This window comes from Aegilops tauschii, chromosome 3 (assembly GCF_002575655.3).
Source record: "Aegilops tauschii subsp. strangulata cultivar AL8/78 chromosome 3, Aet v6.0, whole genome shotgun sequence".
In the NCBI taxonomy this organism is placed as follows: Eukaryota; Viridiplantae; Streptophyta; class Magnoliopsida; order Poales; family Poaceae; genus Aegilops; species Aegilops tauschii.
The window spans coordinates 5,157,891-5,218,838 of NC_053037.3; the positions used below are offsets into that span (position 1 = coordinate 5,157,891).

At 46.5% G+C, this 60,948-nt stretch overlaps 5 protein-coding genes across 8 annotated transcripts; 4 read left to right on the forward strand and 1 right to left on the reverse strand.

The window, feature by feature from the left end:
* The first annotated feature begins 9,431 nt into the window (after positions 1–9,431).
* LOC109776704 (disease resistance protein RGA2-like) lies at positions 9,432–10,883 on the forward strand. The gene has a single exon (XM_020335367.1). The coding sequence runs from the start codon at positions 9,432–9,434 to the stop codon at positions 10,881–10,883; it is 1,452 nt and encodes a 483-aa protein (XP_020190956.1).
* A 9,507-nt stretch (positions 10,884–20,390) lies between these two features.
* LOC109776709 (fatty acyl-CoA reductase 1) lies at positions 20,391–23,348 on the forward strand. Its single transcript, XM_020335372.4, has 10 exons — positions 20,391–20,603; positions 20,726–20,829; positions 21,184–21,383; positions 21,461–21,561; positions 21,667–21,859; positions 21,992–22,153; positions 22,233–22,314; positions 22,428–22,700; positions 22,805–22,932; positions 23,035–23,348. The coding sequence occupies exons 1-10, from the start codon at positions 20,507–20,509 to the stop codon at positions 23,192–23,194; spliced, it is 1,500 nt and encodes a 499-aa protein (XP_020190961.1). The 5' UTR covers positions 20,391–20,506; the 3' UTR covers positions 23,195–23,348.
* A 4,403-nt stretch (positions 23,349–27,751) lies between these two features.
* Positions 27,752–29,203, forward strand: LOC109776705 (disease resistance protein RGA2-like). The gene has a single exon (XM_020335368.1). The coding sequence runs from the start codon at positions 27,752–27,754 to the stop codon at positions 29,201–29,203; it is 1,452 nt and encodes a 483-aa protein (XP_020190957.1).
* Positions 29,204–36,589: 7,386 nt separating this feature from the next.
* Positions 36,590–37,225, forward strand: LOC141042582 (uncharacterized). Its single transcript, XM_073511424.1, has one exon. The coding sequence runs from the start codon at positions 36,590–36,592 to the stop codon at positions 37,223–37,225; it is 636 nt and encodes a 211-aa protein (XP_073367525.1).
* Positions 37,226–42,295: 5,070 nt separating this feature from the next.
* On the reverse strand, positions 42,296–50,355 carry LOC109776708 (disease resistance protein PIK5-NP). Of its 4 annotated transcripts, none has more exons than XM_073509776.1 (4): positions 50,047–50,355; positions 46,950–48,380; positions 45,630–45,839; positions 42,296–44,846 (listed from the first exon to the last, which is right to left on the reverse strand). In XM_073509776.1, exons 2-4 carry the CDS (start codon positions 47,753–47,755, stop codon positions 42,578–42,580), a joined length of 3,285 nt encoding a protein of 1,094 aa, XP_073365877.1. In that variant the 5' UTR covers positions 47,756–48,380; positions 50,047–50,355; the 3' UTR covers positions 42,296–42,577. The 4 variants fall into 4 exon arrangements, with proteins under 4 accessions (XP_073365877.1, XP_073365875.1, XP_073365876.1 ...); XM_073509774.1 differs by lacking the exon at positions 45,630–45,839 and having other exon boundaries at positions 46,950–47,776; positions 47,876–48,380; positions 50,047–50,347; XM_073509775.1 differs by lacking the exon at positions 45,630–45,839 and having other exon boundaries at positions 46,950–47,780; positions 47,876–48,380; positions 50,047–50,347.
* Positions 50,356–60,948: the final 10,593 nt, after the last annotated feature.

The window sequence follows — 60,948 nt, forward strand, 5'->3', positions numbered from 1 at the left end:
GGCGGAAGCTCTTGCGTTATCCGTCTTCTTGAGAAGCAGCTCTTGAATATGAGGGTCCTGCACCCAGCCCATCGATGGTCCATCGTCGTCTGCTCCGGCATCTTCATCTTCATGATCATGCCCTTCGTCTGCTCCGGCATCTTCCTCATCATCATGTCCGACATCTTCTACATGATGACTGTGTACTGCATCTACTTCGTGATCATGTCCTGGAGATTCTTCATCTTCTCGCCCGCCCTCGCCGCGGTTGTCTTGCTGCCCTTCCTCATTTCTTGCCGGCCGGCCCCCATGGACGACTTCATAATCATCTTCATCACCTTGCCACCGATAGCCATCCATGAAACCACGCAAGAGCAGGTGGTCCCGCACCTGTATGGAATCCGGGTCCATAAGGCTCCTCAGCTTGCATCTTCGACACGGACATCTTATCTCCGTCTCATTCTTTTGAAGCATCTCGGCCTTCGCGGAGCTCAAAAACCTATTCAGGATGCCTTCGGTCATCGTGCGGACCATGGTCGCCTGCGGGGTAGAGCAAAACGATATTTTAGAACCAAGAAAAAATATGGCATGACTTTGCCTAAAAATAGGACCAAAAAGAATGCATAGTGCCAAAACTCTCGCCGAAACGGAAATGAATCAACATTCCGGCAAAATATTGGCAACTATCGCATTTCAAATACCGGTACCTGCAAACACAAACATATATGCAACACCACAAACATACATAGATCTAGCTAGGCCATAAAAAGTGCATGTGCACGTTGTTGGAGGGAGAAAAAAGTAGATCTACAACATAAAGAAAGCTTTCCCCTTACTTACCTATCAAAAAGGTAATTTAACCACTTAATTTGGATGAATCTATGGTGCAAATGAGGTGAGGAGGAGGAGGCAGCCGAGACAAGCTTGGAGGAGGAGGTGAAGAGAATGAAGTGGGGAAAGTGAGTGTGTAGGTGGCTGTCCAAAATATCTAGCTGGTCCCATGTTACTAATGGCGCACCACCAACAAATGCGCCATTAGTAACCCTGGTTACTAATGGCGCACCAGCTGGCGGTGCGCCATTAGTAGTTTTGCAAAAAAAAATGATAGTAGTGGCGCACGGGGTGACTGGTGCGCCATTACTAGTTAAAACTAGTAATGGCGCACTGTGCCAAGGTGCGCCATTAGTATTTTTGGAAAAAAGGAAAAAAAAGTAGTGGCGCACCATGGTTGTGGTGCGCCATTAGTGTGATAGACACTAATGGCGTACCAGCACATGGTGCGCCATTAGTATTTTTGAAAAAAATAAAAAATTGTTAGTAGTGGCGCATCATGGTTGTGGTGCGCCATTAGTGTCTATCACACTAATGGCGCAACAGCACACGGTGCGCCACTGCTATATAGTAGTGGTGCACCGCATGTCTGGTGCACCATTAGTGTGCATATTGTCTATATCCCTTTTCCTAGTAGTGATGGCAGCCACAATGTTAAACAAAATGGGTGATGCGGGGTCCCCTTGGCGAAGCCCCTTCCTTGTCTGAAAATAGTTGCCAACCTCATCATTAACTTTGATGGCCACACTACCTCCAGAAACAAAACTCTCAACCCATCGACACCATTTTGGTGAAAACCCCTTCATGCGTAAAGTTTTCAACAGAAAGGGCCATTTAACTTTATCATAGGCTTTTTCGAAATCTATTTTAAAGATCACTCCATTCAACTTTTTGCGGTGAAGCTCATGTACCGTTTCATGCAGCACAACCACACCATCTAGTATGTTGCGTCCTTGCATGAATGTTGTTTGAGTGGGCTTGACGACATGGTCAGCCACCCAATTCAACCGGTTAGTTGCGACCTTCGTAAAGATTTTGAAGCTTACATTGAGAAGGCAAATCGGTCGATATTGTTGAATACGACTCGCCTCCTTAATCTTAGGAAGTAGGATAATCTCCCCAAAGTTTAAGCGGGAAATATCAAGGTCTTCGGTATGTAGTTGGTTAAACAACTGAATCAAGTCCGCCTTGATCACGTCCCAAAAGCATTGATAAATCTTTGCCGGAAAACCATCCGGTCCCGGAGCCTTGTTGTGTTCCATTTGAAACACCGCGGTTCAAATTTCCTCTTCAAAAAATGGAGAGGTTAAGAATTCATTTTCCGCTTCCGAAACTTGAGGGATGTCATGAGTGATAGACTCGTCTAGCTCAAAATGTGTTTCAGTGGAAGGGCCAAAAAGCTCTTTGTAGTATTTAGTAATAAAGTCTCTGAGCGGTGCTTCCCCCTCAATACGGCCTTCCTCCTGGTCAAGAGCAAAGATACGTTTCTTTCTATGTCTGCCATTGGCTAGCATTTGAAAGTATTTCGTATTATCATCACCTTGAACGAGTGAATCAGCCTTGCAACGTTGGTACCATTTAATCTCTTCCTCACGAAGCAAGTGTGCAATCTGCTCATTAAGATGGCTTTTTTGCTCAATCTCAGCAGCAGAAAGAGGCCTCACCTCCGCAATTTTATCGAGGGTGTCGATTAAAGTAGAAAGCCACAACTTTTCTTTTTTGTAAATGCCAGCAGTGTGTTTAGCCCATCCACGAAGGAATCGGTGCAAGGCGCGAATTTGATTGTTCCATCGTTGAATGGGCGTGTTGCCGCGAGGTTGACGCGCCCACACTTTCTTGACCATGTCCAGGAATCCCTCTCTAGTGAGCCATCCCAATTCAAATTTAAACTGATGACGGTTAGAACTTGGAGGTGTTTCTCCAAAATCGGTTAGCAATGGAGCGTGATCCGATAAGGCCTCAATCCTTTCTAGTGCCCGTACCGAGGCTAGGGGATATTTATATTCCCAGTCGGTGGTAACCAGCACCCGGTCAAGTTTTTCGAAAGTTGGAACTGATCGGTTATTGGCCCAGGTATACTGACGACCAGACATAGTGAGCTCCTGCAGATCAAGGCTGTCAATAACAGCATTGAATAGGAAAGGCCACCTAGTATCAAACTGGTCATTGTTTTTTTCCTGCTGATATCGAAGGATACTGAAATCCCCCCCCCCCCCCCGATTAACATGGGATGGGGATTTTCTCGGCAGGTATTAACAAGTTCCTTTAGAAAAGAAGACTTAAACTCGTCCTGAGCGGCGCCATATACAGCCACCAGGCTCCAAAGGAAATTGTCGGACTTGTTTCGAAGGTGAAATTTGATATGATATCCCCCCTTTGACGTGGACAAAAGTTCCAAGTACGTGGAATGGATGCCTAGCAAGATTCCACCGGACCTCCCAGACGGGGGTAAGACGTGCCATTCATAATCGTAACCACATGAAAAGTGGTCAAGATCACCTGTTGGGAAGTCTCGTTTACCCGACTCAGTAATAGCCACAAAGTCCAATGCATGATCCTTTACACAATCGGCGATATGTTTGTGTTTAGCCAAGTCACCAAGACCTCTGCTATTTCAAAACATGCCTCTCATGATGAACCATATTTTTTTATTAGAGGACTTTGCCCTCTTTTCTTCGCTGAGTTAGATTTGTTCTTTCGTACCGACGCGGCCAACTCACATAGCATCGTGTCACGTACAATGTCATCCAAGTCTACCTCAGTTGTGTCTTTAACCAGATGGGAGAGAAGCTTGCCTTCATTATTGGCATCAGCTTCCTCATCCTCCTCATCGGACACAAGAGGGTCCATGAACTTCGACAACTTAGGAGCAACCGTAAGCCGGTCGAACTCCACTTGTTTAAGCACCCTAACAGGAAAATCTACTTCTTTCTCGTTACGTCCTAGTGAAACTCCAAGGCTAGTAATATTTGAAGATACTTTGGAATTATCAAAAGACAAAAAAGATCGACGAGAAGAGGTACCTTCAAAGTCGAGGTTGCGGGCCGCCGTCCGACGCATGGCCTTCACCAGTGAGTCCTCGTCGGTGGCTGTTGTACCATCAGCACCAATGTTGTGCCGACCGCTGCGCCTCAGCGATGGTGGAGTGAGGCCGGCAACACTGGCAGTTCTGGTGGCCCCGAGTTCTGGAGTAGACGGGCGCGGCGATGATGAAGAAGACCGTGAGGGTTGCATGTCATCCTCCGGCTCCGCAAGTGCCCTGGATGCAGACACCCCTCCCGGCGTCGAAGGCGTAGAGGACAAAGCTCGCAGCTCCGCCATGGCCGACTGATGGTCAGCCCTAACGGGCGGGGAGAAGATCACTCCCCGCCGGGTAGGTGAAGTAGGTGCCGGCGACGGTGGCGCCGAAGCCGTGCGCACAGGTACCTCCGCCTGTGCCAACTCCTCGTGCTGAGTCCGCTCCTGGGCACCTCGACTTTGAAGGTACCTCTTATCGTCGATCTTTTTTGTCTTTTGATAATTCCAAAGTATCTTCAAATATTACTAGCCTTGGAGTTTCACTAAGACGTTACGAGAAAGAAGTAGATTTTTCTGTTAGGGCGCTTAAACAAGTGGAGTTCGACCGGCTTACGGTTGCTCCTAAGTTGTCGAAGTTCGTGGACCCTCTTGCGTCAGATGAGGAGGATGAGTAAGCTGATGCCAATAATGAAGGCAAGCTTCTCTCCCATCTGGTTAAAGACACAACTGAGGTAGACTTGGATGATACTGTACGTGACACAATGCTATGTGAGCTGGTCGCGTCGGTACGAAAGAACAAATCTAACTCAGCGAAGAAAAGAGGGCGCCCATCTAAGAGGGCAAAGGCCTCTAATAAAAAAAATATGGTTCATCATGAGAGGCATGTTTTGGAATAGCAGAGGTCTTGGTGACTTGGCTAAACACAAACATATCGCTGATTGTGTAAAGGATCATGCATCTAATGTTAGAAAATGTTCCGTCAAAAGATTGGCTAGATGTAGCAAGGTGATTGTCGCAAGTAATATTAAAAAATCAGCCAAATTTAGATTATTTAAGCTTATGGTTCCTCTTCATGATACTGACATTAATCCGACAGAACACTACAAACTAAAACCAATAGCAGGAGAATTTGCCAAGGAGTTGCGCACTAGAGGGTCACTTGGCTTCAAAAATTCATTTGCATATGTACTGAGAAACAACATGAGGTTTGCCTATTACACAAGAGCGGAAGAATGATCGAAAAGAACATCTCCATATATGGTATTCACCTGAATGTATTTATGGAACAATGTGTAGATTGTACATACCATATTTTGCTTTGCATCCACTACGCATGGTACCTTGTACAACTAAAGGTCCAGTTATGAAGGAATTACCATGAGTGACACTTAGGGAGCTCCTCGTATATACAAGTGTTAGGCCAAAAGGAGAGTTCAGTTTACTGTCATGGAAATGAAGGATTCCTCCCTATATTTGATTTGTTCACTTTGTTGTTCTGGATATGTCGGAAGGTGCGTACTTGTCAGGGAAGAAGCAACGTGGCATGTCTCTTCTGGAAGTTCTAGTGGAGCTCAGGCTCCATGGCACCTCTAATATAGCCACCCATTTTCCGCATCACGATCCTTGCAGAACTTTTGTCTTTTTTGTTTTATCTTAAATAAAACAACATATGAACTTAAAACTTTACAGGACAACAAAATATTCTAACTGAAATATGGGCACAATTTTTTGGATTTTTTCATGCATCATAACTACTTCCAATAAATGTTTTCTCAGAAAAACAAAATCTAATTTTGTATGTTTATGTTGGACCAAAAAATCAGAAAGTGTTTCACACGGAAGTTCTAATGTTCGGTTGATCCGTGAAGTTTGAAGTCCATATGTTGTTTCATTTGGGAGAAACACAAAAGAAAAACTTTCATGTAGTAAGTTAGTTGGCTAGCACAAATCTCAAAGTATTGTTGGAGGGTAAGGATAAGAGCTGGCATGGAGCCCGAGTTCCAACAAACTACTCTCCCCTGTCTCTTTGGTCCTATAACATGGCTTCTGTAACTGTAGCCGTTCTTTTATTTTCCATGGCATATCCGAGTTCAGTTTTGTCTCTCAATCCCTATATGTTACTTCCATTCCTAAGTATGCAACCTGCCCAAAGTAGGCATATTTTACCCAGTTTCTTCCCTAGGACCCAGTTTTATCTCCCGTTAGAGGGTGGAGAACCGCTTCCCATGCTCAACCGCCGGCAGCGAACCCGTGGGATATCCCTCCTTTCGTCAGCTACTCTGGCGGCAGGGAGGTGTGGAGATCTCCGGTGCTTCGGCGTCGGCTGTAGATAGGTTAGGAATAGTTTTCATGGCGGTGCGCTTCGATGGTGGCCGTGGCGTCACTCCGTCTTATAAATTTGCCTCGACTTCCCCCATCTCGGTGGTGCTCCCCTAGGTGGCGCCGACAGGTCGATGGCTCGTGTCCCTCGCTGGTCAGTCAGGTCGGCGAGGGTAGTTTTTCCATGTATGGGTTGACGGTTGTTGTTCTTATCAGGGGCAATGGTGACCTAAGCAAGAGGATGGGTAGTGTTGGTGCTCGGTTGGCAGATGCGGCGGCAGGAAGCCTTAGTTCTCTTCTTCGACTTCATCGAATGAAGAACGGCGTTGAGTGTCTCCCAGCCGACATGCCACATTAGAAATTGTTCTGCCATTCGCGGTGGATGTGTTCTTCAGCTCACGAAGCGACTCTGGTCGCGATGGTGCTCCTTCCGATTTGAGTGTATTGGATCTTCATCTCCTTCCCACTGGCGATATTTCGTTGATCGTGGGTGACGGCGGTGGATTGTTGCTTTTCTGTATGGAGTGACCTCCAAGGACTTGTTTGCTCTGTTTTTTTTGTTTTGGAGTCCTTTTTGCAATTGTAACGGGACAAATGTTTTTCTTGCTTTGTCTTGCTTGGGGTACGTGTGGTGTTGTAACAGTATTTTCTTATGAACACGTAGCAACCTTTTCTAAATAAAAAAATTCATCCGATTGTTAATGAGATAGTTGAAGAGCTCTACTTTTCTACTATTACAAGGGGCAACAATGCGAAAGAACTATATTGTCAGGACCTTCAGAAAATATAATATGGGTTAGATGTTTATAGCTGTCATGATGTTTGGACATGGTCGGCTGGGAAAAGGACCTAGGATCCATTTATATACTGAGAACCAAAATGAGGTTATGTTTTTTTAAAGGAGGATTACCCCCGGCCTCTGCATCTTGACGATACATGCAGTCATTTTATTAATTATTCACGAAAACCTTACAAAGTAGTACATCAGGTAGTCTGAAGCCATCATCTTAACAACATATGTCGCTACTCCTATCCATTTGATAAAGGTGTGGTGATAGTCCGAGTCTAATACCAAACGGACATTGCACCAAAATCTAACATCTAAAGCCGGAGGCCCCAACCCAGCCACATACCGGGTTTGGAGCGCAAACCGTCCGACGCGCTCTCATGTTTCGTCGCAACCATCTTCCACTAATCAGTCTTCAGAATGACACTAACGCACCGACATTGCCAGGCCTCTCTGCCATCGATGCCACCATGACGCCAGCCAGCGTCCTCCTCCTGCGCGAGTTGATCTCCACGCATCGGACGCCAAGTCTCCACCGCGCCATGCCATTGAGATCCGCCGCCATCAATGTGTAAGATGAAGTACCACTTCACCAAAGAAGCCTTCCACTGGTCCCTCGGGCCCGTGTACACCTCCAAGAATGACGCCCCCAAGAGAAAAACGACACCAGAGCGCCGCCGTCAACCGATCTACTGATCTAGGGTTTCCCCCGGAGGTAGCAGAGAGTGGCCTTGAACTTCTCCACGGCGATGCCTTTAAGAAGGGAACGATGCAGAAAACGCCGCCACTGCCGGCCTTGGCAGCTAGCCGAGAGCAGGTTTTCACCCAGATCTGTTCGAAGAGCCTCCCTCAAGCATGTCGTGCACAGTTCGCCGCCATCTGTGCCGGGGACTGGACGAAAAGGAACTAGTCCGCCGTTGTCTGACCGGCCATGGCACCACCACGATACCTACAGCCGGTGCCACCACTAGCACGCGTGATGAGGCACAGCACCGTGCCATACCAGACCCGGCAAACGGCACGCCAGCCGAGCCCGAATCTCACCCCACCACCTGCGCCGGCCACGACCCCTGAGGACCCAGATCGGGCCCGCACGGGCGGCCAAGACCGCGACCGCACGCCCGCGACGGAGCTCCCATCGTGGCGACACCGCGACGCATGCCAACGACCACCGCTGCCACAATCGAGGACGCCGCCGTGAAGACGAGCTCCGGACAGTCACCAGCCGCTCAAGATCTCGCCATCAAAAGAGCAGCTGGCGAGGAGCACGAGCCCCGCCGCCGTCGGCTCCGCACAGGCTTTGCCTGCCGGAGGCCACCGGCGGCGGCGAGGGGGTGGATGGGATGGGTGGGGTGAGGAGAGGCTGGGGGGGTGGGGGGTGGGTTCACCGCCCGTGTCGCCCCGGGGAGGGAGTGGCGCGGGGGCAGGGAGATGGGGGCGCGGGGGCGCCAGTACCCCTGAATCGATTGATCACCAAAATGAGGTTATGCAAGGACGCAAGGACATAAATCAACAGCAAGTCGGAAGGTGTACAAGAAACTGGTGCAAGGACTAGGACTGTAAAAACTCTGCGTGTTTCAGAAATTGGTGCTCATAAACATTGATACATTTCAGAGACTGCTGCATGCCCATAGAAAGATCAATCATGGCAATTAGTTACCAGGGTATATGGCATAAGATATTCAGATTTCACAACAGCTTGCACTTTAATAACAATACTCGGAAGGTGTACAAGAAGTTGCTGGCTTATATGTGCTCATGTACTACTGCCGCTCCTGTGACTCCACGGTGCAGTGTATTATTCTTCAGTAAGCTGTTCTTGGACACCTCACTGATGAGTGCAGTCGAATTGTATCGATGCGGCAGTGATGACGGAGGACACCAAGCAAGCTACCGGAGACGGCAGTGGTAGCAGTAGCGGCTGTGTAGGGGCAAACGTACAGGTAGGGAAGTGTAGCAGCATCTTATTAGCGCAAGCATAGCATGTTTTACAAGAGCAGTTTATGCACGTGAATATTGATTTTGACCGAAACCAAAAGTGATAAGGAAAAGAAATACTAACGTGAAACCGAATACCAGTCAATTTTTTGTGTTCACATGATTTTGATTCCTTTATCTGAAACACAAGATAAGCTTGCTCTTTAAAAGATACAAGAGCAGAGCTACTCCATGAAACGGCCATAGAGGGCACATCATGGTAGTTGGCATGTCCTTCTCATGCATTATTGTCAAACACTCCTCAAAAAACTATAGTCAAACACTAGAAGCATTGAACGTTCAAGCATGTTGGAGCTATCCTTGAATTCATAGAATTGATTGACTTCTCGTCTTTAAACACATGGCATTTGACAATTTGTGATTCTAATTAAATTAATCGCTTGTGCTTTCAGCTCACCACTAATATATCACGAGAGATCAGCTTCCCTCTCAAATTCCATCACAAACCTCATACACTTTGTCCATCATAAATCTCCTACGGCACTGCAGTGAACTTGACATGGATGTCGCCATATCTGCAGTTGCAAGCGAATTTGTTAGCCGCTTCATCTCCTTCCTGGTAAACAAGTACTCCTACTCAAGCCATGTCCGATTGGAGGAGAAGGTGGAGAGGTTGCAGAATCTCCTAATGAGAGTACACATGATCGTTGAAGAGGCAGATGGGAGATACATCATGAACTCCAGGATGGTGATGCAGCTACAGTTGCTTTCAGAGGCCATGTACCAAGGCTACCATGCTGTTGACACCTTCAGGTACCAAGGTTTGGAGGACAAAGGCATCAACGAGGTTTGCAACTCATCTGTTTTGCCTTTCGCCATTCCTCTTAAGCGTACTCGCACAATTGCATGTACAAGAAAGGACAAAGTAGTGAACCTTGAGTTAGATGGTGCCTTGGAAAGCATGCAAAGTGTTGTGGATAACATGATGGAGTTTGTTGTGCTTTTGGGTGGATGTGACCGCATGGTGCGCAGACCTTATGATTCATATCTTTACTATGAAAACATCATGTTTGGACGCCATGCCGAAAGGCAAACACTCTTGAACTTCTTGTTGCAACAGAACCCACCAGGTGATGAACTAGCTGTTCTTCCGATCATAGGTGGTCGCACAGTGGGCAAGAAAACGTTGGTTGCTCACGTCTGTAGAGATGAGAGGGTGCAATCGCGCTTCTCTTTGGTTTTGCACTTGAGCGGAGAAAACCTTTTGAAAATTCTTGAGCATGAAAGTACCATCTTAGGGGAAATGTTGGTAGTTGTTGAGTTTGCTACCAATGTAGATGACAACGACTGGAGAACATTCCACTCATTTGTCAAAAGGTTGGCCACAGGTAGTAAGGTGATCATCATAAGTAAACTTCAAAGGTCAGCCAGATTTGGATCAGTGAAGCCAATTTTTCTCAACAATCTGTCTTATGAGGAATTCTCTTACCTCTTCAAGACACTGGCATTTGGAAGTGCAAACCCGAAAGAACATCCACGTCTAGTACCAATAGCACAAGAATATGCCAAGGTGTTGCACATGGAAGAGTCACTTCTCATCGTAAATACATTTGCAAATGTATTGAGGAACAACCTGAATGTCCGCTTTTGGCTTTGCCTATTTACTAAGAGCAGAAGAATGATTGAAAGGAACCTCTCCATATATGGTGTGGATCTGAAAATACATATGGAACAAGGTTATCCACTTCACTTAACAGATTATGCTTTGAATCCACTGCGTGCGATACCTTACTCAGCTACAGTCCCAAGGAAGAAGGAACTACCAAAGGTGACACTCGGGGAGATCCTAGAAGATCCCAGTGTTAAGCCAAAAGGGGAGTTCAATTTAGTGATCTGGGAATCAAGGATTCCTCCTTATAATTCATCCTCTTACTTTGTTCCGGACTGGGTTCAGGATACGCCTGAAGGTACCCCTGTCTCAGGGAGGAAGCGACGAGGACTCCATGTATAATCTTATAGCATGGCTTCTATAATTAAGTGTAATATAGTAGTAGCTCTTCAATTTTTCATCAAAATTTCAGTGTTTTTACAAAGACCCAAAGAATAATTTACTTGTCACTCGGGCATGCTTTGGCCCCCCTATATGTGTAATTCTGTATGTATATGGTTCTTTTTCCGCTTATTGTCTTTCTATTTTTACTTCATTCCTAAATTTATTTTTGTCATGAGTGTTAATGATATATTTGAAGAAGTCTTAAAATGGACAATATTGCACCACAACAACATTGTCAGGACTTGGACACAATATCCTATATGAGTTAAATGTTTATAGCTTTGGACACAATATCCTATATGTATAGATACCAAAATGGGGTTATACAAGGACTCGCAAGGTGAGAAAAAAATGGCGAAAAATCTGGGCATTTCAGCAGAACCAAAAAATAATCTCCCATCCATGGCAAGATGAACATGTTACCTGGAAGTTTGCCAAGTCAAGTAATGCATCCTAAACCATGTGGTGTTTCATCTTTGTTCGCAACAAACCTGGAGAAAAAGTAAATCCCAAAAGGATATTAATTACCCTGATTTAAAATTGTTCGAGACTTGGCATGCTACAGTATAGTAAACTAATAATGTATGCTGTTATGAAATTTGACTTTCAACAAAGTTAGCAGTCTGACGGTGACCTGACCTGTGTGGCAACAGACATCGCGTGATATTTTGCAATGTAGTAATAATTGGTATAAGATGAAGTCACTCATCCTTAGTTTGAACCGCAAAAAATGGTTCGTTTAGAAATTGCCACCTGCCCATAGAAAGTTCGGCCATGCCTGCCTAGCGCGTGTGGACGCTTGATTGGATTATCTTATTAGGTACTGCGATGATGTCATGCTACTGATTAGCAGGGCATCTCGTATGCATATCAGCAATAGCATATGACATTAGATATTTAGATTTCAAAACAGCTTATGGTTTACTAGGCAGAAGGTGTGCAAGAAATCGCTGCTTACCATGTACATAGTATTGCCGCTTGTGCCGATTAGCTGATTAAGTCCTCGGTAATCTGTTCTTCCATCACTCGCTGACGAGTGCATTTGATTAGTATCGATGCGGCGGCTGCGGCGGAGGAGGATGTTGAAGGCGGCAGCGGCCGCGTAATGTGCAGCTAGGGAAGAGTGCCGCCGTAACACCGGAATGACCGAAGGTATTGGGGATCGGGAGACTGCAGATCATCGGCGCCTCCGCCGGAGCTTCGTAGATCTGTAAAACTAGAAAAATATTGGGATGAAACGAGAGCTTCAGGCAATCAATCTCGATAGCAACTAATCGAGGAGCGCTCCGTCGGGAGCTTCCCCAAGGGTCAGTTGGGGTGGGCTGAGAGCGTGCCACTTGGCGCGCTCTCAGCCGCCGCCACGTGTTGTGCTCTGGGTATTCCCTTTGGATTTTGTTTTCGTTATTTTTTCTGCACGTGTTTTCCGGTTTTTAGATTTTTTTTTTCAGCTTTTCGGTTTTCCACCGGGCTTTCTTAGCTTTTCGACAAAACACATTCAAACAAAATTAAATACATTGCACCAAAAAACATGCATTTTTCTTTGCTTTCGCGAGAGGCACAGCCATGCCTCATGGAGAAGGAAACGAGTTTTTTGTTTTCGTGAGAGGTACGACCGTGCCTCTCGAAAACGAAAAAAACGTGTTTTCTTTTTTTTCCTTTAATCAGAGGCACGGTTTCGCTTCAACAAGTGGCACGGTTTTGCTTCCCCGAGAGGCACGGCTGTGCCTTTCGGAGACGAAAAAAAACAAGAGGTACGGTTTTGCTTCCGCGAGAGGCATCGAAGAAGCATGGCCGTGCCTCTCGGAAACAGGAACAAACTCGCTTTCTTTTTTTGCCTTCAATGCGTTTTTTTCCTGAGGCACGGGTTTGCTTTCATGAGAGGCATGGCCGCGCCTCTTGAAAACAGATTTCTAAAAGGGAAAAAAGTGCTTCCGGTGTGGTTTTTTTGTCCTTATTTGGATAAAAAGTTCGTCAAAACCTATTGACATATGATCTAATTTTGAAGATCTCGACGCGAGGAATCCAACAGTGAAAACCGTTTGAGATTTGAACATACGGATTAAGAGATAAAAGGTTTTGAAAAAAGCAGATCTACAAAAAAAATGAAACTGTTAGTTTGCGACAAGTGGCTCACATGCAGTGCGTCACTTGTCGCAACCTGGAAAGTTAGGATTGACCTTTGCAAAATGTACTCGTTCATTAGTGATTTTGATCAATCCCTAGAGGCTTCGATGGTCATCGCACCAAGGGCGAGCTAGTGTTAATACACGAGGTGTGACCAATTTGAAGGGAAATAACCGTGTTTTTATTGTTCTCTCCTTTTTCTTCTTTTTTGTTTGTCCAGTGTTTTTGTCCAATTTTCTTATTTATTCTCTGAATTTCATTTTTTCGTCACTATACATCGGTTTTCTTATTACTGTTTTGGTTTTCTTGTGGTTTCTTCTTGTTTCTTTCATTTTTTTATCCATTTTTGTTTTCTCTCATTTTCTTATTTTTTCCTTCATTCTTTTGTTTTCTTTCTTAGTTTTCAATATTTTTTGTTTTTCTTTTGCTTCTTTATTGATTTTCACAATTTTGCTTCTTTTTGCATTGTTTCTTCGGTTCCATTTTTCGTATTCTTTGTCTTTAGTTCTTTTCAGATTTTCAATGTTTCTTCATTTTTTTCCTCTCTTTTGGTTTTCAACCTACATTTTTTGTATAAGTCAAGAATATCTTTCAATTACACGTTTTACATTTTTGAAATACAAGTTTAACATTTTTAATACATGGTCAACATTTATTTAGGCACATTTTTCACATGCTTGACTAACATTTATGAACTACAATACCACATTTTAGAATAATTGTCAACATGTTGTCTATATATTTTTGTAATTCTTAATTAATAGTTTTCAAATAAAAAGATTAAGATTTTCAGAATACATAGTCAACATTTTTATATACACATTTGACATTTTCCAAATGCTTGATTAACATTTTTCAAGCACCAGTTCAGTATTTTGTTAAACGATTGATTAGCATTTGTAAACACATGACCAAACTTTTTATAATTTTCTAATACATAGTCAACTTTTTTTCTATACACTTTTAACATTTTCCAAACGAATTAACATTTTTCAAACGCTTGTTCACATTTTTTCAAATGCTTGATTAACATTTTTGCCGCACAACCACCATCCTCTCTTTGTCGCACAACCACCATCCTCCTCCCTTTGTTTCACCACCGTCACTAGCTAGTGATTGAGATAGGAATCAGGCGTGTACTAGAACGTGTATGCTTTCTTCTCCGTTGAGATTTTTAGCATTCTCTGTATTTTTCTTTTCTTGCTTTATCAATTTAAAAATATTAGTGGATTTTTTTGTAAAATACAGTAATATTAATTATTTAAAAAGTGTTCATTTTTTTAAAAAATGTACAATTCTAGAAAGAAAATCAGTTTATTAAAATGATGATCTATATTTTAAAATAGTTCACATAACTAAAAGGGAAAGACTAATGCTCCGCCGGCTGATCGCGCAGCGAATTCTGTCGCAGCCGTTGGATAGCCCTTGATCCATCCGTTTTCACACACGCTCGCACATTATTTCCCTTTGCCTACCACGTGACCTTCACCTTTTCTCGCAACAGCAGCGGTGTTGCAAGCCATGGGGGCGAACGAGGACTGCAACTTAGACAAGTTTTTGCAACATGAGCTCTATTGCAAAAAAAACTCTGCAACAAAACCTATGTTGCAAACAAAAATCCACGACAATAACTCTATTGCAAAAAAAATCCCGCAACACAACCTATGTTGCAAAAAATATACTCTGCAACATAACCTCTGTTGCAAATGTTTCCGCAACAAGATCTCTGTGTGAAGTAGAGGGAGACGTTGAGCTGCTGGGTTGTGTCACATCCAACGACTCGCAAGGCGGCGGATCGGTTTGAAAAATCCGCCGGCCGTTGCGTAGCTGCCCCCTAACTAAAAACTGTTTAAATATTTGCGCTCTTGTAGTTTTAAAAAGTGTTCACTCGTTTCAAAAAAGTGTACATGTAATTTTAAAGAGAGTTCAGGCATTTTAAAAAATCATGTAATTATCACAAGTTTTCACACATTAAGAAAAAAACATACAATATAGTTTTTTTTACTTATTTTCATTAAAACTACTTATGTAACTTTTTAAAAGTATTCAGCAATTTAAATAATGTTAGTGTAATTTTAAAAGGTGTTCAACTATACGAAACAAAAAGTTCTTGTAATTGGAAAGAACTGTTTGCATAATTTGAGAAGGTGCTAATATAATTAAAAGGGTGTTCACTTATTTTTTAAAGGTTTCTACCATTTTCAAATGTGTCCACATTTTAGAAAATAATTGTGTAATATGAAATAAATATGGCACATTTCAGGAAGCGTTCCTGTATTTGTATGAAAAACTATTTATATTTTGTAAAAAAATAGAAATAATAAGGTTGTGAATAAACAGAAAAATAAAACAGGGGAAAGGAAAAGGATAAAAAAGATAATTGGAAAACTAAATTGAAAATTTAAAAAGAAAAAATTGAGAATCTGCAAAAAAAACAAGTGAAAATCAGATGAAAACTTGTAACTGATAACTAAACACTAAATTGCAGAAAAACCTCGAGTCACACAGAATAGAAAGAAGCTAAATCGCTCCTAATAGCGCTGTCCCGCGGGGTGGCAAGCCCACATCAAGGGAGCTGTTGGCTAACGCGCGACAGTGCTCGCACTAGGCGTTACATACAATTCGTGTTCGCTTCATGAGAGGGCTATATCTCACTTAGAGCTATACCCCCCTCGCCCTCGCCTTAGGCGCGTTGTGATCGGGATGGCCAGCACTATGGTTATTTGTGCCGTTTTTCCTAGTTTGGTTTTCATTGTTTGGCTCCGGTTTTTTCCTTGTAGTTTTCTTTGTTCGGTTTTCACAGTTTAGATCGAGCTTTCCATATTTTTTGGTCTATTTTCTTTTTTGTTTTCTTGGTTTTGCTTCTTTCTATTTCCATTTCACTTCCTTCTTCTTTTTTTCTTCATTATTTTGTTTTCTTTCTTGGTTTTCCATATTTTTTATTTTTCTTTTGCTTCTTTATTGATTTTCACAGTTTTGCTTCTTTTTGCATTGTTTCTTCGGTTCCATTTTCCGTATTCTTTGTCTTTAGTTCTTTTCAGATATTCATTGTTTCTTTATTTTATTTTCTCTTTTGGTTTTCATTCTACATTTTTTGTATAAGTCAAGAATATCTTTCAATTACAAGTTTTATATTTTTGAAATACAAGTTTAATTTTTTTAATACATGGTCAACATTTATTTAGACACATTTTTCACATGCTTGACTAACATTTATGAACTACAATACCACATTTTAGAATAATTGTCAACATTTTGTCTATACATTTTTGTAATTCTTAATTAATAGTTTTCAAATAAAAAGATTATGATTTTCGGAAATACATAGTCAACATTTCTTATATACACATTTGACATTTTCCAAATGCTTGATTAACATTTTTCAAACACCAGTTCAATATTTTGTTAAATGATTGATTAGCATTTGTAAACACATGAGCAAACTTTTTGTAATTTTTTAATACATAGTCAACTTTTTTCTATACGCCTTTAACATTTTCCAAACGAATTAATACATTTAAAATATTTAAAGTATAATAAAAAGTACAAAATAAAGAAAAAATAAATACATAAAATGGAAAAAAAGGAAAGAAAAGAGGTTGTGGCCTGATGCGCACATGGGCCGGCCATCTTGGTCTCCCCTTCTGCGAGTCGAAAGCGGGACTCAGTGAAGGCTAGATAGGGCGCCTATGTAGAGGGTTTTTTCCTATACGGCCCTTGTCTACAGTAATCACGCTGGGCAATCTTTTTTTTTTGCGAGAAAATTTCCAATCTATTCATGTTCAACCATGGCAGTACAACAAATACCAGAAATAATAGAAGTTACATCCAAATCCATAGACCACCTAGTGACGACTACCAGCACTGAAGCGAGCCGAAGGCACACCGCCGTCATCGCCCCTCCATCGCCGGAGTCGGGCACAACTTGTTGTAGTAGACAGTCGGAAAGTCGTCGTGCTAAGGCCCCGTAGGACCAGCGCACCAGAGCGCACCAGAACAGCAACCACCGCAGATGAAGAATAACATAGATCAGAAAGATCCAACCCAAAGACACGCAAACGTACATGAACAACGACGAAATCCGAGCAAATCCACCAAACATAGATCCGCCGGAGACACATCTCCACACGCCCACCAACAATGCTAGACGCATCGCCAGAAGGGGGCTAGGCGGGGAGACCTTTATTCCATCTTCAAGGAGCCGCCGCCGTCTCGTCTTCCTGAGCAGGACACAAACCCTAGCAAAACTGAAACAAACGACTAAAAACGGAGCCCTCCCACCCGCCCTTACCGAGATCCACCGCGCCCCCATGGCCCTAGGGCCACCGGAGAGGAGGCGGACCTGCGGCGGCGCCGGCGGGAGGCAGAAACCCTAGCTTTTTTATCAGGCTGGCCAATCTGCGCACAATTAAAAAGATAGAAAAATAAAAGAGCACGCAGGGATCAATCCCTTATCTCCTCGAAAATAGCCATCGCCGCTAGCCACCGCGCCCAGGTCATGTTCATGAGGCGCGACCTACTTGAGGCGAAACAAGCCGGTTTTTTCAATGTTTTTTCAAGGTATTTTCCTCCTGTTTTTTCTATTGTTATTCACGAGATTTTCTCCGTTTTATTTGCCATTTTCACTAGGTTTATTCATTTTTTTCTGTTGTTTTTTTAGTTTTCTTTATTTCTTTCTCGGTTTTCACTAGGCTTTTCCTTTTCTTTTCTTAGTCTTTGGTTTTTGCTTTAGTTTGTTTCTTGCTCATTTTTCATCGGTTTCTCTCTCTCTCTCTCTCTCTCTCTCTCTCTCTCTCTCTCTCTCTCTCTCTCTCTCTCTCTTGGTTTTCATTGTTTTTCTATACACATTTTTTTGTATATATCTAATACATTTTTCTATCACATGTTTAACATTTTTTAATGCTTGATTAATATTTTTAAAGTACCAGAAAACATTTTTAAATAAATGGTCACCATTTTTCGATACATATTGAATCTTTTGTTTGTCAAATGCTTTATTCATTTGAAATACAATTTTTAATATTTTTTGAATATGTGGTGAACCTTTCTTTTATACACATTTAATATTTTTCTAATACAAGTTAACATTTTTGGTATACATGTGGCAAAAACGGGAGGGTTCTCTATGTCTTACTATAAGTGTGGACGTACCCCTCGGCTCCTCCGCTGCGTACATGTGGGCCGGCCCAAGTTGCGCATTCGGTTTTGGAAATGTTCTAAAACATTCCCAAACTGGTTTTTTTTTCTTGTTTTTTTCTTTTTTTTCAATCAGGGGTTTCCCTCTTTTATTTTTCCATTTTCCTTTATCTTTCATATTCCTTTTTTATTTTATTTTGTTTCTTTCCAAATTTCATGAACATTTTATGAAACCAGGGAGCATTATTTTTCAAAAATATGCAAAGAGAGAATGATATTCAACACCTTCAATTTCATGAAGACACGAAATCAAGAAAATCCCTTAATGTAGAGGAACAAAAAAACTCCTGCTCATGTAAGTCAGTATCACGTTTCTCGGTGGCAGATCAACAGGGCTTGTCCTCCCATGGGCCATGACGATGCTCTCATCCCATTCTCAAAGCCGTCCTTGCCATCCAACCATGAAGGGCGAACAAATTGTTCAAATTCACATCTCGGTTTTTTAAATACCGGTTACTAGAAATTTCCGTTCAGGCTGGAGAAAATTTGATACCATTCAAGAATTTTCAAATGTTTTGAATTTAAATGTGACATTGTGCTAAATATGTATGCTTTTGCAAGCTCCACATTCACCTTGGCCTGTTGGAACGGACCACCCTCAATCTTTGCGAGGTTGGTAGTTCAACTACCTTGACCCGCAGCTCATTTGCAAGATCTTGATTAAATGCTTTTATGTTTAAGCACAGGAAATATCGGAATTCACAATTTATTTAAATCATTTTGGACGAAAAAAATACAGAATTTAAAGATTTTTTGGAAATCAGGTTTTCCACGCCCAACCAGAAAAAAAAGGGGATCGAGAAAAAAAAACCTTGCTTTCACACAACAGTCAAAAAGGACTAGGGTCAAAGTAGTCGTTTCCTTGAGGAACTAAAGTGTAAACATATGCATGATATAGAGGCTTAACTGTTTTCGGGAATCATCACTCGTGTCATTCTCTGAATTTAGTTGGCATTCTCCATCGTACTCCTTGTTGGCCCTGTCCCCCCACGTCGACTACTTTCCGACGATGATGAGATGCGGTGACGAACGACGAAACAACCCGACGAAATTCTTTTACACCGAGATGGAGTGCGGTACAAAGCAGTAATCAAATCCTTTGCCTGAACGTCTACTAGTAGGAGCACGTACGAGCATTTCTACCGGAATCGTTCCAATCGATCTATACCTAGCTCACGTAACCAGCACAACATTGGATAACCAATCCTTTGCCTGCTAAACTGATTATACGGGTATATAGGTATTTATTAGCTAAAGTACTCCTATTACAAATCCTATTAGGTGGCTGTTCCATATACGTACCGTACACGGCCACATATATATGGTGTTTCACTCCTTGTCATTGTAGTTGCAATGGTCTTTTCTCATTGTAGTTGGCACTTGGCACTCTCCATCGGATCTCCCAAAGGTTATGGTTTGTTGTAACGGTCTTCTCTGATTTTAGTTAGCACTCTCCATCACGTTTCTTGGGACAAGTTTAGTTGCACGTCACCGGCCTCCATCGACATGCACTCTCGGAATCGCGGAGCATGAAAAAGGATTGAACTGCAACCACATCTAGTTCTTTTTCCCCACAGTCACTGGAGTACAAACAAGACATGGAAGCACAAGAGGAGTTAAGGTTAGGCAGGCTCTGGTATCTGAGCGGTGACAACGGTGCATCGGCAGCTTGTTCTGGCAATGGCAATGGTCGTACTGTGGTTCAGAAATGTTGATGTAATTTTATTATGTCTGGGGCACTTTATATTTCTGATGAACCTTTATAATAGAACTGGATCATTTCGCAAAAAAAGAAGCTCCTTTTATGATATAATCAGTAAAGCTGTAAAGGCTAAAGTAGGAATACGATGACTAAAGCTGATGCAAAAACGAAGTACTTTGAGAAAAATCGAGATGCTAAAACGACATCTACTAGTATGTTGTAACTAAGAGAGAGTATAATTCTCTGCAGCTGCTATCACATAATGCAGGTCGACTCGGACTGCTAACCACCTGTAGGCACTGCAGCTGCACTACTTTTCTGACAGAAACTGACCTGCCCTAATTCAAAAAGAAGAAAAAAAAACTGACCTGCCCTTCAGCACCTTAACCACCAGTGCTGCGTGCTGCCTTGTTCCATTTAACCTGTGAAACCCATCTCCTTCCTGGCCTATAAATACATGGCCACACAAATAGTCTTCCATCAAATTTTCCAAATAAAAGTTGTCCTTGACCAAGCGACATAAACCATACGTGCGTCCTCTCGAGGCAGGCAAAAGTAGATGGCGATGATCGGTGAAATGGATGCGGAGAGCGTTGTAGAATACTTCAGGGGCAAGAGCATCCTCATCACGGGTTCAACTGGCTTCCTAGGAAAAGGTATGTGTGTTCGTGCTGTAATGCATGATCACTACTTTTCACTTCAGGATGTGCCGTGCATGTGTGGTGATCACTGAGACGCTTATATGTACTCGTGTGTTTCTTGCATGATTTGTGGGTAGTGCTTGTGGAGAAGATACTTAGGGTTCAGCCAGATGTGAAGAAGCTCTTCCTCTTGATTCGGGCCCCCAATGTTGAATCGGCAAAGCTTCGGATTCAGTCAGAGGTGAAATATTGGTTTCTACACCACTTTACCCTATGAGGCTATGAGTGCACCTTCTTGCCATCGATGCCATTGTGTTTCTTGATAATCCATTCTCACTTGTTCACAAGTGAATGAATTTCATCTTTTGATGCCTATCTATCGTTGTGTGTTTAGTAATAAATACACACCAGAGGGAACGATAATATAGTAGAGAGCACAATAAGCAAGGTTGAGATAGATGTACACGGTATCACTATTCTAAATAGTACAGAGCTGCAAGTAGATTAGCAGCATTCGTCTCTGAGAAAGTACACTTACTCCTTAGAGAGTAATGTTACAAATGCATAGTACAAACGCTGTTTTGGTATTTTTCAGGTTACCGGGAGCGGGATCTTTCAACTGCTGAAAAAACAACATGGTGTGTGGTTCAATAATTTCATTGAAGAAAAGATCTGTCCTTTGGCAGGCGACATCATGCACGAAGACTTTGGACTAGACATTGCCAGCCTGATAGATTTGTCCAAGGACATAGACATCATCGTCAACGGAGCTGCAACTACAAATTTCTCTGAAAGGTTTGTAAGTGTTTCCTGGTCACATATTACTGGCACATTGCTGAAACAATTGGTCCTAATGTGATGCCAAATTTCAGATATGATGTGGCTTTCGACGTGAATGTCTTGGGAGTGAAGCACGTCTGTGCGTTTGCAAAGAAGTGTCCTAAGCTCAAAATGTTGCTTCATGTTTCAACTGGTGTGCAACCATAATAATACTATATATGATCGAGTTTGTGGTTGGTCGTGTGTCATGACATTCTGAATATTAACTCATTAAGTGACTGGTTATTTGATTTTACAGCCTATGTATCTGGTGAACAAGAGGGCTTAATACCAGAGAAGCCATTCTTAATGGGTGAGACCCTAAGGGTGGGCACACATCTAGACATCGAATCCGAGCAAAATCTGATCAAAGAAACCATGAGAGAACTAAACATTAATTGTTGCACAAAGAGGGATGAGAGGAGAACCATGAAGGAGCTTGGTCTGAAGAGGTCAGACACAAACATCTGATTAGAGAAGAAAAGAAAGCATACTTATCCATCTAAACTCCATGCTTCCATTTGGTAGCGCTACAAACCTGATACATGTGTCGCGTGTTTGTTCTTATGGACAACTGAATGAAGGGCACGAAACTTTGGGTGGCCAAACACCTATGTCTTCACCAAGGCACTGGGGGAGATGATGATCGGGCACCTACGAGGGGACATTCCAGTGGTAATCATCCGCCCTAGCATCATAACCAGTACCCTCAAGGAGCCATTCCCTGGATGGACGGAAGGAATCAGGTGACGGAAAAAACAAAATATGTTTCTTTATTATTTAAAACTGTGTACAATAGTAGACCTACATTTTCATCTTCCACAGGACAATCGACACGATTATCGTCGGATACGCCAAGCAGACCTTGCCATTCTTCCTAGCTGACCTTGACTTGATAATGGACGTGGTGAGTAACTTATTCACAGATTAGCAACAAATTTCCGAATGAACCTTGATCAAGTTACCAAGTGAACAAGCTCTGAGGAGTGGTCCTGGTGTGTGTGTGTGTGTTTTTGACAGATTCCAGGGGACATGGTGGTGAACGCTATGATGGTTTCCATGTCAGCACACTCGGAGGATCAGCAAGCGCAGATCATCTACCATGTAACATCATCACTGTGCAACCCCGCACCCTACGCCGTCCTGTCAGATTCAGGCCACCGCTACTTCCTTGACAACCCACCATGCACGGGAAGGAATGGCGAGCTTGCCCAGCTGAAGAAGATGAGATTCTTCAGCACAGTCGCACGGTTAACATTGTACACGACCATCAAATACAAGCTTCCCCTCGAGGTTAGCTAGCTTATACTATTTCCACATGAAAACTTTGATTCAAAGAGATGAGACGAGAATGAAATTAAAAGTATGAGAGTATCGTACGATCAATTATTGGACAGATGCTTCATCTAGCGAACATTCTGCTCTGTGGTGTTTTCTCACGGCACTACAATGAAGCCCGCAGAAAATACAGACTCGTCATGCAACTGATCGATCTCTACGCACCATACACCTTGTTCAAAGGGTGGTAAGTTAGTTCAAAGTCTTATCAAAATGTTGTTTCTTCTTTGGATAATAAGATTTTATGAATGTTCTCTGACTTAAATTGTCGTTCATCAATCTTGTGAAGTTTTGATGACATGAATTCACAGAAGCTGAGGATGGCGATGAACAAGCATCAAAATATCAATGTAGCCTACTGCTTTGACTTTGACCCCAAGTCCCTCGACTGGGATGACTATTTCTACAGTGTTCACATCCCCGGTGTGCTAAAAATTATGGATGATTAAATAACATCTAACTAGACAAATTTCAACCGAAGTTGCTAGCCTTTGAAATACAATAATTGTACTACTATATTTATTTGTAACTCTGGTGAATATGTATTGTGTGAATATGTATTGTACAATATTTTTTATGCAACTTTGTGCATTATATTAATAAAATAAAATTAGGTTTCAACTTTATGTTGTATCCAAGTATATGTATAGTAGTACTCCGTCATGCAGCTCTAATGAATTTTTTGATAAATGACGCTTTATTACTTAAAAGGTTTAAGCATCACACCCAGCCTCTACATAACTGGAGTAAATAGCATAAAACTACTACGTTACAGGCTAAGGTTTCAAAAAACTACCTGTTTTCAATTTTTTTCAGATAACTAGCAAGTGGGTGGTTCGCTGTTTCAAAAAACCCAAATCATCGAGTGATTTAAAGTTGAACGTGATTATGACAGGTCGGGCCCGCACCAAACGAATCGTTTGGTTGACTGTTAACTTACAAGTGGGGCCCACATGTCAGTGTCTCTACCTCATATTCAAACAAAAAAAATCTTCAATGCCCCAGTTCTTTTCCAAATTTAGAAATATGTCCTCACTTTTTACAAAACAACCCCTATAAACATTTCTAAAGAGCAATCGGGTCCTGCTGTTTTTCTAAAAAAGCAATTGGGTCCCTGTAGTTTTTCTAAAAAAGCAATCGGGTCCCTGTTCATGCCCGCCGCCGCACCATGCCGTGCTCCATGCCGCCGCTACGCACCTGCAGGACGCCCTCTCCCGCTCCTTGGCCGCAGAGACGGCCGCTGCTGCTGCTCCTTTGCAGCCGCCGAGCTGCGACGGCCTCTGCTGCTGCTCCTTGCAGCCGCTGAGCAAGGACGACCTCTGCTGGCTGCTCCTGCTCCTTGCAGCCGTCGAGCCCCGCCTCGCGAGTTGGTGCGGCGCGTGCCCGCGGCTGTTGGCGCCACAACCAAGTTGGTGCGGCGCGTGGTGGCTTCCGGCAGCGCCTTGGTCGATCTGGCGCATGCGCCATGGCCGTCGGACCTGGTCGCTTCCGGCGGTGTCTAGCTGGTGGCTTTCGGCGATGGCGAGCTGGTGGCTTCCGGCGGCGGAGGTGAGAGGGAGGCCGGGGAGGGGTGTCGCCGGCTTAGGAGAGGACAGAGTCGCCGGCTCGGGAGGAGGGTGCGTGTCCTGCTCGTGCTCGAGAGAGAGTTCAGGGGAGGGAGAGAAAGAAAAGAGAAGGAAGAGACACTGATATGCGGGCTCCATTTGTAAGTTAACGGTCAACCTAACAGTCAAACAGACAGTTCGTTTAGGTGCGGGCCCGACCTGTCATAATCGTGATCAACTTTGAATCACTCGATGATTTGAATTTTTTGAAACAGCAGACCACCCACTTGGTAGTTATCTGAGAAAAATTAAATACAGCTAGTTTTTTGGAACCCTAGCCTGTAAAGTAGTAGTTTTATGCTATTTACTCACATAACTAAGATGCACATAACCATAACTAAGTCCTAGTTCCAAAAAAAATCAAAAAAGGCGAAATACAAGTAATCACGTGGAGACTGTATAACGCCTAAGGCTGATGGAGGTTCAGGTTGCAGCAAGCAGCTTCAAAACTGAAGATGTGGAGAAGGTTCGGAGTTCAGACTGAAAGTGTCAATTCGGATGGCATCCTCTTCTGCATAGGAGGATCTCTTCACTCCGTCAAGCACGATATGGGCATCCATATAGCGAGATCTCCTCTGAATCCTTGATCCTTGGAACACACTGCTCTTATCACCCTCCATATATGGTCAGATGGCCTCTCAATCCTTGATGTAGCACACACTAGTAACATATAAATTCCACGAGATAGGTACAAGAGACAAATGTATTGAGAAATACAGACACATTTCAACAAATAAAGAATTATGGTGTCCCAATGGAGTATAAGATTCAGTAAGAATTGAACAAAGAAAACCCCCAGAGTTTGGAAACAACAGAGATAATCATGATCATGCTATGGTTTGAAGCAATTATATAATTTAGACAACACTACAGGCCAGGAACAATGAGAGAGTTATAAATATATATTAAAGATTCATTAAGCTTGTTAGAATAAATCCGAGGTGCCCCGTGGATCTATCGAGGACCAAGCAATCACACAAGCACGACACCGAAATTTGTTAACGAGGTTCACCATCATGGCTACATCCCGGGGCCTGACTACGGGCGCTCCTCCCCGTGACACCGTCACAATACCGCACACCGGCCACCCGAGCGCCGGCACACGCCGCCGACTCCCCCTGCGTACATGTGCTATTATGTTGGCATATGTTACATCGTGTGTCTACCCCCGCTATATATGAGAGGTATAGGATACAAGTGTCCTCTTTGGACACGACTCCATATCCTATTTACACACAGTCCAAAACCAAGTCCAACTGTAACCTACCTTGTACAATAATATTCGACACAATTTTAACAAACTCCACCTTGGTGAATATTCTACACCACCTTGAATTTATCCATGCGTCGAACCTTCATGTATATTGGACTTGAGTTACGCCATGAGCATCGCTGCTACTCCAAGACTCCACGTGACTCCACCTGCAATTGTAGTCCCTTCTCGTCTTCTTCACAGTTAACACTCGAGCAAAATCAAGTTCCTCTTTACTCTACTTTGTGCTCCCAACTTCCGGATTATCCGCTCAACGCTATCACACAGAAAGTGAACAACTCACATATTGGACGCGACATAAAAGAGTTACCTGAACTCAACATCACCGCTCTTTCTTGACCGTCTGTCTGAAACTTGAACGAATTTCACCGTCGCCCTGTGTCACCTCGAGTCAAATTCGCAGTTGTCTCACCCTTCTCCCGGATAGTCTCTGACATGTCACACAACTATAGCACTCCACCTCCTTCTGTACTCGTCATCCACACTTTGCGAGGTGCACTGAACACCACAGAATATACGGCCATGTACTCTCTCAGCTTTTGACAATTTTAGACTTTCCGCCACTTTCTCAGATTCTCCACGGTCAACTCCTGTCCATCAACTAGCACCGATAGACCGAGATTTGTTAACGAGGTTCACCATCATGGCTACATCCCCGGGACCTGACTACGGGCGCTCCTCCCCGTGACACCGTCACAATACCACACACCGGCCATCCGGGCGCCGGCACACGCCGCCGGCTCCCCCTGCGTACATGTGCTATTATGTTGGCATAGATTACATCGTGTGTCTACCCCTGCTATATATGAGAGGTCTAGGATACAAATGTCCTATTTGAACACGACTCCATATCCTATCTACACATAGTCCAAAACCAAGTCCAACTGTAACCTACCTTGTACAATAATATTCGACACATCTTTAACAAAGCTACTCCACAACTTTTTCGATCTCACTGATCCTGCTGCAGCTAGCAATAGCACGGCTACTCTGGTGAAGTTTTGGAGGTTGCTGCATGCCCATAGAAAGATCAGTCATGCCTATTAGTTAGTAGGGTATATGGCATAAGATATTCAGATTTCGCAGCAGTTTGCAATTTGATAGCACGAGTGGGAAGGTGCACAATAAGTTGCTGGCTTACCATGTACATGTACTACTGCCACTCGTGTGACTCCACGGTACAGTGCATTATTCAACAGTAAGCTGTTCTTCGACACATCAGTTACATGTGCAGTCGATTGGTATCGATGCGGCAGTGGTGATGGAGGACACTGACCGAGCTAGCGGAGACGGCAGCTGTAGCGTTAGCGGCTGTCTGGGGGCAAACATGCAGGTAGGAAAGTGTAGCAGCATGCTCGTAGCACAAGCATAGCATGTTTAACAAGAGCTAGTTTATGCACGCCAATATTGAAGGCGATGTGCAAGCCCTGGTGCACCAGATAATTCTCTCCCTATGTACCCAACTAATTTAGTGTATTAAATAGCCAAAGGTTCAAAATTTTAGCTTTATCGAGTATTTAACCAAGTAAGATTTGTTTTGTTTTAAATACATAAATTTATATTGCGTAGACTACTAATCAAACGACAAGATCTATCTCTGTGACAAATGATTTTAGTGGCTCCATGATCACGTAGGTTTTAGGTAGACTGGAACCAAAAGTGACAAGGAAAAGAAATACTAACGTGAAACCGAATACAATCAGTTTTTTGTGTTGACATGATTTTCATTCCTTCTCGGAAACACAAGACAAGCTTACTCTATAAAAGATACAAGAATAGGAACTCCATCAAGCATAGTCATAGATGGCACATCATGGTAGTTGGCATGTCCTTGTCAATTACTCCTTCAAGAAACTGCAGTCGAACACTAGGAGCATTGAATGTTCAAGAACGTTGGAGCTATCCTTTAATTCGTAGGACTCATTCACTCCTCATCTTTAAACACTTGGCTTTGCTCAATTTGCGATTCTAATTAAATTAACTGCTAGTGCTTTCAACGCAGCACTAATATATAGTGAGAGATGAACTTCCCTGTCAAATTCCATCTCAAAACTCATGGACTTTGTTTCTCCAAAGTAGACACTCAAGCGAAACATTCCACCTATCAAAGAAGGGGTTGTGAACTTGACATGGATCTCACCATATCTGCAGTTGCAAGCGAATTTGTTAGCCGCTTCATCTCCTTCCTGATAAACAAGTACTCCTACTCAAGCCATATCCGATTAGAGGAGAAGGTGGACAGGTTGCAGCATCTCCTAATGAGAGTACACACGGTTGTTGAAGAAGCAGATGGGAGATACATCATGAACTCCAGGATGGTAATGCAGCTCCAGTTGCTTTCGGAGGCCATGTACCAAGGCTACCATGTTGTTGACACCTTCAGGTACCAAAGCTTTGTGGACAAAGGCATCATCGAGGTTTGCAACTCATCTATTTTGCCTTTCGCCATTCCTCTTAAACGTACTCGCACAATTGCATGTACAAGAAAGGACAAAGTAGTGAACCTTGATTTAGATGGTGCCTTGCAAAGCATGCAAAGTGTTGTGGCTAACATGATGGAGTTTGTTGTGCTTTTGGATGGATGCGACCGCATGGTGCGTAGACCATATGATTCGTATCTTTACTATGAAAACATCATGTTTGGTCGCCACGTTGAAAAGCAAATGCTCTTGAACTTCTTGTTGCAACAGAACACGCCTGGTGATGAACCAGCTGTTCTTCCGATCATAGGTGGTTGCACAGTTGGCAAGAAAACGTTGGTTGCTCATGTGTGCAGCGATGAGAGGGTGCGGTCGCGCTTCTCTTCGGTTTTGCACTTCAGTGGAGAAAACCTTTTGAAAATTCTTGAGCATGAAAGTACCATGTTCGGCAAAGTGTTGGTAGTTGTTGAGTTTGCTTCCAATGTAGATGACAACGATTGGAGAAAATTCCACTCATTTGTTAAAAGGTTGGCTAGAGGTAGCAAGGTGATCATCATAAGTAAACTCCAAAGATCAGCCAGATTTGGATCAGTGAAGCCAATTTTTCTTAATAATTTGTCTTTCGAGGAATTATGGTACCTATTCAAGACACTGGCATTTGGAAGTGCAAACCCAGAAGAACATCCACGACTAGTACCAATAGCACAAGAATATGCCAAGATGTTGCACATGGAAGAGTCACTTCTTGTTATAAATCCAGTTGCAGATGTACTGAGGAACAACCTGAATGTCCAATTCTGGCTTTTCCTATTAAAAAAAAGAAGAAGAATGCTTGAAAGGAACCTCTCTATATATGGTGTGGATCTGAAAATACAAATGGAACAAGGTTATCCGCTTGATTTAACAGATTATGCTTTGAATCCACTGCGCGCGATACCTTATTCAGCCATAGTTCCAAGAAAGAAGGAATTACCAACGGTGACACTTGGGGACCTCGTGGCAGATCCTAGTGTTAGGCCAAAAGGAGAGTTCAATTTAGTGACATGGGAATCAAGGATTCCTCCTTACAATTCCGCATCTTATTTTGTTCCCGACTGGGTTCAGGATATGCCTGAAGGTACCCTCTTGCCAGGGAGGAAGCGACGCGAATTCCATGTATAATCTTATAACATAGCTTCTATAATTTAGTGTAATAATCGTTGTCTAGTTTTTCATGAAATTTGTTGTCTTTTTACAAAGACCCAAAGAATGATTTGATGTCAGCAGGCATACTAAGGCCACTCTGTGTCTAATTCTGCATGTATATGGTCCTTTTTCCTCTCGCTCTATTCTTCCTTTTATACTTCAGTCCTATCTTTTTTTCATCTGAGTGTTAATAATTTAAAGTTGAAGAACTCTTATAATGGACTTCGACACAATATCCTATGACTTAAATGTTTAGAGCAACTCCAACGGGGCGACTCAAATCGCCCGCCTGCGTCCGTTTAGGTCGGCGCGGACAAAACCGGAGGCCCAACACGCTGACCCAAACCCAAAATGCGTCCGCGCCGACGCATTTGCGGCCCAAATTTGGGCCACAAATGCGTCGGCGCGGATGCGAAGTGTCCGCCGCGGCCCCACTTGGCGGCCACCCAACTACCGCCCACCGTCTAATTCCCACAGACACTGGGCTCACTAGTCAGCCAGTGCAAGCGTTCTTTTTTAACCCGCACATGCGGGGGAGGGGGGCGTCCTCATCCACTTCCGTCCACAACTGCCCCCCCCCCCCCCCCAACCCACGACCACCTTCTTGCTTCCTCGCCGGCGACAACCCAAAACCCTAGCCATGGGCCTCTTCGGCAGAAGCTCCGGCAGCGGCAAAGGCAAGGGCATCCCCGGCGCCTCATCCTCCTATGCTCCTCCCCCTCCTCCTCCGTCGCTGGCGCGTGCCCGCCCAGGTCGACAGCGTCCGCACATCCCGGTGCACCAAGCGTGGTGGCACTGGGAGTACAGGCAGTCGTTGCCGTACCCGGACGTCACACTGCCACACCGCTGGCACCTCGATCCGCAGCGGATCCCGGTGCCAGTGGTGTCGCGGACTCTCCCAACTGGGAGGCCTGGTTTGCCCTCGAACACGAGGAGGAACGGCGGCGGGGCGTCCACATCAACCACGACATTCCGCCGCCGCCCCTGTGGGTAGAGATGGTGGAAGAGGAGGCGGAGGCAGAGTACCCAGCCGCCCTCGAGGAGGCCCTGCAACACGCGCTGGAGGTGAGCTGTCTCGAGGAGTCCGCCCATTGGGATGGGCTGGAGCAAGCCATTGCTTTGTCTGTGGCGGGTTACTCCGTCCAGGCGCCCCTGTTCGTGCCGGCGCCGCCCCTCGTCGAGCCCAAGCCCAAGCCGGAGCGCGAGCCAACTCCCACGCGCAAGCGTTCACCGCCGCTCCCCACTTGGCCGGAGGAGTCCTTTTTGTGGACCGGCCAGTACTGCGAGTGGGTGAGCGCGCCTCCCTACCAATACGCCGCCACGCTGGAAAAAGAGGCGACCCACCTTGAGCACTGGAAGGCGCACTGGCTCGCCGAGGAGCGGGCCGACAGCGAGAGGCAGATGCAATATGAGCAGATATTGCGCCGTGACGAGGAAGCTCTGCGACTCGAGGAGGAGGAGGAGGAGCGCGCCCGCCTCGCCGCTATGCCGCCGCCGCAGCAGACGCTGGAGGAGGCTGCCCTGGCGGCCTATCAAGCCGCGTTCGGTTGGGCTGGGCCTCCACCCGTCTTCATTGACCTTACCGGCGGAGAGGACGACGACGGCAAGGGCAAGGGCAAGGGCAAGGCGGTCTACTAGGGAAGCGTGCAGGCGGTTTATTAGTTTTTTTTTTCATTTTCCAGTTGTTCAAGTGGACTTTGGCCGGCGTTTGACCGGCTATTTATGTATAATTATGTTTAATTAGTCAGTTCCGGCCACGTTGGCATAAATGGGTCTGCCTCCCGTTGGGTGTTCAACCCGACCCATTTCAAAAAGCGAACGCACACGTCCGCCTGGCCGAACCAAACGGACAAAAAGCGGACAAAGCGTGCGTCCGTTTGTGTCGCCCCGTTGGAGTTGCTCTTATAGCTTTGGCTGGGTGGAGGAACTAGGACTTCGACACAATATATTTAGAGCCAAAATGGGGTTTGGACATTGTAGCAGAACCAAAATGTGTTTAGTTTAACAACACGTAATGCCTCCTACGCCATCGGTTTCATGTTCAAACCTGGAGAGAGAAATATCTCTGAAAAGATTACCATGACGTTTGAGACTTGGCCTGTTGGCTACAAAATTTGATTTTCAACAAAGTTAGCAGTCATCAATCTTAAAAAAAACTGTTAGAAGTCAATCTGATGGTGACCTGGATGGCAACCGAAATCATGATATTTTCCAAATGTAGTAGTTGGTATGAGATGAAGTCACTCATCCTTTGTTTGAACCGCCAAAAAATTTTGTGCTCTTATTGCTGCTTGCCCAATAGAAAGGTCAACCATGGCTGCCTAGCACATGCCAGCCGCTTGATTGGATTATCTTAGATACGCATATCAAGTATCAACATATGACATCAGATAATTAGATTATCAGTGTGCAGTTTAACAACACTAGACAAAAGGTGTACAAGAAATTGATCCTTACCATGGACATGTAGTACTGCCGCTTTTATTAGCTTAATTAGCCCTCGGTGAGCTGTTGTTCCACGCCTCGGTGAAGAGTGTATTCGATTCATCTTCGACGCGGCAGAGGAGGAGGCCGGAGGCGACAGCGAGCTACCAGAGACGGCGGCGGCGGCAGCGGGAGCGGGGTTGTGTGAAAAATGTGCAGCTAGGAAAAGTGTGTGCGGGTCACGGAAGCCGCCAGGAGGCACTGAGACTCTGGAGGCTACAGATCGCCGGCTCCTCCGACGCAACTTTGTCGGGAGGTTGGCATGGACGGAGGAAGGGAAAAGGGATAACGGCCTGCTTCACAAAAAGTGCTCGTATCCGGTCTAGTAAATCTCACACAAAATTTGAGTTTCAACCAAATTAGCACTTGACGGTGACATGTATGCCTGTATGTGTATGACAACCTAGTTGCTGCTATAGGGGTAGCATTACCTAGTAGTGACTTAAACGCTCTTCTATCTATATCTATATCTATATCTATATTTAATAATAAAGGGCTATTGCTTCGGACGGTACGTCACTAAAATTACCTTTAAAGTTGCAAAATATTACCCAACAATACCACCTACAAGTGATTAAAAATGTTTTACATAGGGGAATCCCCCGCCCGGGCGGCCCATGCAGTAGGGACCTCCTATACTGCCAGGGATGGAGTCAGGATTTGGAGATAAGGGGGGCGAAGGAGACATGATCGATTATTCTAAATAGAAGGCACAGCGCGTCGAGTACACGTTTTCTTTTAAGAAAGTAGAATAAAAACGAATATAACATGATCGAAGAGGGTCTAAGGCTCATGATCTCTTTGTTATTGCGGTGAAAATCATCGACACCAAGGGATAATTAGTTAATAATCTTACATCATTTGATAAATAATCTTACAAGAGTTGAATTCCCACTCCCGACCCCTGAGCCGCTCCCGCGAGCGTCCTCGGGGGAAACCCTAGCGCGCCGCCCCTCGTCCTCCCTCGTCGATCTCTCCGCCCGCCGCCACCGCGCAGCTCCGCCGGGCAAAGTCCGGCCGGCGTTGGTGGCGGCGGGGATCTTGCCCCTCTCCTCGCGGTTGGCGTCCGGCGCGAGACGGCGCTGGGCTGGGCGGGGCCCAGCGGCGCGGAGGAGGGCGTGCTGGGTGGCGGCGGCCCTGCCTGGCGGCGGTGCAGCTGCGGCTTGGGGCCCCTCCGACGCGCGGCGGCTGCAGCTTCTCTGGCGGCGGCGCGAGTTATCCCGGCGGCGGCTTGGTGGCGTGGCGGGGGGAGCTCCGGCGATGATTCGGTCATACGGCGGGCTGGAGGGCTGGGCACCGTCCAGTGGTGCTGCCTCCGCAGCGGTTGCGGCTTGGGGCCCTCGACCCCGATCCGATCTGGATCTGGTGGTGCTTGGGTCTGGGCCATGGCGGCTGGCGAGGCGTGGTGTTCGTCGGGGCTTGTCGGCCTCTAGGCACCATGGGGGTACCGGCGGCGACGCGTGCCCGACGTGGTGACGCTGGTGGACGTGGTGGTCATCTTCTCCAGAGATGGCCGGCCAGAGACTTGGTGATCGGATCTCGAGATCCATCATCTTGTCCCGGCTGCGAGTAGGGGAGACATGGTTGCCAGTGAAAACTGAGCCGACGGCAGGCGATGGCGGCGTTCTCGCCGTTACCTTGATGGAGGCATCGTCGTGTAACTACTGTCGACCCACTCGTGCTGCTCCGGGGAAACCCTAGGATCTGGTGTTCCAGATCGGACGATGGCGGCACTGCGGTGTCGTTTCTTTCTTGGGAGCATCGTTTGCGGAGCAGCGCTGGAAGTCAGAGGAAGGAGGTGGAGCGGCTTCGTCTTGCACGGAGCTTCGGTGGTGATGTCAAGTCATGCCTGACCGACAGGTGCTACGCTTTGTCATGCCTGGTCGGCAGGTGCTACGCACGACAGATCTTCCAAGGACTTCAAGCTGTGTCGGCTGGTGATACTTGGAAGCATGGCGCTGAGGTGTATCAGAGGCGACCGTGACGTGCTCAGCTGTTTGCGCGCAGGGAGGAGGTGCCGTTTGACGCCGTGGTGGCGTCGATGATAGCTAGACCGAGCAAGGTTGATGCATCAGTACAGTTATGAAGATGGAGCGGTGGCAGTTGGCGGCGGCGGCCTCTGAGAGCACGCCGGACCAGTGTGTGCCACAGACCCGGCAAGAGGCTAGGTTGGGGTCTCAAGTCTTAGATGTTAGGGTTGGCTGCAATGTCTGTTTGATATTAGGCCCAAGCTATCTGCGCCCCTTCATCAATTGGATAGGTATAGCGACAGTTTGTTGCTTAGACGGCGGCTTTAGTCTTACTTTTGTATGACTTTATAAGGTCTTGTGAGAATAATTAATAAAGTGGCCGTATGCATCGCCCAGATGCAGAGGCCGGGGGTCATCCTCCTTTTCTAAAAATTTTTTTTGATAAATATATGATCTTTGTCTTCTACGTAAGTAGGTTGTATAGGTCATCAGTAAAATGTAAATACAGTAATCAATCTTAATTCATAAGAGTAGAGCTTGTATGTTGTTGTACCTTGATTAGGTCAAGATGCGTAGACATAATTAACAAACAACGATCGGATGCCAAGAGAGCCAGCAATCCAGTCAGTACCAATGAAATCCAGCACGGCAGCCATCATCTTTGAAGGGCCACGGAGATTGATGCTTCTAGGATTCAGATCGTGTATATGTCGTACCTTCAGGTTTCAGACTGCAAAGAACGAGAGATTGATCAATTCTGCGGTAGTTTCCCTTCCTGGCAGGCGAGACGGCGGCGCCGCCGCCGCCGCCGCCGGCATGAGTAGAAGATAGGAATCATCCCTGTTCTGCACCCTCGTCCAATGCAGATATCTACAAAATACTCCTATTATAGAGTAAAATACGTACATGGCCATATGTCCAAATAGGTCTTTCCTTTTTATTGGGCCGCGTATATCTGTTGGGCTTAATCCCTAATTAGTACTAATTAAATGCATGTTGCCAATTTGTATGTATAGTAGTTTCGGTAACTCCATACGGGGGGCGAAGCGATGGGGGATGTCTGACCCCTGCTCGCACCCCCCTGTCTACTGCTCTCTGCGGGGGGAAGACGCAGCGCGGCCGTTTGTGCCGGCACATATCCGGGCAGCCTGTCTTTAAAATTTAGATTTTTCTTTCTTTTTTTTGTTTTAATTTTTTCTTATTTAAATAATTAGGTACTCCAAAAAAGTTCAGAAAGTTAAAAAAAAGAATTTTAAAATAAATATTTAATAAATCATGAAAATTTGGTGGATTCAAGAAATGTTCGCGATTTTGTAAGACATGTTTGCTTATTAGAAAAATTATCAGAATTTTGAAAACAAATGTTCGGCCATTCAAAAAATGTTCATCATTATTTAAAAAGTTCGTCTATTAATTTTTATAATGAAATTGAACAAAATTTAGCCAATTCAAAAAATGTTCATGAATTGAAAAAATATCCTAAAAATTCAGAAACTGTTCATGACTTACAAAATAGTTTATTCATTCATAAAATGTTCGCTGATTCAAAATATGATCATGCATTTCAAGAAATGTTCATTAAATTAAAAAATCGTTCATGAATTTCAAAAATTATTCCACCAATGTCCAAAAATATGTTTGTCGATTCTAGAAATGTTCGACGATTCTAGAAAACTGTTTAAAAATTTGTTCAATTTTTTTAGAAAATGTTTGCAAATAGTATAAATTTTTTATTAATCCAAAAAATATTCTTTATTTTAGAAAATGTTCGAAAATTTGTAAAAGGGTTCATGAATTTGAAAAATATTCACCATTTCAAATATGTGCATGAGTTTAAAAAATGTTCATGATTTCAAAAATTGTTCATGCTTTCACGAAGAGTGATAGTATATCTCGGTGATGCAGTAAAATGTGGTCATGCCCATTGAAGATTATGATGTTTTTTTCCCATTGCAAGGCACGGGCCGTTTTGCTAGTTTCTTCATAGAGGTAGTATATCTGAATTCGATACTTTGCCCCCGACAGCTTGGGCCCACGTGTCTCTTTTGACCGAGTCGAGACGAGCGACTCCCCGACCAACTCTCGCTGGCTGAAGCTCACTCGGCGGCGGCGACAGCGACGGAGAAGGCAAGCGCAGCTAGGGACGGTGACGGCGGGCAAATCCACGGTACCTCTGCTCCCCCTCCCGTTCATCTGCCTCTGCTGCGATGCGACCTAAGCCGGGGAGATGGTGGATCCCGTGGGCCTAGTTTTCAGAGAGTTAACCCCTGGATTGGCGTTGGACTCGACGTTTGTGGAACCTTAGATGATACTAGTGTAGGGTGTAATAAGCCGCGGCGACGAGCTTGACACGGCTGGTGCATGTATGGGCGCGCACTGGACGCGTCGGGCGCGTCAGGACCGCACCGTAGGCGTGCGTGTGTGTGTGCGTGAGTAGGACTAGGGTGCGGGCGTGGCGTGTGCACGTTGCATTGTAGGACTAGGAATCCGTTGGCGAGCGGGACCGGGTCGCTGAGACGTTCTGTTGAGGGCTCACCGCGAGCTGGGCGCGTGCATGCGCGAGGTGGCCGCGGCCAGAGCGGGCCAGAACGTGGACTCAGGGGAGTGGAGGCGTGCGGGTCGTGCCCAGCGCAGACGAGGGTATAAAACCCGTGTGGTGCTCGTTGTAACGGGTGTGGAGTGAGCTCGGGTTCATGCTCGAGGGTGAAACAATGCCGTTCGTGCGGCGGGCGTTCGTGCGCAGGAACTCCACCGTTTCCTCCTCCTTCTTGCTTCTTCTTCTTCCTCGCTTCGGTTTGGTCTAGGGCGAGGTGACAGAGAGGGAGAGCTAGGGTAGAGGGAGAGCTAGGGCATGGTTAGACACCAACAATTGGCATCAGAGCCAGGTTGCGGGAGGAGCTCGCCGGTGATGTCGCTCGTGCCCTATGCAGGCGGAGCGGGCAGCTCGCTGCCGCAGCCGGTGCCGATCCTCACCGGAGAAAACTACACGGCGTGGGCGATCAAGGTGGAGGCAAACCTCGACGCGGCCGGGCTGTGGGAAACGGTGGTGGTGCCGGAGGACGCGGCGGCGGCTGTGATCGCGAAGAAGGACAAGCCGGCGCGGGCGTATCTGCTCGGTGCGCTCGCGGAGGACCTACTGCTGCAGGTGGCATCCAAGAAGACGGCGGCGGAGGTCTGGGCGAGCCTCAAGGCCAGGTTCGTCGGCGCGGATCGCGTGCGGGTGGCGCGGCTGGGCACACTCTGCGGTGAGTTTGAGCTCCTGCACATGGCGGACGGCGACACGTTGGACGGATTCGCCGGCAAGCTCAGAGCCATGGCGGCATGCTTCGCGGGGCTCGGCTTGACGCTGGAGGACGCTGCACTCGTGAAGAAGCTGCTCGACTCCGTGCTGGACCGCCTGTACGCGACGGTGGCCGCGATCGAGCAGTTCTGCGATGTCACGCCGATGCCGTTCGTGGAAGCACTCGGGCGGCTGAAGGCGTTCTTCGACGAGCGGCTACAGCGACGCGGCAGGCGGGCGGCGAGCGAGCAGACGGCGCGCTGATGTACACGGCGGCGCAATGGCGGGCTCGGGAGCGGTAGCAGGGAGGTGCGCGGGACGACGACGACGTGCGGAGTGTGGCGTCGGGCAACGGAGGCAACCGGCAAGGCCGGTGCTACAAGTGCGGCGAACGTGGCACTTCAAACGGGAGTGTCAGCTGCTGTGGAAGGCACCGACGGCGGAGCGGGCGTTGCTGGTGGATGACGGCGCCGAGGACGCCGGACTGCTCTGAGCCACAGCTTAGGGCGCGAGTGTAGGGTGTAATAAGCCGCGGCGACGAGCTTGACACGGCGGGTGCGTGTATGAGCGCGCACTGAACACGTCGGGACCGCACCGTAGGCGTGCATGTGTGTGTGCGTGAATAGGACTAGGGTACGGGCGTGGCGTGTGCACGTTGCACCGTAGGACTAGGAATCCGTTGGCAAGCGGGACCGGGTCGCTGAGACGTTCTGTTGAGGGCTCGCCGCGAACTGGGCGCGTGCATGCGCGAGGTGGCCGCGGCCAGAGCGGGCCAGAACGTGGACTCAGGGGAGTGGAGGCGTGCGGGTCGTGCCCAGCGCAGACCAGGATATAAAACCTGTGTGGTGCTCGTTGTAATGGGTGTGGAGTGAGCTCGAGTTCGTGCTCGAGGTAAAACAAGGCCGTTCGTGCGCTGGAACTCCACCGTGTCCTCCTTCTTCTTGCTTCGTCTTCTTCCTCGCTTCGGTTTGGTTTAGGGCGAGGTGATAGAGAGGGAGAGCTAGGGCAAGGTTAGGCACCAACAACTGGACCCGAGGTTGGTTAACAAGGGCAACGTTGCTCATCTCCAAGTTGTGGTGAAATGGCCCTCTTTACCTGACTGATCCCATGGGCCATGGCCACTTGGTAAGATCACTCGGTTCTGCTTCAGCGGTTTCCTGATGCAGCTGCTTGGAACCTGCGATTGTTCGAAGCAATGTTGTCCATTATAAATGGTTGGATGATACTGCACAGCTGCAGCAATGAAAGAGTGATATAAATATTAAAAATGGGTTGAGCTACTCCGCAACTTCTTCGATCTCCTTCGTCCCGCTGCAGCTAGCACTATGATGGATGCTCTGATGAAGGCCTCCCTCTTGTGTGTTTTCTTCTTCTTTTACAATCTCAGTCATCTTACCGGAACTAGTAACTCTGGTCGCTTGAAAACTCTCGGTCTTCATGTTGCAGATATCATTTTTCTCCTCCTCAACGACGCAGAGAGTGATCTCGTTCTGGTGCTCTTTACACTCAGTTTTCACGGCTTCAGTTACCCCCCTGACGCCCTTGTTGGTTGCATAACATTTGGAGTACCGGAGAGTGACCTTTTGAAGGCTTAGGAGGTTCTTGTTATCCATATGCTCTTCACTAGCTGATCCAGCGTACAGGTTGAGCTCACGTTGTTCCAGCTTTGGCATAGCTCCTTCCTCAAAGAGCATCCTAGGCATATCATTTTTGTTGGGAGGACTTCAAGCTGCACAATGAGGCTCTGCAATCTTGGCAGCTCTGCGAGTATATTCAGATCATCCTCCTATGGCTCTGCACAATCTTGGCAGCTCTGCAATCTTGAACAATTTTTTTAAACAATTTTCTTCAATCGGTGAACATTTCTAGAATTGGCAAACCTTTTTTTGGACATTAGAGGAATAATTTCTGAAATTCACGAACACTTTTATAATTTAACAAACATTTTTTGAAATGCATGATCATTTTCTGAATCAGGCTTACGTCGATAGAGTAGCAGGAGACACGGTGGATCTGACCAGTGGAGCCCGCGGTCGGACTGCAGCAGAACGGTCGTGCAAGGAAGAGGGGGAGCGCGACAGCTCACCCGCCCATCTCTAAGGTGTGAAACCTGAGAGCATCTCCAGCCGCGCCCCCAACAGGCCCTCCTCAGGCGTTTTTGCCGCGCCGCCGCCGAAAAAACGGCCCAATCGCCCCCCCCCCCCCCCCCCGAAGCCCGTTTTTCGCCGGCTCGGGCCGAAACTGGTGTCGGCGGACCCAGGCAGAACCCGGCGCCCTGGGGGGCGCCTGGGGCGCTGGCACAAGCGAAAAGGGCGCGTGGGTCCGCCCTGTCGGCAAGTCGAGCGCCTCTTCCCGCCGTTTCTTCCCGCTTTTCCCCCACTTCCCTCCCATTTTCTCCTTTCCTCCCGCCAATCTCCCTCCCGCTCGCCTCCCAGCCGGCCGCCATGCCACCGAAGAAGTACGTCGTCCCCCGCGCTGCGGCAACCGCGACCGCCTCCGTCGCCCAGCCGAAGCAGAGGAAGCCGAGGGCGCCGCCGTCCAAGCCACCGGGCATGCCAAACGCCGAGTGAAGGGCGGAAGTTCAGCGACGGGAGGCTGTCACCGCCGACCGGCGGAACAGGGCCATCGCCAAGAAGGCCCGTGACAACGCGGCACGCGCGGCTGCGGCTGCCGCTTCGGCGGACCAAGCCGAGGCCGAGGCGACTCGCGCGGGGATGATGAATCCACCCGGCAGCCACGCCCAGTACGCTCCCTGGGGCCAGCAAAGCGTCGGCTCTCCGTCGCCGCAGCCATGGGGATCGCCCTCGCCGGGCTACGCCGACGGGGACGCGCAGGGTGGGTTCAACCCAAACGTCACCTTTCCCCATGGACACCCGGCCCAGCGCACGCCCTCGCCCTCCTTCGCCGGCGTGCAGTACCCTCCATACAACTACTCGCCGCCCGCCTACGTCTCCTCCCCGACGCCACCTCTCCGCCATTGCGCGCTGCCCTTCTCGCACCTCGGCGACACCGAGGAGACCGAGGGCGACATGGACGACATCATCGCGGCAGGTTCGGCCGCGGCCGCCGTGTCTCCCGGGTTCGTCACCCCGGACGAGACGGTGGATCTCAGCGGCGACATGGACGGCGAGCTCGGCTACGTCTACGACGAGGAGGAGCAGGGGCAGGAGGACGACGACGACGAGGAGGAGGAAGAGGAGGAGGAGCCGGCGACTATTCCGGCGAAGAAGCGCAAGAAGAAGAAGTGGACGGCCAGGTCTAGCGAGCCGCGCATCAAGTGGGCGTCCAAGGAGGAGGAATGCCTCGCCGAAGCATGAAAAGTCGTCTGCCTTGACCCGACCACCGGCACGAACCAGAGCATCGAGATGTACTGGGAGCGCATCAAGGCCGAGTTCGACGAGCGCAAGTTCGTCAACCCCTACTTCAAAGGCGTCTACATGCAGCGCGGCTTGAAGGCGATGGCGAACCATTGGGAGCGTATCCAGGGGGCGTGCAACAAATGGCATGGGGTCGTCGAGGAGGTCGCGGCTCGCCTGGAGAGCGGCGCCAGCGTTGAGGATCAGGTATGCCACGCCGCTCTCCCGCCTCTCTTCGCCGTGTGCGCCCGCCAACTGTTTGTTCCTTCGCGCAGTTGCTGCGCATGTTCGCCCTGTACCGGCAGAGTAACAGCGACGCCGAATTCAAGTACCTCCATGTTTACAAGCGCATTGACAAGTGCGAGAAGTGGGCGGAAGTCCGGCGCACCCTCGACAAGGCCAAGGATACCTACAAGCCGGACGCGCCGACTCCTGGCGCGTCAGAAGGGCGGCCGGACGGCAACAAAGGTGCCAAGAAGGGGAAACACGCCGACGCGGCCACCGCCCGAGTGCAGGAGTCCATCGAGCATTGCCTCGCCGACACGCAGGCCCGGGCCGTCCTTCGTGAAGATAAGACCGTGGCGCGGTGGTCGGCGTTGATGTCGAGCAGCGCCGTCAAGCTCGACCTACTCCGGACCAGCGTCGCCGCGAAGAAGAGAAACACCGACCTGGCTTTCATGCTGGGCGGGGCGGACATGCTCCAGAGCACCAACGAGGCGGTCAAGGCGTAGTACTTGGTGGAGCGCGACCTCATCCTGAACCAGCTTCCCTCGACGACGCCTCCGACGCCGACGCCCCAAGCCCGAGCGATGATGCCGCCGAGACTCCCCGCAGCATAGAAGCCACGCCGACGCCGCCAAGCACGAAGACCCCGCCAAACCCGCGCACACCGACTCCGCCGACGCCGGAGGCCGACCTCGCCGTCTGATGCGCACGCGCGTCCTTTCTGCTTTTTGTACGCCGAACTTTTCATCGATCGCCGAACTGTGGCGTCTATTTTGTGAGCGGGAATGACTACGTTTGAATTTGCCGCGGGTTGGGGGGCGGCGCCTGAGGGCGTGGCTGGGAGCTAGGTCGCCCGCAGGCCGCTCTTTTTCGGCGCCCTGGGGGGCTGAACGGCTGGAGATGCTCTGAGATGATATGGCATCGTTGGTCAAGAAGGGCGACGTTGCTCATCTCCAAGCTGTGCTGAAATGGCCCTCCTTACCTGACTGATTCCATGGCCACTTGAGATTTGAGAAGATGCTTCAGCGGTTCCCTGATGCAGCTGCTTGGGGGCAAGTTGCACCTCAAGCGGGCGGCAATGGCACACTCCTATAGATTTGTCTAGCAGCGGCAGGGCAGCGTCTGAGGCAAAGACAAAGCAGAGGAAGCAGAGCAAAATGTAACTGACGAAACTGAAGGCGGGAAAGGCTTGCGTTTTATCGATGATGTTACATCTAATCTAACTCAATCATCAGTCTCATCTTCCCAGACCACAAACTAGAGCAGAGCCGGAGTTAGTAAGGGACGCAATCGATCTGGCCGGTGGAACCCTCAACCGTACGGCAGCAGAGCGGCCGCCCGCACCGCGGCTGATGTAGCCGCCGGCGCCGGCGCAAGGAGGAGCGCCAGAGGTCACACGCCGCCAGCATTGATGCAGACACAGGTTGCAGCAACCTGGAAACTGAAGGACGTCGAGCAACGTTCACAGTTCAGACATCAGACCCCTTGTTGCAGGGCATCCCCTTCTAGTGCTGGAGGATCTCTCGAGTCTTCAACACTCCGTGGAGCACCATAAGGCTCGCAGCGATGAACAACGACCTGCCATTGGTGCATCCCGGCAAATCGCATCGGCAACATTCAGCTTCATCAGCCCCCATTAGCTGATTACCCTCCATGACCTCTGAATCCTTGATCCTTGGCTCACACATTACTGCTAATCATCTGTTATCACAGAGTCGTCCAGTGCAGCGCATGCCAAAGTTGCCATAACTCATAAGGTACATAGACTGCATACGCATTACAGGATATAGGTACAAGAGACAAATGTACTGACAAATACAATCAGGTTTTGATAAACGAACAACTATTGAGTCCAAATGGAAAAGAATAAATGCTAAGTCTCTCGTCTGCCAAATGTTTGGGAAAATGAAGTTTGGAAACAACAGGAATAAACACGACATACAATTGGTTGAAGCAATTATACAAATTTAGGCGACAGTATGACACTGCACGGCTACGGCAATGAGAGAATGATAAATATTAAAGCTTCATTGAGCTACTCCACAACTTCTTCGATCTCACTTGTCCCGTTGCAGCTAGCAGTGGCCTCCCTCTGATGAAGGCCTCCCTCTTGTGTGTCTTCTTCTTCTTCTTTTACAATCTCAGTCATCTTACTGGAACTAGCAACTCTGTTCTCTTGAAAAACCTCAGTCTTCATGTTGCAGATACCATTTTTCTCCTCTTCAGCAATGCACAGAGTGAGCTCGTTCTGGTGCTCCTTACACTCACTTTTCACAGCTTCAGTTGTCTCCTTGACGCCCTTGTTGGTTGCATACCATTTGGAGTACCGGAGAGTGACCTTTTGAAGGCTTAGGAGGTGGCTGATGCCCATATGTTCTTCACTGGCTGATCCAGCGTACAGCTTGAGCTCAACATGTTCCAGCTTTGGCATAGCTCCTTCCTCAAAGACCACCCTAGGCATTCGGAAATCAACGTAGAACCTCTCAAGTTTTGCAAACCCCACATAGCTGATGTGTATCATTTTTGTTGGGAGGACTTCAAGCCGCACGATGAGGCTCTGCAACCTAGGCAGCTTTCCGAGTATCTTCAGATCATCCTCTTCTAGCTTGCAGACCCTGATATCAAGCATACCAAGATGTAGCCCTGCATGACCAGTTGGAACCTTCAAGAATCTTAGCACAGAATGTTTCTTCCAGTAGTCGAGATATTTGTATCCTGATGATGACTGTACTGTGCTCAATCTGAAATCACTATAAACTGCCAGGGAACTCTTCTTGATGGATTTGTTGAGGGAATAAAGCAGAGCATTGTACATTCTTGTGTCTTCCTGTCCATCACTTGACACTACTGCAATCTCTTTCAGATAAGGGAGCTCACCAAGTTCCTTCAGAGAGGATGACGAGCATTTCCTCAAATCAATGGTGCCCAGTTGCTGCAGTGATGTCATCTTCCCAAATCCATCAGGTAACTTCACTCCTTCACAGGATTCATTGTCACCGATAAGCAGATAGACTAGCCTTGTGAGCCGGACAACTTCATCAGGTAAATCCTTGACTCCTGACTTCCTTGCATCGAGAGTCTTTAGACGCAGAAGTTTTCCAATTTGTGGTGGGAGCTGGGTGATTTGAGTCCCTCCTACATCTAGGCCTTCCAAACATTGTAGATTGCCAATTTCTGGTGGGAGCTCATTGATTTGCGTCTTTGCAAGGCACAACTGCTTCAACAGGACCATACTGCATATGTACTCCACATCAGCTCTCTCAATGCTCTTGCAGCCTTCTAAATCCAAAAGTCGTATACCTTCAAAGTGCCTAAGCAGACTCCGGTTTGCATGACCAAAAACAGTCAAGGAGCGAACACCATGAGACGCCATAATTGGTAGCTCATTTAGAATTTCTGAATCCGGACAGTTAATAGAGAGGTGAACCAAAGCAGATCGGAAACCTCCCAGCCGGTTAAAATATTTCACTGAATAATTATTTTTTAGATCAAGTGAAGCAGCAAAGTTCTCATCTGTGGCTATGGCTTCAAGGAGGCCGTGCATCATAGGGTGGATATGGTAGCTTATTGCCTCACCATTGTTGTTGCATTCCAGGGGATGAATAACATTCCTATTGACGAGTTGGTCCAAGCAGTGGCTTGCTGCCTCCTCTCGACTAATCTCCCGACTAAGCCTGACCTCATATTCTTTTGGTGATCCAATCAACTTAGTCTCCTGAGTAACAATCCCTTCCGCGACCAATTTTTTCACCAGCCGGTCTCTTATAATCGGGAGAGCCCCGGGGAATATACTCAAGCACAGTAAGCAAGTCTTCAGAAGTGGGGAAAGTTCATAGTAGCTAAATGATAATATCCTTAGCATCTCCTCCCGACAGGGATCTTCTGCCAAGGCATGACCAATAGAACTGAGCAAGACATGCCATTCATCCACTGATTTGACCCGCTGATCACTAGCCAACATACCAGCCATAGTTTTTTTGAAGGTCATACCAGCCGTAGTAATGATGGCTAAAGGTACCCCGCCACATTTCTTCAAGATATCAATAGATACTTGTTCATATTCGTGAGGAAATCCACACCTAGAAGAGAATATTATACTATAAAAGAGTTTTTTGGAGTCATCATCAGACAGAGGTTCCATTTGATAAATTGAGTCGTTAGAAGACGAGCAACATGCTTCAGATACACTGAGTATGCGGGTTGTAGTGATTATTCTGCTGCCAGGACAGTTAAATCCAGAGAAAGCAAGCTTGATAGTTTCCCACACTGTTTTATCCCATATGTCATCTATAACGATGAGGTACCTGTACAAATTGTGAGAGCATCAGAGAAATATTAGATACGATACCACTGAGCGGACGACAGTGGCCGGCCGAACGACACACGACACAGGATTGAACGGTGTTGTCCCCTTTTGCCCTGCGCATGGACGGCTTGATGTGCACCATCGTGCGAAAATCGTCCAAAGTATATCGTGTGTGTAACAGCGTTCGATTAGATATGCATGAGAAAAATAAGGTAGCATGTTTTTGTGTGTGTTTAAACGAGCAAAGGTGAATGCATGCCAAAAAAAATATTCCACTCGAAATGAATAGGGAAAAGGATGCAAAGCAGAATGCATTCCAAACTCAGGGATCCAAGGGTGGAAAATACAGAAATTGCTGGATGAGAACCGCGTAGCAATACATTGGGAGTTAATTCGATATATACGACTGCTAACTTTGCGTATTCGAAACATACCACTGCAAAAGAACTTATGAAAAATGCTCTTTTTAAAAAAAAAACCCTGACCTCTGCATCAATCAATGCATATAGTCATCTTTATTAATTATTAAATAAAGGTCTGACAAGAATATACATCAAGCCACCCGAAGCCACCACTCACACATACAAACTCGATAAATATGGAGCATTCTCACTCCCCATATCTAAAACCAGTGTGGTCGCTGATACATCCACATAACGTATCGGAACCAACAGCCGGTGCAGCAGACCTAAAGCGTACACCACATGCACATGTCTTAGAAGTCGCCATCATCATCGAACTGTCGACCCACTTTGAGGAGAGAGATTCGCAGCATCCTTACCAGTCCGACCATCCGTCGACTCCACCACGGTGCCCTTGGGCACCACCGCCCTGCGCTCGTCCATCTAGACTCAAAGACTCTGGAAGATATGTCGTGTGTAGCATCTGCCGAACAAGTATGACACAGCATAGCACGAGGCATGACTTGACATCTCCACCGAAGCTCCGTGCAAGACGAAGCGGCTCCACCTCCTTCCTCTGTCTTCCAGTGCTGCTCCACAAACAATGCTCCCAAGAGAGAAGCAACACCGCAGTACCGCCATCGTTCGATCTGGAAGACCGGATCCTAGTGTTTTCCCCGGAGCAGCACGAGTGGGTCGACAGTAGTTACACGACGATGCCTTCATCAAGGTAACGACGCAGAATGCTGCCATCGCCTGCTGTCGGCTTTGTTTTCACCGGCAACTGTGTCTCCCCGACTCGCAGCCGGGACTAGATGACGGATCTCGAGATCTGACCACCCAGACTCAGGCTGAACACCTCCGACGAAGGAAATGGCAACCACCACAAGTCTCAGGGCCACCGCTCGTCCGTCGGGAGGACGTCGCCGCCGTTGTGCCGCCGAACCATGCGCCCGCCGACGCCGCCCCTTGGATAGGCCACCCCGCATCAGCCATCCCCGAGCAGCGGAGAAAAGGGGCCCGCCGCTGGCCACCGCGAGGGGCTTTGCCCCAGGGTTCTGGCTAGCGGCGAGGGTCAGGAAGGGCAGGGAGGAAGGGAGGGGAGGGAGGCGCGCGCCGCCGCCCGAGTCGCCCGCGGGAGGGATGACGCGGAGGCTCAGATGCGAACTGGGAGGAGAGCAAAAAAATGCTATGACCAACACCTGGATACTAGTTAAATGCCATTGTGGCAGTGGCATATATCGATATTTATTGCAGTGACGTTTTTCACAAGTCGTTTTTTGCAATGCCATTTTTTGGGTACGCGAAGTTGGAGTGGCATATATCGACTACATCTAGAGTTTGGCGCTTTGCCCTCAGGAATGACAGAGTGCCGAATCTCTACTTTTCGCTTGATTTGTCATTTCGCCGTTTTGATTTATCATTCGTTGGAACAACGGAAATTATTCATGCACTTGGAACAACGGAAATTATTCATGCACTTGTATTCTTAGAACTGCAATAAATTCTGCTGCTCATACACCTCTAATGCCCATGTCTAATATAGTTGTATTTGCTAATTAAATTGGCGTGGTTGACACAATGGAAGCTGTTATCCTTAATCCATCAATGTAAACTTGTAATCTATACGTCATTACTGTTGCATGCCACAACAAAAAGGAAAAACACTCATCAGCGTAAGATTAGCAAGGGATGTGTACCTTTTGTTCTCAAGGAGTTGACCAAGTTTTTGGATGAGCTGTTGTTCGTCCAGCATGGAGAGTTGATTTCCATACATGCCGAGATCAAGGATGATATCCATGAAAACCTTCTTCACGTTAGCATTCGGACCGGCTGGAACGAAAGCTATGCAGTCGAAACCACTCTTGATCTTGTCATACACCCTTTTGACCAGAGTAGTTTTGCCCAGTCCTCCAAATCCAACAACTGAGACTATCTTTAGCTTTTTGCTGGGCACATTGTCCCCATCTGACACTAACTTCATGAGCTCTAGAAAGTTTTTCCCATCAATGCCGACAAGTTGTTTCTCATCTTTGTACAGAGCTGCCAAACGAGGATCTATAGGCACTGGGGCTCTGTAAATTTTAACAATATCACGAAGCCCGTACCGGTCACATCGATCGGCGGCCTCTTGGATTCGAACCTTGATGTCCTTGATTGTGTCCGCTATCTCATCGCGAAGCTTGCGTTTCTTGAACCAACTGCACTTCTTTTCCATGGGCCCCGTAGAGCCTTGAAAGTCGGGGACTCCCATAAGAAGCTTGTCGAGGATAACCTCTATGATGTACGACAGCTGCCTGACCTCCCCTGCCCAGACCTTGACCGGCTCGCCGAGCTGATCCCGCGGAACCTCCGCCGCCTTCCAAAGGGCAGCGTACATGCTCTCCATCTCGCAGGAGAGAAACTGGACGTCATGCCTGACGCTCGCCCGCAGCTTGTACTTCCCGTTGAGGAGCTCGTCTAGCTTGTGGAGCAGGGATCCTATAGCGCCCGTTGCCACATCCATGGCTCGCTCTCTCTGAATTGCCTGCCTTGAACAAATCACAAGGAGCTAATTTATTGGCCGGCTAGTACAATCAAAGTCGCCGGCCAGGGTAGGATTGCTGATAAAGTCAAGCTATCATACCGCTAGCTCCTCGTCCGCGCGGGCTCCGGGCGGCCGGGTGCTGGCTAGCCGTCGACGGTGTCCTGATCTGACCAGTAGATCGCTGGAGGTTCTGTTCCGACCAGGTGAAATGGTGTGAAATTACGAAAGTACCCCCTTCCGCCGGGCTCCTCCGCCGTCCGCGTCTCCGGCGTCCTTCCCCGCCGTGGACCGAAGCTCCACGCCGGCCGCCCTTCCCCGCCGAGGCCCGAAGCTCCCTCGCCGGCCGCCCTTCCCCGCGGTGGTCCGCAGCTCCCTTGCCGGCCGCCCTTCCCCGCCGCGGTCCGCAGCTCCCTCGCCGGCTGCCTGCTCCGCCGCAGCTTCGGATCCTTCCCTGCTGGCCACAAATCCCTCGCCGGCCGCCTCCCCCCACTCCAATCAAGAGCTCGAGGTCAGCCCTGCGCTGTCCACTTCTGCTGCTCCTCTCCTCTCTGTATTGGGCTTGATTCTTGCTGCTCCTCTTCTCATCCCGGACAGCGCAGAGAATCTGCAATTGATCCAAAAACCAGGTCAATTGATGTCAAATTGATTAACTAAATCATCCAGAAACAAGAATGATAAGTCCATATGCTACTGTTGATCCCAAGACCGGAATGACAAGTCCAGGTGTTTCTCAATTGAGGAATTTGATTAACTAAATCATCCAAAAACCAGAATGATAAGGCCACATGCTACTGTTGATCCCAAGTTTGATGCATATCAATTGTTGTATGAGTTCTCCAAATGAACAGGAGTACTCCTCTATTTTGATATGAAATCACCATGATAGGTCCACATGCTACTGTTGTCAACATGATAAAAAGTTTCAGTTAGTTACCTCTAAAACTACTCCTAATTAACTGAAGAAGAGAAGAGAAGAGGAGTTGTACTCCAGATGGAGAAACCACAGCAGTAGTACACCACTCCTAATTAACTGAACAAGATCTTGAGCCTCTTGCCTTTTGCCAATACATACTCCAGCAATCTTCGGTTTACACTGATTTACTCCAGTTAAATTCAGCAAAGCACATAACAATAATGTTAAGCTACTGGAAATTCCAAAACAGTAAAGTTCCAATTTAAGCTACTGCAATCTGGCTTTGTATCTGCACTTTTGTGGTGATGCAGAGACCATCTCAGTGCATCAACAAAATTCAGTGCATCAACTCCATGTACTCGAGTACTTTTTCTGTGAAATACAGTGCATCTACTGGAAACAAAATCCAGTTAATTTCCAGCAACTACTCCTAATGCAAACAAGATTCACCTAGCAAGGTTTATTTGACATGGAGTAGTTTATTTCATAGAGTAAACATTAGCACTATTTGACAGTAAAAGGTTTTAGCTAATTTGAATTAACTGAAAGCAGCAGTACATCATTTTTATTGACAGTAAAATGTTGAAAGAAACAGAAATATCAGTACAATAGCTAGATTACACTATCAGTACACTAGCAGTAAAATGTTCATTTACTTTCAGTAAACAAATATTCAAGCAGATTTGATTGTCCTACTCCTGCAGATCACCAAGCATCTTGTTTAATCCAGCTAATTAACTGAAACTTGCACTAAACTACTGCTGTCCCACACTACTGCAAGTGCTATACTACTTCAAGTGTTAAATTAACTGGAACACTAAGCTCCAAGATTACTGCACCAAGTCAAATTTAAACACCAAGATTGCTGAAAGCATCAGCAAGCTAACTGGAGTAGTTCAAGATACTGAATCTTGGTTTTAACTAAACAGTATTTATACTCCCCTTTCATTTAAATAGTCCAGTATATACACAGTCAAGTTGTTGGAGCAGCCATTTACTGAACACTGACTAACTCCAGTACATACACCGTCAAGTTGTTGGAGCAAGCTAACTGGAGTAGTTCAAGAACACTGACTTTCATTTAAAGCCAGTTTACTCACCTAACAAGATAGCAAAAGCAAATCATCTGGCTTACTCACGAAAAGTTCAATATACTCTAGGGATCATTAAGCAAATCATCTGCACTTTTGTGGTGATGCAGAGATCATTAAGCTACTGGAAAACCCAAAACAGTCAAGTTCCATTTAAGCTACCGGAGTACAGTACTGGAGTATGCTACTGGGGTACTGGAAATCCCACATTTCATTCAGATCGGGGCCAAACACCTAAAAAATCTCATCTTTTCTGCTGAGTATACCTTGATCTGGACGTCACAGCCGGCGGGATCTCCTCGATCTGGATGCACTTCCTCGCCGGCTTCTTCTTGTCATCCTCGCTGGCTTCCTCGGCGCCTCACTTGGTCTTGGCCTTGCCGGCGGCGCCGGGCTCGGACTAGGCCTCCCAGGTCGAAGCCGCCGTCGTTGGGGGAGGCGAGCTCTGCCTCGCACTTGAGCGCCCGGCCCTCGAGTGCTGTGGACGTATTTTGGGTGGAAGAGGACCCTTAGCTGTGGCACTCTACGGTTACAAAGAAGGCAGTCTTCAATGTTCGTATTGCTGTGCTAAATGATAAGCTGTGTATAATGTGAAGTATGATTTTAATATTATCAACCAAGAACAAATCGACATGCCCGATCATGTGTACAGGCTCACTACCTTGTGGGCCTCTGCACAGCTGGGTCCTATGTATCAGCTGGATGTAGTGCTAGTAGCTTAGGCCTCATTCGGTTTGAAAGACTTTTATAGGAGAAAAACATAGAAATAAGGATTCCAAAGAAAATTTTCTATATATACATTCGGTTTGTATGAAATGCGCACAGAAATTTCGTATAAATATTATTCATTTCCTGTGGTTTTGGAGGGAACTCAAAGCTCATTTTACGCATAGGAACGAGGCAAGTCAATTCCTTAGCATGTCAAGTGACATCCTATTAAATTTCTATACCACTTCTAATTCCTACATTCTGGTTTCCTTCAAACTGAATGAGCCCGTACAGTGTTAACCTGGCTGCTCTGGCAAGGGTCAGATCCCATCTTAGTTAACTGAGACGGCCACGGCGAAAGTAGCCTAGGATGCCACTTGGACTGCAGAGCCCCGGGTTAAACTACACTGCACCACCAATCTCCATGCGTCGTTTGCTTAAAGAAAAACAAGATTGGATTCCCGCTGCTCCCTGAGACCATGTGGACGTGGATCGGTTTATGTGACCATCCCTAAGTTCTAGGTATTCAAAAATATTAAATGTCTAAGCTCCAGGATAAGCGTGACGCTTTTGACACCCTTTCCATTGGTATTTGCAAATGGTCACCATGCTTGCAATGATGCCTAGGAGAAAGCGCAGTATTTTTGACGAAAAGGGGTCCCCGCCTCATTTTTTCTTAATTAAAACGAGGCAAAACAACGACCAGACCTGTTCACAGCGCTCGAGCCGCAACCAGGGTAGCTGAGCCAGACATAGCTACATAGTTCAACCGAAAGCGCCAAGGGAGGTGAAAGTCACAACCAAACAGAGTCCACAGCCAAACGATACCCGAGATCGCTCATGCTGAAGAGGCACTTCATCTTCACCTTCAAGTGTTGCACCTCGTCGGGCTCGACGCCTGCGATGACCATGTCGTCAACGTAGATGCCGACAACGAATAGCGTGTTTGCGGTCCCTCGCGAATACACGTCGAGCTCAAAGACGCTGCGGAGAAGCTAAGCGATGCGAGGGTAGCACCCAGCTTGGCGTTCCATGCTCTTGGGGCTTGTCGGACACCATACATGGCCCCATGTATCATGTACACACTCTGCTCATGGTTCCTGGCAACGAAGCCCTGCAGCTGGGTGACATACACCAGGTCGCCATTGAGGAACGCCGAATTGAGGTCTATGCGGCGCACCTCCCAGCCACGGCCAGCCATCAGGCTGGACGTGCCGAGCAAGCTTTTCGGCCCGCTCGTGGCCTGTTTAGGACCGGGCCATACGGTCTAGGACCGATAGAAAAGTTGTTTGGTCCGAGCTTTGAAAATCGGCCTGATAACACACCCCGTCCGGTCATGTTTTTAACCAAGCTGACCGAGAGGACCAACAAATACAGTCAACGCCGCCGCCGTTCCTCCTGGTAGAGGCCACCGGCGCTCTCTGGGTGAACCACCATGTCATCGAGCTTCCCTTCTCCTTCATTCCTCTCATCCCCGTGCACAGTAGCCTCTTTTATCCGCTCGTTGTCGCATCCATTTCAGTGCAGAGCACGCACAACCACCAGCGCAGAGCACGCAAGGCCATGGTGTTGGGGAACACAGTATTTAAAAAAAATTACCTACGATCATGCAAGATCTATCTAGGAGATGCATAGCAACGAGGGGGAGAGTGCGTCCACGTACCCTCGTAGACCGAAAGCGGAAGCGTTTAGTAACGCGGTTGATGTAGTCGAACGTCTTCACGATCCAACTAATGTCTACTACACAACCTTCTTCTTGTACACGTTGTTGGGCCTCCAAGTGCAGAGGTTTGTAGGACAGTACCAAATTTCCCTCAAGTGGATGACCTAAGATTTATCAATCCGTGGGAGGCGTATGATGAAGATGGTCTCTCTCAAACAACCCTGCAACCAAATAACAAAGAGTCTCTTGTGTCCCCAACACACCCAATACAATGATAAATTATATAGGTGCAGTAGTTCGGCGAAGAGATGGTGATACAAGTGTAATATGGATAGTAGATGTAGGTTTTTGTAATCTGAAAATATAAAAACAGCAAGGTAACTAATGATAAAAGTGAGCATATCCTCAATAAAAAAGATAAAAGTGAGCACAAACGGTATTGCAATGCTAGGAAACAAGGCCTAGGGTTCATACTTTCACTAGTGCAAGTTCTCTCAACAATAATAACATAATTGGATCATATAACAATCCCTCAACATGCAACAAAGAGTCACTCCAAAGTCACTAATAGCGGAGAACAAACGAAGAGATTATTGTAGGGTACGAAACCACCTCAAAGTTATCCTTTCTGATCGATCTATTCAACGGTCTGTAGTAAAATAACACGAAGCTATTCTTTCCGTTCGATCTATCATAGAGTTCGTACTAGAATAACACCTTAAGACACAAATCAACAAAAACCCTAATGTCACCTCAAGTATCCGTGGGTATGATTATACGATATGTATCACACAATCTCAGATTCATCTATTCAAACCAACACAAAGTACTTCAAAGAGTGCCCCAAAGTTTCTACCGGAGAGTCAAGACGAAAACGTGTGCCAACCCCTATGCATAGATTCCCAAGGTCACGGAACCCACAAGTTGATCACCAAAACATACATCAAGTGGATCAATAGAATACCCCAATGTCACCACGGGTATCCCACGCAAGACATACATCAAGTGTTCTCAAATCCTTAAAGACTCAATCCGATAAAATAACTTCAAAGGGAAAACTAAATCCATCACAAGAGAGTAGAGGGGAAGAAACACCATAAGATCCAATTATAATAGCAAAGCTCGCGATACATCAAGATCGTGCCAAATCAAGAACACGAGAGAGAGAGATCAAACACATAGCTACTGGTACATACCCTCAGCCCCGAGGGTGAACTACTCCCTCCTCGTCATGGAGACCGTTGGGATGATGAAGATGGCCACCGGTGAGGGATCCCCCCTCCGGCAGGGTGCCGGAACAGGGTCCCGATTGGTTTTTGGTGGCTACAGAGGCTTGCGGCGGCGGAACTCCTGATCTAGATTATGTTCTGGAAGTTTGAGTATATATAAGAGGTGTTGGCGTCGGGAACAAGTCAGGGGGGGTCTCTGAGGCGGCCACGAGGTAGGGGGCGCGCCCAAGGGGGTAGGGCGCGCCCCCCACCCTCGTGGGTGCCTCGGGACTCTTCTGGTCCATCTCCGATACTGCGTGGGCTTCTTCTGGTCAAAAAATAATCTCCGTGAAATTTCAGGTCAATTGGACTCCGTTTGGTTTTCCTTTTCTGCGATACTCAAAAACAAGGAAAAAACAGAAACTGTCACTGGGCTCTAGGTTAATAGGTTAGTCCCAAAAATCATATAAAATAGCATATAAATGCATATAAAACATCCTAGATGGATAATATAATAGCATGGAACAATCAAAAATTATAGATACGTTGGAAACGTATCACCAACCGATCCAAGCACCGAACATACGGCACCTCCCTGTTCATCACACGTTCGACACGATGACGTCCCTCGAGCTCTTGATCCAGTTGAGGACGAGGGAGAGTTCTAGGACAACGGCATGACGACGGTGATGATGAAGTTACCGGCGCAGGGCTTCGCCTAAGCACTACGACGATAGGATCGTGGTGTTAACTGTGGAAGGGGGCGCCGCACACGGCTAGGAACAATTGATATGTGTTCTAGGGGTGCCCTCCCCACGTATATAAAGGAGGGAGAGGGAGGGAGGCAGCCTAGGGCGCGCCCAACTATTAGGAATCCTACTTGGGCCCCTAGTCCAATTCGGTCCCCCCTATCATATTTGGACATGGGGGAAAGGAAGGACGGGGAAAGGAAGGAAGTAGGAGTCCTACTTCATACTTTCCTTTTCCTCCTCTCCTTTCCCTTTCCCCCCACGTAGCTGGCCCTATAGGGGGTGCACCAGCCCCTTGTGGGCTGGTGTGTTCCCTTACTTGGCCCATTAAGCCCATATCTTTGCCGGGGGTTGCCCGGAACCTCTTCCGGTGACCCGGTATCACCCAGAACACTTCCGGTGTCCAAATACCACCGTCCTATGTATGAATCGTTACCTCTCAACTATTTCGAGACTCCTCGTCATGTCCGTGATCTCATCCGGGACTCTGAACAAACTTCGGTCATCAAATCACATAACTCATAATACAAATCGTCATCGAATGTTAAGCGTGCAGACTCTACGGGTTCGAGAACTATGTAGACATGACCGAGACACATCTCCGGTCAGTAACCAATAGCGGAACCTGGATGCTCATGTTGGCTCCTACATATTCTATGAAGAGCTTTATCGGTCAAACCGCATAACAACATACGTTGTTCCCTTTGTCATCGGTATGTTACTTGCCCGAGATTCGATCGTCGCTATCATCATACCTAGTTCAATCTCGTTACTGGCAAGTCTCTTTACTCGTTCCGTAATACATCATCCCGCAACTAACTCATTAGTCACATTGCTTGCAAGGCTTATAGTGATGTGCATTACCGAGAGGGCCCAGAGATACCCCTCTCCGATACAAGGAGTGACAAATCCTAATCTCAATCTATGCCAACCCAACAAACACCTTCGGAGACATCTGTAGAGCATCTTTATAATCACACAGTTACGTTGTGACGTTTGATAGCACACAAGGTGTTCCTCCGGTATTCGGGAGTTGCATAATCTCATAGTCAGAGGAACATGTATAAGTCATGATGAAAGCAATAGCAATAAAACTAAACGATCATTATGCTAAGCTAACAGATGGGTCTTGTCCATCACGTCATTCTCTAATGATGTGATCCCATTCATCAAATGACAACACGTGTCTATGGTCAGGAAACATAACCATCTTTGATTAATGAGCTAGTCAAGTAGAGGCATACTAGGGACACTCTGTTTTGTCTATGTATTCACACATGTACTAAGTTTCTGGTTAATACAATTCTAGCATGAATAATAAACATTTATCATGATATAAGGAAATATAAATAACAACTTTATTATTGCCTCTAGGGCAAATTTCCTTCAGTCTCCCACTTGCACTAGAGTCAATAATCTAGTTCACATCGCCATGTGATTTAACACCAATAGTTCACATCGCCATGTGACTAATACCCAAAGGGTTTTACTAAAGTCAATAATCTAGTACACATCGCTATGTGATTAACACCCAAAGAGTACTAAGGTGTGATCAAGTTTTGCTTGTGGGAGAAGCTTAGTCAATGGGTCTGTCACATTCAGAGCCGTATGTATTTTGCAATTTTTCTATGTCTACAATACTCTGCATGGAGCTACTCTAGCTAATTGCTCCCACTTTTAATATGTATCCAGATTGAGACTCAGAATTATCCGGATCGGTGTAAAAGCTTGCATCGGCGTAACTCTTTACGACGAACTTTTTATCACCTCCATAACCGAGAAATATCTCCTTAGTCTTCTAATAATAATTTTGACCACTGTCAAGTGATCCACTCCTGGATCAATATCGTACCCCCTTGCCAAACTCATGGCAAGGTACACAATAGGTTTGGTACACAGCATAGCATACTTTATAGAACCTATGGCTGAGGCATAGGGAATGACTTTCATTCTCTTTCTATTTTCTGCCGTGGTCGTGTTTTGAGTCTTACTCAACTTTACACCTTGCAATACAGGCAAGAACTCCTTCTTTGACTGTTCCATTTTGAACTACTTCAAAAATCTTGTCAAGGTATGTACTCATTGAAAAATCTTATCAAGCGTCTTGATCTATCTCTATAGATCTTGATGCCCTATATGTAAGCAGCTTCACCGAGGTCTTTCTTTGAAAAACTCCTTTCAAATACTCCTTTATGCTCTCTAGAAAATTCTACATCATTTCTGATCAACAATATGTCATTCACATATACTTATCAGAAAGGTTGTAGTGCTCCCACTCACTTTCTTATAAATACAGGCTTCACCAAAAGTCCGTATAAAAACCATATTCTTTGATCACCTTATCAAAACGTATATTCTAACTCCGAGATGCTTGCACTAGTCCATAGATGGATCGCTGGAGCTTGCACACTTTTTTAGCACCTTTAGGATTGACAAAACCTTCTTGTTGCATCATATGCAACTCTTCTTTCAAAAATCCATTAAGGAATGTAGTTTTGACATCCACTTGCCAAATTTTATAAAATATGGCAATTGCTAACATGATTCGAGCAGACTTAAGCATCGCTACGAGTGAGAAAATCTTATCGTAGTCAACACCTTGAACTTGTCGAAAACTTTTTGTGACAATTTGAGCTTTGTAGATAGTAACACTACTATCAGCGTCCGTCTTCCTCTTGAAGATCCATTTATTCTCAATGGCTCACCGATCATCGGGCAAGTCAATCAAAGTCCATACCTTGTTCTCATACATGGATCACATCTCAGATTTCATGGCCTCAAGCCATTTCGCGGAATCTGGGCTCATCATCGCTTCCTCATAGTTCGTAGGTTTGTCATGGTCTAGTAACATGACTTCCAGAACAGGATTACCGTACCACTCTGGTGAGGACCGTACTCTGGTTGACCTACGAGGTTTTGTAGTAACTTGATCTGAAGTTTCATGAACATCATCATTAGCTTCCTCACTAATTGGTGTAGGAATCACTGGAACTGATTTCTATTATGAACTACTTTCCAATTCGGAAGAAGGTACAAGTACCTCATCAAGTTCTACATTCCTTCCACTCACTTCTTTCAAGAGAAACTTCTCTAGAAAGGATCCATTCTTAGCAACGAATATCTTGCCTTCGGATCTGTGATAGAAGGTGTACCCAACAGTTTCCTTTGGGTATCCTATGAAGACGCATTTCTCCGATTTGGGTTGAGCTTATCAGGTTGAAGCTTTTTCACATAAGCATCACAGCCCCAAACTTTAAGAAATGACAGCTTAGGTTTTTTGCTAAACCACAGTTTATATGGTGTCATCTCAACGGATTTAGATGGTGCCCTATTTAACGTGAATGCAGCTGTCTCTAATGCATAACCCCAAAATGATAGTGGTAAATCGGTAAGAGACATCATAGATCGCACCATCCAATAAAGTACGGTTACGACGTTCGGACACATCATTACGCTGTGGTGTTCCAGGTGGCGTGAGTTGTGAAACTTATTCCACATTGTTTTAGATGAAGGTCAAACTTCGTAACTCAAATATTCACCTCCGCGATCAGATCGTAGAAACTTTATTTTCTTGTTACGATGATTCTCCACTTCACTCTGAAATTCTTTAAACTTTTCAAATATTTCAGACTTGTGTTTCATTAAGTAGATATACTCATATCTGCTCAAATCATCTGTGAAGGTCGGAAAATAATGATACCCACCCTTTGGGCTGCTGAAAAGAGGCCTTTGGTCCCGATTGGTGGCACCAACCGGTACTAAAGGTTGCATTCGTCCCGGTTGCTGTCGCGAACCGGGACCAATGCTTCGTCTATATAACTAGCACTTGTGAAAATTTTCATTCAGTTCGTCTTCCCCGCCCCGACGACGCCGCCAGGCTGCCCCTCTGCGCCTCGCTGTTGCCGTCGTCGCCCCTGCCTCTGAAGCCGTCCCGCGGCGCCCAAACGCCGTCGCCGCCCCGCGCCCCCTGCCCCGACGCCTCCGGCCCTGCCTCCTCGTCGCCCGTCGCCGCGCCCCTCACCGTACGTCGTCGTCGCCGCGCCCTGCTTCCTCGTCGCCCGTCATCGCGCCCCTCACCGTCGCCGTCGCCGCGCCCCTTACCGTCGCCCCCGTGCCCTGCCTCCTCGTCGATCGCCGCCCCCTTGGGCAGTGAGCTCATATGAATTTTCCTAATTTAGATGTGTAGTTTAGATGTGTAGTTAATTGAGTTGTTGTAATTTGTTCATAAATGAATAAAAAAGTTAGAATTTTTTATGTTCATAGATTTTTTTGGTGATATTATTGTTGAACATGCAAATGTTTGTATGTTCATATATATGCAAAGAATATGTCAATTTTTTTCATAGAATTTTTATGATTTTTTCTGTTGTAATTTTGTTCATATAATTTTTATTTTGTTCATACAATTTTTATGATTTTTTTCTGTTGTAATTTTGTTCATAGAATTTTAATGATTTTCTTTTGTTCATAGAATTTTCTTTGTCAATTTATGTATATGTTCATATTGTGTATGTATAGGAAAATTGTGTATGATCAAAGTCATTTATGTATATGTTCATATTTAGAAGAAAAAGCAGGAGAGGAAAAAGGAAAATAAGAAGAGAAAGTGTTTAATATAATTAGTTAGAAAAATAATAGAACTAGTTAAACTAGTTTATTTTTAATTAGTAAGTACTACTTTATTTTATTTATAGTAAGTGCTTAGTAGTTGAACTAGTTGATTTAACTACTTTATTTTACTATATATAGAAGTAGTTTATTTTTAGTAAATACTACTTTATTTTAGTTATAATATGTTCTAAGTAGTTGAACTAGTTGATTTAGTAAAACTACTTTATTTTACTATAAAAAAGTTTATTTTTAGTAAGTACTACTTTATTTTATTTATAGTAAGTGCTTAGTAGTTGAACTAGTTGATTTAATAAAACTACTTTATTTTACTATAGAAGTAGTTTATTTTTAGCAAGAAAATTAATAGAACTAGTTTATTTTTTTAGTTCAAGCAATTATTCCCGCTTCGGCGTCGACGATGCCTATCCCGCTGTGACGCCCGGGTAATCAAGCTACAGTAACCCTCTACTAATGATGCCACGTCACCACTGTTATTGTTACTAAACTCACTCTGGTTCAAATCCCGTTCGAATTCAAAATTCGAAATCAAGTCAAACAATAAAAGTTTTCGAATATTGAAACTAAAATGTCCGGAGTGAACCAAATATTGCATAGGTAATTATGGTGGAGAAACCACACCTTCATAAAATGTTTAAATACTATCAGATGAATAAAACAGCAGCATAAATAATTATTTAAATACCTTTTGTAATTAATAAAATGTGAAACTAAATTATTTGAGGACTAGCCTTTTTGTGACAATGGCCTAAATAGAATTACTAAATTAGATGCCAAGTATACATTTTACACCAAAAAAACAATAGGAAACAAAGACAAAAACAGAAAAGAAAACTAACAAAAAAAAAGAAGGAAAAGAACCCCCTTGGGCTCCGGCCCAGCAGGCCATCAACCCCACTGGGCCAACCCACCAGGCCCAGCCGGCCACACCTTATCCCCTCACCCCCCCAGCCAAACCCTAACCTAACCTGTTGAGGATATAACCATTAGAGTTACCCGCCCAGGAAGGGCCGGGTTACGTCATAATGATCATCACATGAAGCCCAATACCAAGCTTGAGGATGGCGGATTAATAATGGGCTTAAGACCCGGAGGCGGCTTAAGGCCCATAGTGATAACCCGCCGTTATGGCAAGACTTGTAATGTAAGGCAAGAGTAGTTAAGAGTCCGAGCCGGATACTGTTATAAGCCGTCCAGGACTCTGAGAGCCGCGGGGCGTCAACCTCTCTATATAAAGGGACGACCCGGCGGCGGTTTAGGACGAGAGAGAACAGATCGAGAGCTGGGCATAGCGATTAAGCTCCCTGGTCATCGAAACCCTAAGCAATACCACCTCAACTGGACGTAGGCTTTTACCTTCACCGTAAGGGGCCGAACCAGTATAACCCTCGTGTTCCTTGTCCCGTTTAACCCCTTTAAGCTTCCTAGCTGCGATGGCTCCACGACTAAGTCCTAACATGAGGACATCTGCCGTGATAATTCCACGACAGTTGGCGCCCACCGTGGGGCTGGCGCACGGTGGATTTGAGTTCTTGAAGGGCAGCTTCGAAGGGCTCAAGGGATACGCTATGGGCCGGATGACCAAGAGTCGTCGCGGCAAGCTCTACATCGACGATGCAAATTGGGGCCCCAACGCCGGCTCAATTGAGTACGGGTACCGGGTCCCCTTCGGCGGAATCCATGTCTTTATTGGCAAGATTGGTGAGCCGGGCCCTGAGCCGGACCTCGGCGCCGATCTCATCGAGACTGCTCAACGTGCACGACCCGCCCGGACTTTGCCTGCCTTGAAGCGTGTTTTCGTGGGATGCGTCCATGGAGAGCTCTCTGAAGGATCTAGATCTGGTGATGAGACGACCGCTCGCTCTGACGGCGAGTCATCCACAGAGGAAACCGATTCGTTATACCAACTTCAAGATGGCAGGCTCAGGGGTTGTTCCGATGGCGACAGTATTCCGGACCCCTTAGAGCCGCCGAGTCGGGTTGGTATCTTCATGGCTGGCGCACAACCTGTTCAAAACCCCACCGCCGGGGCAGGAAGCCCTGTGCCCTCGCCGGCTCAGGTGCTGATGGATCTCACAGACAAGATGACGGCCCTGTTAACCGCTACGGTCGCCCCAGCGGATCAAGCTCAGCATGACACGGAGGTGGCACAGTTAAAGCTGGATCTAGCAAAAGCCAAGGAGGATCTAGCGGCGGAAGGGATCAGGATGG

Coding starts and splice junctions, on each gene's coding strand:
- LOC109776709 (XM_020335372.4), top strand. CDS start 20,507: ATGGCGATGATCGGTGAAATGGATGCGGAGAGCGTTGTAGAATACTTC. Junction 20,830..21,183: donor AGCTTCGGATTCAGTCAGAG/GTGAAATATTGG, acceptor GGTATTTTTCAG/GTTACCGGGAGCGGGATCTT. Junction 22,315..22,427: donor TTGACTTGATAATGGACGTG/GTGAGTAACTTA, acceptor TGTTTTTGACAG/ATTCCAGGGGACATGGTGGT.
- LOC141042582 (XM_073511424.1), top strand. CDS start 36,590: ATGTCGCTCGTGCCCTATGCAGGCGGAGCGGGCAGCTCGCTGCCGCAG.
- LOC109776708 (XM_073509776.1), bottom strand. CDS start 47,755: ATGGATGTGGCAACGGGCGCTATAGGATCCCTGCTCCACAAGCTAGAC. Junction 45,840..46,949: donor CAACTCCTTGAGAACAAAAG/GTACACATCCCT, acceptor TTTGTGGAGCAG/CACTGGAAGACAGAGGAAGG. Junction 44,847..45,629: donor GTCGACGGATGGTCGGACTG/GTAAGGATGCTG, acceptor CAATTTGTACAG/GTACCTCATCGTTATAGATG.
- LOC109776704 (XM_020335367.1), top strand. CDS start 9,432: ATGGATGTCGCCATATCTGCAGTTGCAAGCGAATTTGTTAGCCGCTTC.
- LOC109776705 (XM_020335368.1), top strand. CDS start 27,752: ATGGATCTCACCATATCTGCAGTTGCAAGCGAATTTGTTAGCCGCTTC.